The 72,089-nt window shown below is 37.0% G+C and overlaps 2 protein-coding genes across 6 annotated transcripts; both read left to right on the plus strand.

Moving 5' to 3' along the window:
• Positions 1–229: 229 nt before the first annotated feature.
• LOC306670792 (uncharacterized protein) lies at positions 230–26,954 on the plus strand. 3 transcript variants are annotated; one of them, XR_013766500.1, is made up of 6 exons: positions 230–361; positions 5,346–5,645; positions 13,800–13,896; positions 15,549–15,635; positions 26,406–26,553; positions 26,767–26,954. XR_013766500.1 is itself a non-coding variant. In XM_079155743.1 (6 exons), exons 1-6 carry the CDS (start codon positions 298–300, stop codon positions 26,786–26,788), a joined length of 747 nt encoding a protein of 248 aa, XP_079011869.1. In that variant the 5' UTR covers positions 230–297; the 3' UTR covers positions 26,789–26,954. The 3 variants fall into 3 exon arrangements, 2 of the variants coding, with proteins under 2 accessions (XP_079011869.1, XP_079011870.1); XM_079155743.1 differs by lacking the exon at positions 26,406–26,553 and adding an exon at positions 21,115–21,291; XM_079155744.1 differs by lacking the exon at positions 26,406–26,553.
• A 246-nt stretch (positions 26,955–27,200) lies between these two features.
• CD200 (CD200 molecule) lies at positions 27,201–53,736 on the plus strand. 3 transcript variants are annotated; one of them, XM_079155742.1, is made up of 7 exons: positions 27,201–27,410; positions 34,079–34,160; positions 37,229–37,555; positions 39,668–39,940; positions 42,254–42,361; positions 42,745–42,864; positions 52,452–53,736. In XM_079155742.1, exons 1-6 carry the CDS (start codon positions 27,399–27,401, stop codon positions 42,834–42,836), a joined length of 894 nt encoding a protein of 297 aa, XP_079011868.1. In that variant the 5' UTR covers positions 27,201–27,398; the 3' UTR covers positions 42,837–42,864; positions 52,452–53,736. The 3 variants fall into 3 exon arrangements, with proteins under 3 accessions (XP_079011868.1, XP_079011866.1, XP_079011867.1); XM_079155740.1 differs by lacking the exon at positions 42,745–42,864 and having other exon boundaries at positions 27,243–27,410; XM_079155741.1 differs by lacking the exon at positions 34,079–34,160 and having other exon boundaries at positions 27,262–27,410.
• Positions 53,737–72,089: the final 18,353 nt, after the last annotated feature.

The raw sequence follows: 72,089 nt of genomic DNA on the forward strand, positions 1-72,089 counted from the left end.
AATGAATCAAACAACATTACCATATGTAAATTTATGATTACACAAATGGTATGCCTTTAACCCATGTACAAACAGACAAACAACATGTATCCCATTTGTTTACAATAAAAAAAAAAAAAAAAAAGAATTAGCAGCTAGGCAGACCAGGAAATTGGGAAATAGCAATTACAACTTAGGCTTAATGAGTAACAGACTGTGGTGGGAATAAAAAGTTCAGTTGAATTTTCAGTTTCATTGCTGGAGGTAAGTTAAGAAAATTAAACACTTCATTAGTGAAGATTTTCCTCAACAAATTCCATGGGCTTTCCACTCCATCTTGTTCCCCAGCTCTTAATCCTTCCCATCTGTGCGCAAGAATCAGGTAACTCTGCACTTTTACTTTCAAACATATTTGGCTGGAATCAATGGCCAAATAAATGCCTATTTACTTTTATAAAGTGAGGGTAACAGGCTGGTATGTTTGGGTCTGAATCATGTAGCTCTTCAATCATGTATCTAGCAAGTTGTTTAAGTTGAGTATTTTTCAAACAATGAGTTATTAAACAGAATGTAAAAAAGATAAGAATGAAGAAAGTCTTTCTGCATCAGAGAAGTAGCTCACACTAGCAGTTATAAACCAACTGGAAGCAAAGGAACTCTTGACAAACATGTTGTGCTTTGTAGTAGTTCTTGTGAACATATCTAAGCAGCAGATCTGCATTTTAATTTTAAGTCTGACTTGTTTTGTGTCTCTTCTTGGTCATTAAGACCTTATTGATACTGTCAAGTCTGTAAATAGTTTCCTTTGTGGGTTTGTCTATCATTATAAGTTGAGATCCTTTAAGAATTAACAAATATTCAGTCCTATTATCTTCTAGTCTTTTAAAATTATTTAACTAAAATAGTTAACCTGAATCCTTCTAAATGCATTTGGTTCATGGTAAAAGCAATAACTAATGTTCTTTAAGAAGTCAGGAGTTTTTTTTTTTTTTTTTTTTTTTTTTTTTTAAATAATGGTAATTTCAAGATAGAATAAAAATAGTAACTTCTAGTTGAGGACTTTTTCCTGGAGGGGTGGCGGGTATCATTTGAATTCAATTAGACAGTTCAAAGTTGAATAACGAATGAAAGAGCTGAGGCCAATAGGAGGGTGAGGTGACAGTAGAGGAAAACAGCATGTCCTTGTTCCTTCTGTTACATTCCCCTTTGGCATCTAAAATGCACAATTCATTGTGACTCAGTGTCGTGGTACAGCAGGCGCTTAGCAAGGAATGCCCCTTTGAACATTTCTGTTCATGTTTTTGAATAACCTGTACATGCATTTCTGTTAGGCATGTAGTTAGGAGTAGATTGGCTGATCATAGGAGTGCATGTGTAGTCCTCACTTTAATTAGTGTATTCTTGGTGACTAAGTTGAGCACCTTAAATACACTTATTGGTCCTTTAGATACTCTTATTGTGATGTGCCTATTCAAATATTTTGCTCAGTTTTCCATTGATTTGTCTGTCTTTGTCTTGTTGATTTGTGGAAATAACATATGCATTAGGATATAAGTCTTTGTCGTGTATACATATGAGAAAATATCTTTTCTCACTCCTTGGGTTGCTTCCTTACTTGTGAAAATATATCTTTTGATGAATTGAAGTTATTAAATCCCCAAATAAGCGAATTTTTCATTTATTACTTCATATAACCAAGAAAGGAATAAGGCATTAAATAACAACATATTCCCTATTTAAGAAATCATTGATACTAGGTGTGGTGGTGCAGACCTGTAATCCCAACAACTTTGAAGGCTGAAAGTTCAAAGCAACCCTCGACACTTTGCAAGGCCCTAAGCAACTTAGCAAGACCCTGTCTCAAAATAATAGATAAAAAAAGGCTGGGCATGTGACTCAGTGGTAAAGTGCCTCTGGGTTCAATCCCCATTACAAAAAAAAAAAAAGAAAGAAAGAAAGAAAAGAAAAAGAAATCATTGGCTATTACAGACATATAGATGTTCTACAATATTCTACATGCTGTGTTTTATCTCTCACTTTTAGATTTTCAGTGCATTTGAAATAGATTTTTGTCCCTGGTCTTAATAATGGTCAATCTATAAACTATAATTTGTCTATACAAATGTCCCATTGACGCAGTAGCTTTTTATTGGGAAGATCATCCTTTTATGCACAAATTACATTATTTTAGCTTATTATCTAGTTAATAAACCTTTGGTTTATTTATTGGCTTTTTAGGATCAGCTTGTTAATTCCCAGAATTAAAAAATCTAGAAACCACTTGAATTTTTATTAGATTTCCACTGAGTTTCAAACTTAGCTCAGAGAGAATTGTCATTTTTTTCCTATCTCTGAAAATGGTATATTTCTAAGCTTATATAAATCTTTTTTAAGTTTCTCAGAAGTCTTTTGTAGATTTAAATGGAGAGTTTTTGTATATTTTTCATTATGTTTATTTCTAGATTTTTCTTTCATTAGGAGGGTGAACTATTGTAAGTGCTATTTTTAAGTGTCTATTTTCTACTTGCTTAGTGTACATATATAGAAGTACAATGATACTTTTAAAAGGACTTTTTTTTAAATGAAGTGTTAGGTTTACAGAAAAATTGAGAAATTAGTAGATAGTTTCAGTAACTCAAATTACTAGGTTTTCCTGTTATTCACATCACATTTTCCTGTTATTCACATCACAATTTGGAGAACATTTGTCCAAATTAATAAACCAAATTTGATACATTGTTCATAACTAACCTCCATGGTTAATTTATGTTACTTTAGTTTTTACTTGATGCCTTTCCTGTCTCAGGATCCCATCCATACTTACCACATTTACAACTGTCTTATTTCCTTATGCTTTCATTATCTATAGAATTTTCTCAGAGTTTCCTTGTCTTTTATGACCATGACTGTTTTGTGAGAAAAAAAAATTATGGAGGGAATGTTTGGCAGAGGAAGCTGCTCACCTTATGGCAGCAGCTGGAAATAAGAAAGAGGACCTCTGGGGGTTTCAACATCCCTTTTCAAGGGCATGCCCTCATGACCTAGTTTCTTCTACTAGGTTCCACCTCCTAAAGTTTTCATGACCTCTCAATAGCAGCACAGTGCATTAGGGACAGATAGACATTCAGCAATATTTAATACCACGTATTGAAAGAATTGTACAACATGCCAGGCATGGTGGCACACACCTGGAATCCCAGAAACTCAGTAGACTGAGGCAGGAGTAGCACAAGTTGGAGGCCAGCCTCAGTAACTTAGTAAGGTCCTAAACAGCTTGGTGAAACTTTGTCTCAAAAAAAAAAAAAAAAATTAAAAATGGTCAGAAATGTTGCTAAGTGATTAAGCACCCCCGAGTTCAATCATTGTTCCAAGGGAAAAAAAAAAAAACCTGAAGAGACAGCTCATTAAATGAGATACACTCTAGCCCAACAGTATTAAAAAAAAAAAAAATACGGGTTTATCTGTTTCTTGATTTCCAACTTATAACCCACAGAAAACCAACAACCCCAGATTACTCACCTCTGAGATATTCTCTCCTCCCTGAAATTTTATTCCCTCTAATTTTTCTTGGTTTTGCAGTTGTCTGATGCCTTGAAGTATGTTATTATGTAATTAATTCAACTGTCCTAGTTGTTCTCAGATAGTGTTAACCTCCCAGAGTATTCTATCCTATCTAGAAATGACAGTTTTAAAGATATGTTTTTAATTTTTATTTATGTTTGTAGATTGTGACACTTAGAAAATACACACAAACACACATATACACATCACTTAATATACAAATTTTCCAAAGTCTTTAAAGAAGGAAAATAACATTTCACTTAACTTTCTATTAGAGAATACATAATCAGATGCCCTTTTGTACTTATCGGGAAAATTGTTAACTTTTTCCACCTCAAAACAGAGAAACTGTGGCCTGCTGCCAGTATTTTACTGTAGCAGAAGATTGAGGAAATCGGTGCCTCTGAAGAAGATCTAAAGATTGTTATTTTCTCTATGGATTCTATGCCCATAACACTGCACCTTTAGTTTAGATCAGTTAATAGCATTCTTACCTTATGGTCTACTAACTAAAAAGCATTTTCAAAAAATATCAGTATTCATTTTACTTAATTTGTGTTTCAACTTTTGTACTCAATAAAAATGTATTGATTAGGTTAATATGCCAGAAACAATTTTAGAAACTAGGTATTCCATGTAGAAGATAAGGGAGTTTATGTTCTAGTGAGTAAGAGAGATAAATTAAATGGTAATGAAAAGACAGATAAGTGCTATGGTGTACATTAGCTTAAAAGCACATTTTTCTTAATATTGGATTTTATTTTCAGATTATTCACATAGAATAAAGCATAAAAATAATGAAACAGCTGTATTGGGAGGAAATGTGACCATTTTCTGCAATTTGACAATTCCAGCAGATGTTGTGCAAATCACCTGGCAGAAGATCCAAGACTCTTTACCACAAAATATTGGCACTTACAGCAGTAAATATGGAGAAAAGATTCTTCCACCATACATAGACAGGCTGCACTGCAAGATCATTGAACCCAATTCCTCCTTCATAACTATCCATGAAGTGACATTTGACGATGAAGCCTGCTACAAATGTCTATTTAATGTGTTTCCTCATGGCAGTCATGGAGGACAAATCTGCCTTAACATCTTAAGTATATAAATGTTTTCTGTAGGATCAGATTACTGAGACAAAAATCATGGGGTTGTAGAATTTTGAGATCAGTGTCCAGAGAATGTTAGAGGATGAAAGATGGATAGGGATCATCCAGGCCAAGTCATTTACTATGTGTAAGGAAAGGAAAAAATATATATATAGGAAACCAGTAATGATCATGTGACTGCCCAGGTTCAGTGCAGGACCTTCTCCCTTCCGGTTTAACCTCTTTGCACTGCACTAGCTTTCATCCATCAGGAATCCCTTCATTCAACTGGAGAGTTGAGAAAAGCAAGGAAAAGAAAAAGACTGTAGGGAAAGAGAAAGAATGATGATGACTAAGAGAATAAGAAGTTCCCAGTCTTTAAATAAACAAAATGTCACATAGATTGTGGCTGTAGAGTCCCTTTATTGTATTGTGATAAATGATAAATGTAATTTTCAGGCTGGATGAAAGTTGAGACACCAATTGTTCCTCTCACATTAAAGGGCCTGTGAGTATAGGAAATGGTACTGTTAGTGGGTTTTTTTTCTTTGTTTGTTTGTTTGTTTGTTTTAATACAAAGGAAGGTATCTGAGAGGGCTCTTCTCAACATTTTGGATTCATATAAAAATTTGGGGAGGCCCAGTTTTTAACAGCATAGGAATCTGGTATGATAGATTTTTATACTTAATTTTGTTTCTCTTTCTGCCTCAGCTGTGTCTGAATTAACATCGGAACCCCAATTCCATTCTGACTCCAGAGATTCTCTTAGCTTTAATTATTCAGTAACAGGAAAACCTGCTCCTCGAATCTCTCTTTTCCCCTCACAAGTTCTGAATCGTCCACCTGACGAATACCTTGCTCAGAACCCCAATGGCACCTTTACGGTCACTAAAGCGTACACCATCTCTTTGGAGACTGTGAGGTCCCTAGGACTTCACCACCTGATTGTGCACATGGATCACCCTCTAAGGAATGAAGAGAAGATTGTGCCTCTGTCAGTAAAACAAGAATGTAAGTAATGGTGAAGCCCAGAGAGGGGAAATGTTTATCTTCGTTTAAAATCACTTCCAGAGGTGTTTGTGAAGTCACCTACTTTGAAAAAAAAAAAAAATGTAATACACATGCATGGTGAAAAGACTAAAATAATGAAGGCAGCCTCAGAAAACTGCTCACCTGCACGCTGGGGCAGCTGTTTTTACATGGCCAATTTTAAAATTGATCTTGGATGTCTTCTACTGAATTTCTGCCACAATCACTTTGGGCTCATTTTCTCTACCCTCAACTCTTCCACCCTTTCCCTTCCTTTGCAACCCTCCTGGTTAAACCTGTTGTTTCGTACTCCATAAAAGATCTCTCTTTGTTATCCATTTCTTTCTACTCTTTCCTTCCAAGTTCTGCCAACTGTATTTATCTTCAGTTTTATAACCATAATTAAACAGGGTATGATTTTCCTATAGGATAATTTTTTTTAAAGTTGAGATAGTATGTGAATAATTGCTTTATATTCCACCTAGTAAGCTTTTAAAATTAGAGTTTCTCCAAACATTTACTCTACATACTGATAATCTGGAGTTTTATTCTACTACTTTATCATTTATTTTGTTATCTCATCTTTAGTCTCTAAATATTTATTGTACATACTGACAATTTAGTTTAATCTACCGCATTCCTGTTCATTTTCTATTGGCTCACCTGTTCCTTTCTCTTTCTTTTCCTGATTTCTTTGGTTAATTATTTATCTGTATTTCAGATTTCCCATCTATCAGTTTGTAGGTTGTATTCTTTTGGTGGTTGACTTGGAGATTATAACATACATCATGACTTATTAAAGCCTAAAAAATGTAGTACTTTACGAATCACTTCCCAACAGTGCAATGAGTTTATATTAACTCCCACTCTTTATGCTAATGTTTTGGGGCATTTAATTTTTTTTATATATGATTAGCTATGACAGCATATTATCCTTGCTATTGCTGTTATTTGCTTTAATATTCATTTGTATTTGCACTATCTGTTGCTTTTCATTTCCTTACGTATTTTTCATGCTTTTCTCTGAAATCTTTTTTCCTCTAATTCTCTCTTACTTTCCTTTAGTGGATGCTTACCGGTGGCTAATTCTTTCAATAATTTTGATCAAAGAATGTCTTCAGTTTTGAAGAACATTTTCACAAAATTTGTAATTCCAATTTGACAGGTTTTTTTTGAACATCAATTTGACAATTCTATTGACTTTCTACTACCATTATTTCAAATGTTGAATAGACATGTCTCAGTTTTGTTGTTGGCCTTTAGAAAAAAAAAAATTATCTTCCCCAACCTCAGCTCTGACTATGGGTAAGATTTTCTCCTTGTGTTTGTTATTTACCAGTTTTGTTATCATGTGCCTTAATGTTATATTCTTTGTACTTATTCTGCCTGTGGCTGTTCAAACCTCTTGAGTCTATGACTTAATATCTTCCATCGCGTTTGAAAATATTTTGACTCATCTCTTCAAATGTTACAGCTGCCAATTCTTTTTCACATTTTTTTGTGGAACTCTAATTACAAACATATTGGATGCACTTAATCATTAAATTAAATATATTTTAAACTGTATCTGAGAACTCCACCATCGGGATTTTTTTGAGTCTCTTATTTTTTCTTGTAGTTCTAAATCATGTTATAATATTTTCATACATTTCAAAAATTATACTCTGAACCTTGTGCATGAGAAATAGTAGGCATAATTGAGGCTTTAGGTTTGTTTGTTTAGTAGCAACTTTATTTACGTGTAATTTACACACTGCAAAATTTACCCATTTAAAGCACATAATTCAGTCATTTTTAATGTGTGTACAAAGTTCGCATAGTCACCACCATAGCAATTACAGACTATTTTAAGTATTCCTCCCAAAACCAATGCTCTTTTTATTTTTGGCAATTCTTTTTTATTAGCTAAAATTCCCATAACATAAAGTTCACCATACTAAAGTGCACAGCTGAGTGGTTTTTATGCTGTACTCCTCACCATGTACTTACAGAACATTTCACAATTTTCAATGAGTGGGAATAAGTGGTTCTTTCACTCCTTAATAACCACCTATGTACTTTTTTATTTTGTGGATTTGCCTATTCCAGACATTTCATATAAATGGAACAATAATATTTATACCTTTTGGGTGTGGCTATTTTTCACATAGCATGATGTTTTCAAGGTTCCTCTATGTCGTAACATGTATCAGAACCTAATATTTTTATATGGGAGAAAAATATTCTCTTGTATGGATGTACCACATTTTGTTTATCCATTCATCTAACAGTTGATAAATATCTGAGTTCTTTCCATTTTTTGGGTATTGTGAATAACTCTGATAGGAATATTTGTGTGCAAGTTTTTGCATGTACATGTTTCTAAGTCTCTAAGGGAATACACCCAGAAGAGAATTTGTGGTTCACATGGTAGCATGATATTGAACTTTTTGAGGAACTACCAAACTGTCTTCCACAGTGGTTGAACCATTTTAAATTCTTACTAGCAACACATGAAAGTTTGGTCTTCTTCACATCCTTGCTAATGCTTTTTATTCTCTCAGGTTTAAAAAGAAATTATAGCCACAGCAGTGAAGGTGAAAAGGTATATCATTGTGGTACTTTGTACTCCAAATCCACAAAGGCTCATATCCCCAGCCCTGGGAAAAACTAATCTGATTTATATCTCTATAGATCTGTCTATACGTTTTCATATAAATATAATCATATTTGTGGTCTTTCGTGATGGATGATTTTATCTTCTTTCAGAAAGCATTTACTTTTGCTTTCTGTAGGTGCTTATTATGGATAGATTGTCTTAATCCAATTAGGAATTGAGATGTCTTGAAAGAGTCTATAATCTTCAGTCCTTGAAAAGTCAAGTCTCTTTCTGGTCCACTCTACTTTTTTGGGGAAGTGAGGGGGGACTAGGGATTGAACCCAGGAGCACTAAACCATGGAGCCAACCATTTTTTATTTTGAGAAAGGGTCTTGCTAAATTGCCTAGGGTCTCATTAAGTTGCTAAGGCTGGCTTTGAACTTGCAATCCTCCTTCTTCAGCCTCCTCAGCTGCTGGAATTATAGGTGTGCACCACCATACCTAGTTCTGGTTCCTCTTATTTCCTGGAATGTAACTATTTGGAATTTTAAGCCTGGAGTGGATACCAGGACCCTTTGCTTTGGTAGGCTTTTACTTCCATACTTTATTGCTTCAGCCCAATTTGACTGCTGACTTTTCTGCTCAACTTTTCAGCATCTCAGTTTTGGGTTTTACTTTAATAATTGATACTTCCATTGAGTAAAAAGTATATCTTGAAATGAGACACTTACCTCTCTTGGCTTCCTCCTTTTACTAGGTCTATAAATTCTTAATGATTTGGTAACCCTTTGATGTTTCAAAACATTTTTAAAGTAATTTGTCCATATTTTCAAAATGTCTTCAGGGGAAGGGTTGGCCTCGAGCTAATTAGGCCATTGTTAAAATTGAAACCTACCTGTATTGCCCAATTTCATACTGACAAGCACCTTCTCTTCTGTTACAACTGCATTTCCATAGCTTTGCTGCCCATACAGCCGTTGTCACTATGTACAGGAATTAATGTGCTTTGAATCCCCATTCCTGGAAGTACAAGACAGCATCACTTTCAACCCTATCACATTGCCTTCAATATTTTCTACAGAAATAATGAAGAGATCCTGACTTACCTACTAACTGGAATTTTCATCCCTTTTTTTCCTGAAGGATGGTAAAAATGATACTCCCATTCTAACATTTTGCTCCATTTGAGGAATCCCTTTATGCTCGGATAAGCACTACAAAACAAGATTTGGATACAAGTATCCCCCAAAAGCTCTTGTGTTGATGCAGGAATATTCAGAGATGGGGCATGACTGGAGGAAGTGGATCTCTGGCACTGTGTGCATGTGCACGTTCTCTCTCTCTGCTTCCTGGCTTCCATGAACTGAGCAGTGTTCCTCAACCATACTCCTCCACCCCAGTGTTCTGCTTCACCTCAGACCCAGAACAATGGACTCAGCAGACCATAGACTAAACCTCTAAAATGGTGAGACAAAATGAAATTTTCCTCTTCTAGGTTGTTCTTGCTGGGTATTTTGGTCACAATGATGAAAAGCTGATTGTAGTAACAACTTAGAAGACCACAATGTAGGCAGTGATGACTATGTTTATGAGGTTTCAGAGGAAAATGAAAGGATTCCTTTGGGAATTTGACTAGAAGTCACTCACATTATATTCTGATTAAAAAAACAAAACAAAACAAAACAAAAAAAACTGGTGATTTCTTTGCCTATGTCCTGAGAGTTTGTATAAGGTTGAATTTAAAAGTGATATACTAATTAATCTAGAGGAGGAAATTTAATTCAGCACTAAATTCTGTAACATGGATTTTACCTACAGTTTTTGGCCAGATTTACTATGAGAATCAAGAGCAAAAAACAGAGACAAAGGATTTTTAAAAGCTTCCAGTTTTGTTAGAAAAGTGTGTGCAAATCTGGAACAAAGAAAGATGTGCTTGATAAAGAGATCACAGTCACTAACAAGATACTAAGTACTTCACACACACAGACTAGATGGCTCAAGCATATCTCAGGAATTTGCAAGACTACCACCATCACAGGCTCCAGGGTGTAAAAGTAAAAATTCTTTTGAAGAAAGACCACAGGGCATTCTTTTGCACAGGGGGTCCTAGGAAGATGATTCACTCTGCCTAGCCATTCAGGTCCTCAGAAGTTATTGCAGCCACAATCCAGAGCGTCTAGCTTGGCATCATCCATGTTGTGCTGGTCCTGCAGGAATGCAGGATACAGGAGTTAGGAGGTCATGGAACTTCCACAAAAATTTCAAAGGGAAGCCTGGGAGGCCAGGCCATGTGTCAGGGTTGGAATAACTGCAGGCAGATTCTGACAAAGAAATGAAGATGAAGATATGAAGGTAAAGTCAAATCTGCAATGGTGACCTCAGGAATTAAGAGAGGCCAGCAATGTGAACTGTCTACCAAGGAAAGCTACTGGCTTCACAGAGAGCCAGGCCAAGAGAGAAGCCTTGAACACTCCAACTGGAAAGGCCAAAGGGACAGGACTTCCCAATCCTGTTGTAGGTCACATCTCATCACCATGTGCCCCAGAACTGGATGTGGAGTTATAGGACCTAATTGCCCAGCTGGGTTTTAGTCTTGTTTTGGTCCCATCCCTTCTTTCTATACTCCTTTCTCCCTTTTATAAAAAAAACGTGTATTCTGTGCCATTGTATGTTGGATATATTTAACTTGCTTTTTATTTTATAGGACTTTATAGACAACAGTTTGCCTTAAGTCTCAGAGGAGACTTTGGACTTGGATTTTTGGGCAGAGATGAAACTGTGAAGATTATGTGGACTCTTGAAGAGGGACTAAATGCATTTTGCATCGTGAGATGTACATGTGCTTTTGAGGGTCAGTGGTGGAACGTTATGGTTTTGGTATAAAATGTCCCTCAAATGCTCCTGTGTTAATGCAGGAATGTCCAGAGATGGGGCATGACTGGAAGAGGTGGGTCACTGGGGGCATGTCCCTGGTACTATACTCATGCACACATTCATAGTCTCTCTCTCTCCTTCCTGGCCATCATGAGATGAGCAGTGCTCCTTCACCACACCCTTTTGTTATGGTGTTCTGCCTCATCTTGAGCCCAGAGAAATGGACTTGGCAGATCACAGACTTAACCTCTGAAACCATGAGCCAAACTAAGCTTTTCATGCTCCAAGTGGTTCTTGTTGGGTCACAGCAATGAAAAACCGACTGACACATATAATCTACAGTTTATATAAACCATCCTTCTGCCTTCATCACTTGTAGGCCTTTTCTCCATTGTCTTGAATCATCCATTGTTCCTGATGAGAAGCCAAATGTCAGTCTGATAATTGTAATAGTAGATACTACTCAATTTTCCTTCTCCTCTTTATCCTTGTTATGGTTTAAATATGAGATGTCCCCCAAAAGCTCATGTGTGAGACATTGCAGGAAAGCTTACAGATAAAATGATTGGGTTGTGAGAGCATTTACCTCATCAGTGTATTAATCCTCTGATAGGAATTACCTGGGTGCTGACTGTAGGGTGTAACTGGGGTGTGGCTGGAGGAGGTGGGTCCCTGGGGGTGAGGTTTATATTTTATTCTTGTTGAGTGGAGCGCTCTCTGCTTCCTGTGCCGTGTGCTGCTTTCCTCCTCTGCACCTTTCCACCATGATGTTCTGTTTCACCTTGAGACCCAGGGAATGAAACTAGCTATCTATGGACTGTGACCTCTGAAACTGTGAGCCCTCAAATAAACTGTTCCTCCTCTAATTGTTCTTGTCAGATCTTTTGGTCACAGCAGTGAAAAAACTGACTAAAACAATCCTAGTACCATTTTTAGTTTGGTTTGTTTATTCATTTTATCCTTAAGTGTGATATACATGTGATTTCATTTAATCTGAAGTATTTCAATTCTAAGAATTTTCAGTTAACTGATTCTCTTTGTATAAACTTCTGATTAAATGATCATTGAAATATTTGGATTAGATTTTCTTCTTTTTCTTTTCTAATATTCACATTTCTTTTTCTTATGTTGTCTGGAAGCTTTTCTAAAAATTATCCTCAAATTGATTCATTGGATTTTTACTTTATTTGACAAATCAGGTTTTTAATTTAGAATTGCTTTTGTGACTTAAACTTGTTTAATTTTTTATAGACTTCTTGTTTTAAGGAGGTAATAGCTTATCAAATATATCTGGGAATAATAATTCAGAATTTATCTTCTGTTCCTTTAATTATCTCTCCATACTGCCACCCATACCATTTTATCATTATGTTTCTTTTACTCAGCCTTCTTGCTTGGATGAAGCCTTCCTCAATGTCTGGTGAGCCTTTATTTACTGGAGGTTTACAGAAGGCTGTAGTTCTTGAAGGGGTGAACTTTTGTGTGTAGGGAGCAGGCAGCAATTAGATGGGAAACCCTGAAAGTCAGAATGTAAAGGCCTTCATTCTGGAGCCTCCTGCCTTAGTTATTCCAAGTATGTTCAATAAATTACACTACTCCTCCACTTTTATTTTGACTGGGTTGTAAGCATCTGGCTGTCCAATGGTGTGCTTTGGAATACGGAAGTGGGCATTTAACACAAATGCAAATTTCCTTAAAGGCCAACATAAAACATAATTTCAGTTGTCTGTTTTATCTAAGAACAATCATTGATAATCATTAACAATGGCCTTCTGTTAAATTTAAGTTACAATAAAAATATGAATTGTATTCAAAGGCAACATAGAAAGAAGGGGTATCATATAATTTGGGAACACTATGGTCAAAAAACTTATTTTAAAAAGTGTTGATACTCAAAACTTTGAAGTTTGCTTTGTTTTGTTTTTGTACAAGAGTTCATGCTCTAGATTTAGAACTGAATGTTTCCCAGTTTTGCCACCTAATCTCTGTATCTTTAGGTGATTTTCTTAACATCACAGAGATTGCATTTCCTCATCTGCTCCTAATAACCATACTTAACCTGTTAATATAAATGGTCCTTATAAAATGATTTAATATTACATTGCTTAATATACTAATCTTAAATATTCATTATTATTATAAATTCATTTTCTGACGTTATTACAGACTCTAAATTTCATTTTGGTAACATAGCCATCAAGTATAATATATTTTGCTTATTCACTTTTCTATGAAGAATATTTAAGTGGTGATATTATTTTTTTCTCCTTCTTGAGATTGAGTGGATTATATTAAATACCACATGTCTTATTTTTGAAGAACATGTACCAGTTTGAATGTATGTTAGCATATTCTTTTATAAATTGGAGTATGGCACATTGTTGTATAGAATAAATTTGCATGTCAATGAAGCAATGGCCATCAAAAGAGCAGAAGGGAGATCAGTGTAAAGGATAGGGATGGGGGGAAAGGGGAAGGAGAGAGGAGGCACTGAGGAATGAAATTAACCAAATTATGCGTATGTACAAACATATTACAATGAATCCAACATTATATATAATTATCATGCACCAGTAAAATTAATAATGAAAAAGGAGTATTGCAAATTAAAGGTTCCAGGATGCAGTAAAGTGTAGAGAAAAAAAATATGGTCATGAAGAACATGTTTCTGGATTGTCTTTCAGGTGCTGTTTCTCCTTGGATATATATAGTTTTGATGATCATCTTTGTTTTGCTTAGCCTCCTCCTCTTCATTCTCTACATTCGTCAGAGAAAGAAAAAGTAAGTAATATTACTACATGTTTGTGATAAAAAAAAAAGTGGTTAAAACAAAGCTAGTTTTAAATATTTTTGCACTAGTACCAAGGGATCTGGCAAAATCCATCATGAAAAAAGGAATGATGGAAAACTCTTCCATATGCTTTGTATTTCCTGTTATCAGGGGTGTGTCTTTGTTAAAATGATACTTCACTTAGGATTACTAAAGGTAGACCTTTAGTAACTATTTATGCTTATACTAAATTGAGTGTAAGATTTTTTTACTGAGGAGGGATTTTTATAGGAGTAAGCATACTGACTTCAGGCAACTGGCAGGAAGGAGTCCACTGTGTTGTGGAAAGACTGAGACTGGGAGCCTGAGACATGACTAAGCCATAATGGGCTGAAAGGGTTCTTATTTTACAGGACCAATATAATAAAATATCCATTCATTTATCAAAAAAAAAAATACTTTCTGAGTGCCTTTATATTGCTGTGTATTGTCCTCGGTGTAGAAGACAGAGTTGAAACAGATGAGTTCTTTGCCTTAAGGAGTCTACATCCTGGTGAAGAGTAATAGACCATGGAATGATAATAGGAAACAGGAAATATCAGGTAGTGATAAGTACCGAGCAGAAAATAAGACAGAATGATATGATCGTAAGAGATGATGGGATTAGTTTATGTTAGGAGGTCTCTGGGGAGGGAACATTTCAATTAATACCTGAGTAAGAAACAAAGGCATGAGTGGAATTCTTGAAGAGCATTCCAGACAAAAATAAAGAATATTTAGTTCATATGGCAAAGTGGGAATAAGCTTGGTGTGTTACAAGAATAAAAAGAAGGTCAATGTGACTGGACCAATGCTTTGGAAATGGAGGTGGAGGCCAGAGCAGGTTAGGTCCACAGGCTTGGGATTTTCATCATCTTCAATTTCAATCCATGGAAATGTATAAAACAAGAAAGTACAAGAATTCAATTTACACTATCGAAAGCTCTCTCTTGCAAGAAGGTGGACAAGTTTCCTTAGAAGTCAAGAATGAAGGAGGAAGGAGACTTCTAAAGAGAGGAGAGGTGAGACACTCTGGATTACAGTGGTAGAAAAGGGGATGGAAGTATTAGCGATGTGTTCAGAATCTGTACATTGGGAGGAGAGGGTGTGGGCATCTAACCGAGGTCTAAAGCAAGTGCTCTACCACTGAGCTACATCCACAGCCCAGGGTATAATTAGGATGGCAAGAGTTACTGAAAGATCAGATGTGGAAAAAGAGCAAAAGGAAAGAATTATTCTAATCACTGGACATAGGACAATGGTGTTATTGGAGTACATTTGGAACATTAGATAAAACAAAAATCTGGGAAAGAATAGAGGAAAACAAACTTTGGGTGAAGGATTAAGAATTCTATTTTGAACATGTCAATTCAATTTTGAAATGCCTACTTTACATTCAAGGGAACATGTTAAGTAAGTATCTACATATACAAATCTAATTTATAAAGCAGTCAAAGAACTATTTTGGTCAGTCTCTCAAGAGAATTTAAATCAGAGTCTTCCCATATTTTATTCTGATTTCATATTCATATTCATTTTTTATATTCTTACAATGTACTGCCATGAGGGGGAGTGTTTGAGCTGTATTCATCATATGGATACATCAGTGTTACTGTATTTCTAGGTCAGAGTACCTGTGTGAACCACCATCATCCCATTTGAGGGAGATTCACATGGAGACCTTGCTGAATTACCCTCATCTGACACACAGGTGATTGCCAGTGCCTGATTTTTTTTTTTTTTTTTTTTTTTTTTAGCTATCATTGTGTATTCTTCCAAGTTAATTTATGCATTTGGTAGCAGCAATTATCATTTTAGAAATAAAAGGAAACAGAGATTTGTTTAAATAGATAATCCAAATCTATGAAGTAGTGGATTCAAATGAGGCTAATTAACATTAATACCTTTGCTTTTATTTTAATTTTAAAAACTTAAATTTATTTTCTAAGTAATATATAAACATGCAAATATTGTAATGTATAGATATAGGTATCCAGTATATAATTATAAACATATAATATTTAAAGCAAGTTAAATACATTTATCTTCTCAAACATCATGTTTTGTAGTGAAAACATTTAAACTCTTTGTACTAATCCTTTTGCAATATGCAGAATTTTATCATTATTTATAGTTATCCTATGTGAAATAGCACACCAGAAGTTCTTACTCCTACATAACTCACTATTCATTGATCAACCTCTCTTCATCTCTTCCTTCCCTTTACTCTCCCCAACTTCTGGTAACAACCATTCTACTATCATGTTCTTGGGATCAACATGTTAAGATCTCACTCATATGTGAAATCTCATGACATATGTCTATCTGTGCCTGGCTTATTTTACTTGACATAATGATCTCCAGTTCCATCCACGTTGTTGCAAACAACAGAATTCCATTACTTCATATGGGCTTAAAAGTATTCCATTGTGTTTATGGATCACATTTTCATTATTGATCAATCAGTTGATGAATAATTAAGTTGTTTCCATTTCTTGGTTATTTTGAATAGTGCTGCAATGAACATGGGAAGGCACATGCCTCTTTAAAATATCATTTTTATTTCTTTTTAATATTTATCTTCTTGTGGCACAGCTAGATCATATTATAGTTTCACTTTTTTATTGTTTGAGGAAACTCCATAGTGTTTTCATATATATACATATATATGTATATATATATATGTACATGCACATGTATATATTTTTAAATAATTCTTTTACATATAATGTATATTCTTTCAATGATATATATTTTATATATGTGTATAAATATACATACATATTTATATATATATATTTGCTCCAATTAGTTATACTTGACAGTAGAATGCATTTTGACACATACATAACTAGAATATAATTTCTCATTCATCTGGTTGTACATGATGTGGAGTTACACAGGTCATGTAATCATATGTGCATATGTCCAATTCATTCTATCTGTCCTACCCACATTCCTTCTCCCCTCTGTTCACTCCCCTCTCTCTAGTCCAAATTACCCCCTCCCTGCTTATTGTGAATTACCATCTGCATATCAGAGAAAACATTCAGCCTTTGATTCTTTGGGATTGACTTGTTTCACTTAGCATAGTATTCTCCAGTTCCATCCATTTATCTGCAAATGCCATAATTTCATTCTTCTTTCTGTCTGAGTAATATTTCAATGTGTATATAAACCATATTTTCTTTATCCATTCATCTGTTGAAAGGCACCTAAGTTGGTTCCACAACTTGACTAATATGAACTGAGCTGCTATAAACAGTGATGTGGCTGCATCACTGTGGTATGCTGATTTTAAGTCCTTTGGGTATAAACCAAGAAGTGGGATAGCTGAGTCAAATGGTGATTACATTCCAAGTTTTTTGAGGAATCTCAGTACCACTTTCCATAATGGTTGCATCAATTTGCATTCCCACCATCAATGTATGAGTGTACCTTTTCCCTGACACCCTTGCCAATATTTATTGTTGCTTGTATTTTTGATAATTGCCATTCTGACTGGGGTGAGGTGAAATCTTAGAGTAGTTTTGGTTTGCATTTCTGTGATTGCTAGAGATGTTTAACTTTTTAAATATGTTTGTTGATTGTTTCTTCTGTGAAATGTCTGTTCAGTTCCTTTGCCCATTTATTGATTGGGTTGCCTTTTTTTTTTTTTTTTGTTTTTTGGTGTTAAGTTTTTTGAATTCTTTATATATTTTGGAGATTAATGCTCAAACTGAGGTGTGTGTGGTTAAGATTTTTTCCATTCTGTAGGCTCTCTCTTCACATTCTTGATTATTTCCTTTGCTGTGAAGAAGATTTTTAGTTTGTTTCCATCCCATTTATTGAATCTTGATTTTACTTCTTATGCTTCAGGAGTCTTGTTAAGGAATTCACTTCCTAAACCGTCATGGTAGAGATTTGGGTCATCTTTTTCTTCTGTTAGGTACAGGGTCTCTGTTCTAGTGCCTAGATCCACCTTGAGTTGATTTTTGTGCAGGGTGAGAGATAGAGATTTACTTTCATTTTATTTCATATGAATTTCCAGTTTTCCCAGCACCAGTTGTTGAAGAAGTTATCTTTTCTCCAATATATGTTTTTGGCACCTTTGTCTACTATGAGATAACTGTATTTATGTGGGTCTGTCCCTGTGTCTTCTATTCTGTACCATTGGTCTACATATCTGTTTTGGTGCCAATACCATGCCATTTTTGTTACTATGGCTCTGTAATATAATTTAAGGTCTGGTATTGTGATGCGTCCTGCTTCATTTTTCCTGATTAAGGATTGCTTTGGCTATTCTCAGTCTTTTATTTTTCCAGTGAATTTCATGATTGCCTTTTCTATTTCTACAAAGAATGTCATTATGGGATTTCAATAGGAATTGCATTAAATCTATATAACTCTTTTGATAGTATGGCCATTTTGACAATGTTAATTCTGTCTATCCAAGAGTGTGGGAGATCTTCTAATGTCTTCTTTAGCATTCTATAAATTTCATTGTGGAGGTCTTTCACTTCTTTTGTTTGATTGATTCCCAAGTATTTTGGTTTTTTTGAGGCTATTGTGAATGGGGTAGTTTTCCTAATTACTCTTTCCATGGACTCATCACTGAAGTATAAGGATGCATTTGATTTTGGGGTGTTGATTTTTTATCTTGCTACTTTGCTGAATTTATTTATTAGTTCTGGAAGTTTTCTGGTAGAATTTTTTGAGAATCATGTCATTGGCAAATAGTGATAATTTATTTCTTCTGTTCCTATTTGTATCCCTTTAATTTCTTTCTTCTGCCTAATTGCTTTGGCTAGAGTTTCAAGGAAAATGTTGAATAAAAGTGGTGAAAGAGGGCATCCTTGTCTCGTTCCAGCTCTTAGAGGGAATGCTTTCAAATTTTCTCCCTTTAGAATGATGTTGGTCTTGGATTTAGCATAGATAACTTTTACAGTGTTGAGGTATGTTCCTACCATCCCTAGTTTTTCTAGCATTTTGAACTTGAAGGGTTCTGTATTTCGTCAAATGCTTTCTCTGCATCTATTGAGATGATCATATGATTCTTGTCTTTAAGTCTATTGATGTGATGAATTATGTTTATTGATTTCCATATGTTGAACCAACCTTGCATTTCTGAGATGAACCCCAATTGAACGTGGTGTACTATCTTTTACATATGTTTTTGTATGTGATTTACCAGAATTTTATTAAGAATTTTTTATATATGTTCATTAGGAATAATGGTCTGAAGTTTTCTTTCCTTTATGTGTGTTTGTTTTGTTTTGATATCAGAGTGATACTAGCTTAGAATGAGTTTGGAAGGGTTCCCTCATTTTCCATTTCATGATATAATTTGAGAGGCATTGGTATTGTTCTTCTTTAAAGGTCTTATAGAATGTGGCTGAGAATCCTTTTGTTCCTGGGTTTTTCTTAGTTGGTAGACTTTGATGGAGTCTTCTATTTCATTGATTGAGATTGATCTGTTCAAATTGTTTATGTCCTCCTGGTTCAGTCTGGGTAGATCATATTTCTCTAGAAATTTGTTGATGTCTTCAAGATTTTTTATCTTATTGGACTGTAGATCTTCAAAATAGTTTCTAATTATCTTCCGTATTTCAGTAGTGTCTGTTGTGATATTTCCTTTTCCATCACGAATTTTGAGTTTTCTCTTTCTCTTTGTTAGCATGGCTAAGGGTTTATTAATTTTATTGATTTTTTTCAAAGAACCAACATTTTGTTTTTTCAGTTTTTTGAATTGTTTCGTTTGTTTCAATTTCATTGATTTCAGCTCTGATTTTAATTACTTCCCATTTTCTACTGCTTTGGGTGTTGATTTGTTCTTCTTTTTCTAGGAAAAAGGTCTTTTATTCTAGGTCTTTAATTCATTGACTTTCTATCCTTTTAATTAATGAGCTCAATGAAATGAACTTTCCTATTAGCATTATCATCATGATGTCCTAGAGACTTTGATATGTTATATCATATTATTTTCATTTGCCTGTATTTTTAAAATTTCATTCCCGATTTCTTCTGTTATCCCCTCATCATTTAATAGCATATTATTTATTCTCCAGGTGTTGGAGTGTCTTCTATTTTTTATTCAATTGTTGATTTCTAATTTCATTCCATTGTGATCTGATAGGATGCAGGGTATTATCTCTATTTTTTTGTATTTGCTAAGAGTTGTTTTATGGCATAATATATGACCTATGAGAAGGATCCATGTGCTGCTGAGAAGAAAGTTTATTCATCATTAATGGATGAAACAGTATATTTCTGTAGGCTCTCTCTTCACGTTCTTGATTATTTCCTTTGCTGTGAAAAAGATTTTTAGTTTGTTTCCATCCCATTTATTGAATCTTGATTTTACTTCTTATGCTTCAGGACTGTTAGCAGAAGAGGAGACAAGGGAAACAGAGAAAATATACATATATGAAGCAAAAATTTAAAAAATTAAAAAATAAAAATAACAGAATATAAAACAAAAATAAAATACACTAATCATAAATCCTAGTTTATGAAAAACTAATCCATGTAAAATAACTGGCTTCAAAAATGCCAGAAATGAGAAGGAAAAAAAAAAAAATGGAAACTGTATAAATGTCCCTGTAAAATTAAGGTCACAATTAAACAGTGAAAAAGGATTTAAAGAAAAGAAAAGGATTTAAGAATTCTTTTGGTTTGAGTTCAAAATATTCTCACCTTCTCTTCTCAGCAGTTTTGGGTGGGGTCTGCTGGAGTGTGAGGCTCCACCCTCTGGATTGCTGGAGTGAAGAGGTAATCTTGTAGGTGGAGTTCCTGGAGGAAGGGTTTAGGCTTAGGTGGGCTCCAAGGTCTTCCCTGAATGCCAATTGGTTTGGAGATTTTAAATCAGTGCACCTCCTGCATCCAGGACTTGCTGATCCACGCTGGAAGATTTTACCCCAGGGATCTCCCCTGGGTTCCACTTGTGTGGTGGGGAGTCAATTCTTAGTCCCCTACATCACCGGCATACCCCATTTTTCCTGGTCTTGAATTCCATCTCCAAACAATTTCTCCCACCCCTGCCCTTCCAAATTCCCAGCCAGATGCATTTCTCCCAGTTGGTCCTTCAAGCAGCTGGATTGGAGGGGGAGGGGGAGAGCTGGGTGGATTTCCATTCCCAATTGTCCCCTGTGTAAACCTCTCTCCTCCTGTGATTTTCTTCTGGTCACTTAAGCACACTCTATGTCATGCAGCATGTATTACTGGACCTGTATTTTGGGCCCCAAACTCGGATTTGCCAGGAATTGGCTTCTTCAGCTGGCCTTCACACCACAGCTACAAAATGGCTCTTTCCTTTGTCCTCTGCACACCACCTGGAGAGAGAGCAGCTTCTTTCCCCACACATGGATTTTGTGCAGTGAGTCCTTCAGGTTTGTTGGGCAATGTTCTTGGTTTCAATAAACTGTGTACCCAGGCACACCTCAGGCCTCCCCAAAAATATGGGTTCCTTTAATTCCCTTATCCCTCCACTAAGCTCAACGAGGGACCTCTCTGGTTGGAGCTTCCAGCCGGGCTTGGCTGTGGCAGTGGCTATGCTGCTGGGAATTTTTTCCTTATTTTATTATATCCAACTTTTTGTATCCCAGTCTGCTTTGAATGTCCAGTTTTAGGTTCCAGTAAAGGCCCCCGCCCAATTTTTTGTTCATCCACCCTGTGAATAAGTTGCCTGTCTGCTTTTTTGGTTTCATGCCATGTAGAAGCCAGGAACATGACCTCCTCTATTCTGCTATCTTGGATCCAAGTCCTCCACAGTGTTTTCCATAATGGTTTTCTCATTTACATTGCTAATAATAGTGTGCAAATATTCCCATTTCTCTTCATCCATGTCAACCGCTGTTATCCTTTATGTTTTTGTAATAGCCATCCTTATCTGACTGATAGTTCACTGTAGTCTTGATTTGTATTTTCCTCATGATTAGTGATGTTGAACTTTTTTTAAAAATACTGTTAGAAATTTGTGTGTCTTCATTTAAAGAATGTCTGTTTGGGTCATTAATGTTTATTGTTTATTTTTAATCAGGTTATTTTTAATTTTTCCTCTTTTTTTTTTTCCTTGTATATTCTGAATATTAAACACTTGTCAGATGTTCTCCCAAAATGTAACTTGTTTCTTAACTTTGTTAATTGTTTTCTTTGCTGGCCAGAACCTTTTTAGTTTGACATGATAATCCCATTTGTCTATGTTTGTCTGTTAGCTTTTTTCCTGTGATTTTGCAGTCTTGTCCGAAAACTTCTTGCTTATACCAATGTCCTGAGTGTTTTCTGTTTTCTTCCAGTAGTTTTATAGTTTCAGGTCTTAGATTTAAGTCATTCAATCATGTTGAGTTGTTTTTTGTAACTGATGAGAAATAGGGATCTAGTTTCATTCTGCATATAGATATTCAATTTTTCCAGCACCATTTATTGAAATGACTATTTTATTTCTAGTGTGTGTTCTTAGCCCCTTTGTTGAATATCAGTTGGCTGTAGGTGTGTGGGTTTACTTCTAGATTCTATTCTGTTTCATTGGTCCGTGTGTTTGTTTTATGCAAATATGCTATTTTCATTACTGCAGCTTCATAGTATATTTTGAAATATGATAGCATAATGTCTGTTTATTTACACTTTGTGCTCAGCATGGCTTTGGTTATTAGGAGGTTATTTTAGGTGGTCCCATACAAATTTTAGGATTGTCTTTTCTAGTTCTGTGAAGAATGGCATTGGTATTTTGATAGAAATTGCATTGAAAGTTGGATTGCATAGACATTTTAGTAATACTGATTGTTTCAATCCATGAACATGGGATGTCTTTCCACTTTTTTGTGTTCATTTTAATTTCTTCCATCAGTGTTTTATAATATTCATTAAAAGATCATTGAGATTTTGAGAAGTATTGATTTCTTTTTAGTATAACTTGTTCCACCCATATTCTGGTATCCATTTATTCAAGTCTTTCTGAAAGTGTTTTAGGAAAAAATAGTAAGTTTTCTCTCTCTAATTCTGCATAATTCTTGCTGAGTTAATTCCTTTGTACTCTTCATTTGTTCATTATAATAAGTAATATTTCTAAAATAAAATCTAACAAGTTATTAGTGGGTTAAAACATTTCTTGAGTTAGTGAGATAACTCATTTTGGAAACCATGCTAACCTCTGTTGACTCAAAGTTATTCAGTTGATTCTGATAGTTGTCCATGCAGAAGATCATTTTTCTCACAAGTAACAATGGTTTGGCTTTTTTTTCTGTCTTATCCTTACATTTTTATATTAAATAACACAAATAGAAGTTTTTTCTTATTTCTAAATTAAAGACAATGTTTAAAATTTTTCTATTAAATATGATATTTCATATATTTTGGTCATTGAGCATATCATCAAGGTTGAGAAATATTTCATTATTCTTATTTTCTAAGTTTCTATCAAAAATAGGTTGTTAAACTTAAGAAGTATTTTTCTATTGAGATAGACATATGAATCATAGTGAAAGTCCACCAATACAGTGAGTTATGTTGACAGATTTTCTAATGTCAAACCATTCTGGGAAATTTTCTGCTTTGTAAGTAAAAGAAGACTACAATTTCATTTTCTTGTGTTATCTTTTCCTGGTTTTGGAATGAAGATAACATTATCCTCTGAGAAATAGCTTAGTAATTTTGTATTTCTCCTTTTTGGAAATAAGCTAGAGACACATATTCTATCCACCACAGGGTCTGTGGCTTCCCCTCCACCCAGGGGAAATCTTAGTTTCAAAGTTATTGACCTATTCAATTTTTTAATTTTTATGACCAATTTGTCACTTTCAGAAATTAATTCATGAAATGTTTTCAAATTGATGTGACTATTCATAATATTGTCCTGCTCTTTTTACTATTTGTAATATCAATATTACCTCTTATTTGTATTCTATATTCTACTTAATTTAGCATCTATTTTTAGTAAATCTGGCCAGAGGTTTGTTGAATAATCTTTAGAAAAACACTTTTTGTTTTCATTTCATTTTTATTCCTTTTTGTTGATATCAGCCCTTAGTTTTATTATACCCCTTATTTTGGTGAGTTCAGTTTGCTTGTTTGCCCAATATTGATATTTGATGAGGCATTTAAGGTGATATATTCATTCTGAATGAACACTCTTAAATCTGTGCAAGAATTTTAAATGCCACTTTTTCCTTTTCTGCAAACCATTACTTAAATTATGTAAACAAGTTTTTTTCTTTTCCAAGGATTTTAAATGCAGTTTCTTTATTTCATGATGACAGAGATTTTCTTCGTCTTTTGTTCATCTTTCTGTGTCTCAATACTCTATCCTTTGTGTTTTTAACCAATTTGTACATTACAATTACTGATATATTAGGACTTTTTTCCCATTTTATTGTTAATTTTCCTATTCAATTTAGTATTTTTCCTTATGCTTTCATTAGATTCAATATTGTTCTGCTGGTTTAAGGGGAACTCTTTATGCTTATTCTTCTACTATTTTCTCCTAACTTACTAAGAGCGATACAAATGATTATTTTTTAACATAATGTCAAAATTTTCCAACATGCATACCTTAGCATAATTCTTCCTACCTCTCATAATCTTATTTTCTAACCCTTACATTTTGATCTGAATTATTTAATTCTTTTACTAGAGATATAATTTTGAGACCTTCCTTTTTGTAGGAAGTAATAAATTTTGGCAAGTTACTTATCCTTTCTATATTGTAGCCTCTTGGATTAATTTTTCCTCTTACTAAAATATTTCTTTTGAAATATGTCTTCAAGGAGAGTCTTGATGTGATAAATTTTCTGAGAATTACATGCTTAATAGTGTCTTTTTTCATTCTTTCAATATATAATGCTTTGACATAAAATCTAGGATCAAGACTTTAAACAGATTAAAACAATCAAGGCCCAATAAGATATCATTTAGACACTTAAAAAAAAAAAGACAAAAGTTAAAATAATGGGATAGGCAAACATATGCCCCAAATAAAAATTAATCTAATAGAATGTTGTATATATGATTATAAGAAATCATGTTCAGAATGTTTATAGCGCCAGGCCTAATAATAACCACAATTTAGAGAACAAATTCCCATTAACAATAGAATAGGTAAATAACTGTATTTATACAATGGGATGCTCTTCAGCAATAAGAATGAATGAACTACAACCATGTAATAATATAGATGAATATTTCAAGTTTACAGTTGGGTGAAAGAATCCAAATACAAAGGAAGACATTCTGTGAAGCATTTACATGAAGTTCATAAACAGACAAGGTAGTCTATAGGGTCGGACATCACAGTGTTTCCTGAGGCAGGAGTGTGATAGTGACAGGAAGAGTAGGCAGAGGAGTGGAGAAGCTCCGGAGCACTAGTTAAGCTCAGTTTTTTGTTCTGGGGCCTGACTATGTTAAGTATACTTTTGACAATTCAAATTGAGCACCTATGATGTAAACACTTCATGAATGATACTTTTAACATAAAATGTTTTAAAAATATACAAATGTAACAATATTTATAAAAGACAAAATGGAATTCAGAGTTTCTTTAACCCTTTGAAAATATTAACTCACTGCCTTCTTGCTTCCAACACTACCATGTGACATTTGATGTCCTTTGTTTCTTTTTCCTTCGTAAGTACTACTTTTGAAATTTTTAGAATTTTCTCCTTGATCTTTTAAATTTTACACACACACACACACACACACATATTTGGGATTGAACCTACGGGAGCTTTACCACTAGACTATACATTCCCATCCCTTTTTTATTTTTTCAAATAAAAAATAAATAGGGTCTCACTAAGTTGCTGAGGGTCTTACTAAATTGCTGAGGCTGTCCTTGACCTTGAGATTCTCCTGCCTTAGCCTCCTGAGTAGCTAGTAGTACAGAAGTACACTACTGCCCCTGGCTTAATTTGATATTCTTGATTTCACTATATGTCTATAAATTGTCTACCTCTTATGTGTCTCTTATGTGTCCCTTATCTTTGGCACTCCATGAGTCCTTTAGTCTTTTCAATATATGTATGCCATGTTTCAGTTTTTCAGTATTTTATTATTCACAATCCTCAATTTTTCCTCTTTTCACTTGTCTGCTCTTATTACACAAATACTGATGCTCCTGATTGTTTCTGTGCACATGTGTATAAATATTCTTATTAACACAAAGTAGTACACAATGCATTTGAGAAAGTGGTTGAATGAGGGGAAGGAGCTTAGGAGATATAAAGTCATTTCTTCCTTGAGTTACTAATATGCTCTATAAAAGAAGCTTCTGAGGCCTGTGTTGAAGGGAGAAATTTAAGGTTAGTTAAAACAATTACAGTTTTGCAAGTTGAGTAAGTCCTAGAGATCTACTATTCAGCATAGTGTCTATAGGTCACAAAGCTGTATTGCATACTTAAAATTTTTATGAGGCTTGATCTTATCACAAATAATCAGAAGAATAAATGTAGTGTGAATAAATTTTCAGAAGGGATGGATAGTTTATGGCATAAATCTAATGATGATTTCACAGATCTATAATTGTCTTGAAGTTGTATACAGCTGGTAATCGTAGATAAGCAAGATGTATAGAAATGTCAATCATTCCTCAATAAAGTGGGGAAGGAGACAGCACTATGGATCCTGACAATAAAAGCTTTGTCCCGGCACCTTGTCAGAAGGTACTAGTAGTGAAAAAAAAAAAAAGGACTTTAGGTGGGCTGGGGATGTAATTCTGTGAGGGACATGTTGCCTAACACTGCTTGTGAAACTCAGACCCCAGTAGTGGGGTTGGAGGTCGGGGAGGGAGATCTGTGAGGAGAAAGGTGGGGGGACTTTAGATGTGAGCATGTCATTGATCTCTTTTATTTTATTTTATTTATTTATTTTTTAAGACCTAAGAATTTTGGAACTTGAAACAGAAACAACCCTAAGCATCCTCATCATTAATGCAAGTGGAAAGATATTCCTCAGTAAAGAGAAAACCCGATCACGTCATGAAAGGCGAAATCATTACAAAAAACTGATTACTTGAGTATATAATTTGATTCTGAATTTAAATAAATGTAATTTTTTTAAAAAAGTGGTCCACTGGTTAAATTCAACTTGAAAATATTTGCCACGTCTTCCCTTGCTAACATGGTTTCATCTCTCTCTCTTCCCACCTCATTTCCTTTCTCAGTATAGGTAAAAGAAAGATTTTCTTTTTAAAGGTTTGAAAAAGGAAAAGAATATTTGGAGACGGGCAAGAATGAAAATGAAAATCTCTGCCCACAAATTGATCCAGGCTCCTTTGAGCTCGTGAGGGTGGGGGCGGTGGGAAAGGCGACGAGTGAGAGGCGGAGACCGTGGGGCCGGGAGCAGGAGGGGGGCACTGTTGCTGGGTGCTAATGGTAGGGGCTGTCACGCAGGTGACGCTCACGATACTCCCGCCTCCCAGGCACAGCTCGGGGGCACAGCCTGGTCCTCGAAAACAGCCGCCCTTTTCCTAGCTGCAGCCGGCCACTCCGCGGGGCCGGGAGCGAGAATGGAGAGGCTGGTGAGCGGGGTCAGGGGATGGGAAGGAGCGCGCAGGGTGGGAGAAGGCGAGCCGGTGGCCCTGGGGCGGGCGGCGGGCAGGAAGAATGCGCCGAGCCGCGGCCGGTCGGGTCTGGTCGGAGCTGGTCCGTGGTGCTGACGGCCAACGCTGTCCTAGCGATTTACCTTGCTGAGAAGCGACTCCTGCCTTTTAAAGGCGGGTCGACAGGCCGCTTCTGGCGTCCTGGTCCTCCGTCCCAGTTCGCTGGGGAAAGGATGCTACCAGGCGAGGGCTCCGGAGACACTTCGCCAGAAAGATCACTGCTCTCCGCTCAGAGGAAGTGGGGCCGGGAGGGGAGCGCGGGAGGCTGCGGCTGCTCAGGGCGGCTCCGCCTGCTGACTGCAGCTCCCATGGCGAGCGAGGCACAGCCCATCTTAAACTGCCCAAGGAGGGCATGAGGAGCGTTGTGCTGGCTCTGCGCTGGCACCCCAAGATGCGGCGGGGTGGCAGGGTTCCACTCTGGCTTGCTCCAGGAGAGCTCCTTGCCTCTCTGATGCTCAGCCCTGCCGCATCTTCTGGGCTCTAGTCTTGGGAAGCCATGAAGGATCTGATGAAGCAAGCGGCAGCAACGGTTGAGAGGGGATTGAAACGCTTTGTGATCAAGTTTCTCTGAAGGGTTAAACCCCTGGATATCGAGGGAGACCGACATTTTGTTTATTCTGGATTTGTTTACATGACAAAAGTCAAAGGGGAGGATTTCATATACCATACTGGTATAATTAGGGGGAAATTCAAATAAAATTAAAGCCTCAAAATAATATTTTCATATATAGCTTACTGGCAAGATCACACAGCCAGTTATTTCATTATTTTTTTTTTGACAAAGGAGAATGGTGGTCTGTGAGCTAGTGTGTCTTTCTGGATAGATGCTCTTGATCTTCACAACAGGGAATTATTATCCTATTTTACAAATAAAGAACAGGCAGAGAGGTTAATTTTTCTAAGACCACGTGGCTACATGTGGTGGGGTGGGGGTTTGGACTTAGAAACTCTCAGGGGAAGAGAGATGTGTACCTGCCGCTGGGCGGTTTTGAGGTAAGATCTGGGCCTTTGTAAACCTGGTCTTTTCTGTGAGGGCCATAGTGGATTTCTTTGTTTTCGTGATTGGACTCATGGTTTGTCTCCTGTGCTTAATCTCTTTAGCTACCTCACACATTCTGGCATTTATTAAATCCTAGGCTGTACTAAATACTGTTAAATACTTTATTCCCACTATATGCTTATAAGATAACAGCAACATTGATTTAGTGCTTATTGGTATCAGGCACTACTCTAGGAGCTTTACCTGTGTTATAGGCTGAATACCATTATTCAAAATGCATGTGACTGGATGTATTTTAGATATCAGATTTTTTTTTTTTGAATTTAGAATATTTGCATATAAGTAATGAGATTTCTTAGAAATCAAACATGAAATTCTCTCATGTTTTATACAGACCTTATAAACATAGCATGGAGGTAATTTCATAAAATATTTTTAGTGTGCTTCCTTTATGACTACAACATATCACATGAGGGGAGGTGTGGAATTTTCCACTGTGACATCATATTAGCACTCAAAAGTTTTAGATTTTGTAGCATTATGAATTCCAGATCTCTCATCTGTACTTCATTTAGTCTTTTTAACAATAAGGTTAATACTATTATTTATTTATTTATTTATTTAATTTTTTAGTCTCAGAGAGGTAAAATGATTTGTCTTACCTCATACATTGTATTATCTGTTTTAGGAAAAACTCAAGTTAGCCAGAGTCTGCCCTTGTGGCTACTGCTACCACACAGTAATGCCAGGTAACCTTAAAAATAAAAATCCTCTTGTTTTCAAGTTGGCAGTATTTTTCAGTTACTCTGCTGAGAGTAGAGGGGGAAATTGTGATTTTTTTTTTTTTTTTTTTTTTTAACAATGGGCTTTCCTTCCACTTACCCTTTCTTCTGTAACTGTGTTTCTTAACATTGCTGGCTCCCAGTCCACAGTCTTACATTTTGGTATGTGTCTGATTTTTCTTTTTACCTGAAACAGATTTTCTCTATGAAATCCCTATTCTGCATCTTCTTATGACAGCCTGCTAGGGCTTAGATTTTCATGAGGAGGGTATAATTGTTTTATAAAGCAGCATGGAATTAGGATGCCAATATCTATTTCCATAATAGCTTTAACAGAAAATAAAACAAAGCATGTTGGACCCTGACAGGAGATCCTGAGGAAACATTTGGCTGAATTTTTTCTGACTTTCCTACATTATAAAATAGAATGGGGCAGTCCCAGTAATACTGAGAAATTTTTCGAGTAGACATTGGGGCACTTCAAAACTAAAAACTTTTTGAATGTGGTGCCTGTGAGTGGGTGAGTAATGGGCCAAATGAGCAGGCCTCAGATCTGTGAAAATGAAGGAAGAAATCACCATGCCAACACACCATGGCATGCTCATGGTGTGCTTGGGTATTAAATAATAAAATACATGTGCAAACAGTAATTCATCCAATGGCATGTTCAGATATAAGTTTTATTTCCCCATAACATTGGAAATGTAAGGGAAAACCAACTTGTGCCACATAGATGAATATCAGTGTGTGCCATGATGGCATTCCTTGGGATTTAGGCAAAAAGTCTGATGGGACTGCCCTATCTGAAGATGAGAAGACACTCAGATATTGGGTGGCACTGGAGATAAGACCACAGGGAGGTGATACAGCCTCCCTTCCAGGGCATCCCTCCCAAAAGATCTACAAATACACTGACAGAAATTGTGATGGAAACTCTACATCTCTGGCAGTTTCAGTGGATACTAGAGAAGAGAGTCAGGGGTTCATCCAGACTGTTACAACTCCCGTGCTCCCATGAATACCTCCACCTCCCGAGTGTATGTGGGACCCAGCGGAACTGAAACAAGTCTTGTTCCGGTGTTCATCACAACATTAATCCCAAACCAGGGACTAGGCCAGGACAACTGGGAACTTGTCTCATTACAGCCATATGCCTGAATATAACATAGGCAGGTGGTTAACTCTCTTACCAAAGGAAAAAAACAAAATTGCATAATGAGATTAATGTTTGGAAAGCATTGGATGATCTAAACTGGTTTGACAATTCTGTAACATTTCTCATTAAGTTTTAGATCATGGCTACCTTCTGAAGGAAGAAAAGAAATGTACTAATTAGACTGAAGATGTCTATGCAGTGGGAAGAAAGAAAGTTATTAAAACTGGGGTGTTCCCACTAGGCAGGAAAAGGAAAAGAAATTCCTGTGGTAGATGGAGATTTTCAGGTCCTCAAAGACTCTGTTTCCCTACCATCCCCCAAATCCTAAGGTCACAAGAAGAAATTAGAAACCCCAGAGAAATTTCAGGGTAATCAGATAGATCCAGTTTAGAGTGTTGGGGAAAATGAACTCTAGCAGAAAAGTCATTGTATCTAAAAGTAATTACAAAAACAAGGCTTAATTAAGGCAACCATTGAGAATGAGGCAATGAGAATCCCTTGGGTACATCCTTTGCAATCCTGACCTTGAAGTAAGGGCATTTAAGTGCATGTGGTTCAAATAGTTTAGAAATAAGTTTCAAGTTATTGTAGCAGATGATGCAGCTAAGCTAAGCAGCTGATGAAAACCTACACATTTAAAACAGGATAGCCATGCTGGGTTAGTTATGGCAATAGATTGGAACATGGAGAAAGTGGTCAGGATGTTCTGAGGTTCTTGTGGGGCAATAGGAAAAGTAGATAGACCCCAATAAGAGATTGTTTCTAGCCAAACAAGACAATGGGGAGCCTCTGGAATTTAGCACAGTCTGACAAGAAGTTTCAGAATCAGTAGATTGTGTTTTAGTATTATGATTTTTTTCCCCATGGATAAGAGCAAATAAACAGAATAACAGACTGGGGTCAGGGGTGCCAGACAGTGGCATGCAGGTTAGGAACAGTGTCTCAGGGTCTGGGGCATATGGTGAGCTATGTTTTGGAAGAAGGCATTTTCTCTGAAGTTGGAAAGTGGACTGATGTGTTCAAACAAGATCTGGAATTTGTGGAATTGTAGACAAAGGGAAGTAGGAGTCTATAGGCACTGGGGAAAGAAGCTTAAGTTTGCTTGGAGTTCTAACAGGCTTTACAGACCTAACTAAAAAGTGCTTCTGAGGAACAAGATCACTGTGCCCTGAGATGACTGAAATTAGGCTCACCAAAAGGGAGACCTAAATAAAAGTCAGAGGGAATTCATTTTTTGGTTGGGGAATGGTTTAAGCAAAAATGCCAAGGTAGGAAATTGTGTGGTACATTGAGAAGTAGACAAGAGGGGATATGTAGGGAAGCAGCGGAGATGGATTTGAAGGAATAGATAGAATTAGGTTAAAACATTTGACTATTTTCTTTAAAAAGCAAGGGAAGGTAGAAGGTTCTTAAGGGGATGGCAACTTGTGCAAAGATGAATTTAAGGAAAATCTGTCTAACATATTATATATGTATGTAAGCTGGAAAATGAACTTAATTGGGGATGGTACTGTGTCTGCCTTATCCACCTTTGTCTCCAAAAGCACCAGCACAGTGACTGGCATGAGGTCAGACTCAGTAGAGATGATTAATGACAATAAATGAAAGAAGTATTAGCAAAAGCTCAAGACAACTACACAAAACACCCGGTGTTATAAGCTGAGATCAGTAGAGGTGAGGAGGAGGGACTTCACAAAGCATGATTTATTGTGTAGAGTGACTAATTACTTGTCTGGGGAGTGGGAGAATGTGAAACCTAGGATGACTCCAGTGCCTGGGAGGTCGAAGTTCAGAAGAGAAGCCATTTGGGGTGAAACGATGATGAATTTGGTGTCATTCATAGATTTATCATTCACTCCTTTTCTTTCATTCATTCACCTGAGAGCACTAGAAGCTGAAGGAAAACATAAAGGAACTAATGTAGAAAAGAGCTTGGTGATTTCAAGGCACCCAAAGGCGCCTTGAGGGGGAGCTTTAGGGCAGGGAGGAGAGGTCACAGTGACATCAGTGGGGAGAGCTTCTCTGGAGGTGTTGAGCTGCAGGTGTGGAAATGGGAGCCAAGGACGCCAGCCATCTGTGGGGGATGCTTTATCACCAACAGAATTTCCAGAAAGTTACTCAGTGGCTCTGAGAGATTGCTTGGCTCTGTGGAAACCTCATTAAATGTTTCTCAGGACACCAGTTTCAAAATTGATTACAGATCTAGTATATTGTTCCAGGGCAATGAAGCAGGGATCTCTGTGTGACTAAGTGTTTGATAATTCCTTACAATAGTGATTTGGTCACAGGCAGTAACAGCATCATTTTATTAAAACCAGTACTATTACAGTATTCTGTAGTGGTTGTGGTGAAGAGCTCTGGAACCAAACTGCCTGGGTTTAAATCCTGGCTCTGCCGTTCTGTAGCTGTGAGACCTTAGGAAAGTTATTTAACTTCTCTGTGTCTCCTATTCTTCATTTTGGAAATGGTTGTAATAAGAGCACACTCTAATAGGTTTATATGAAGTAGTTTGTCTCAAATGCTAAGAACAGCGTGTGGTACATAAAAAATGTTGAATAGACGTTAGTATCGTCATCATTAGTGGTTTAGTCATCTTAAGCAAAATATAAGTTGGAGTATTGTTTTAACATATATTCTCTTGTATTTTTTCTGATTCCAGTTATTTACTTCTGTCTTTTTAAATCAGACAGTTAAGCACCCACTACTTAGAGCTCTGCCATAGGAAAGCAGGAAAGAAGTCTCAAGGAGTCAACGTTTTGCACAAGCAAGATTCTAAACCTTCAAGCTTCATATGAAAGACCAAGGAAATAAAATTCATACCAGAAAGTTAGAGAAAACCCAAATTTCTTACACGCCTTTATTTTAAAAAAATATGAGGAAATATAGAAAAAAAAAGGAAAATTACTTTTCTTGCTGTTTTCCTTAAAATGAACATCCATGGAGACCAGATGAAGGAATCCATGTGGCAGCTGTAGGGAAAAGTTCAGCTGAATACACCCTTCCTGCTCATTTTATAATAAGACAATGCCCAAAATAACATTCCCTTAAATAGCCCCATGACTTATAAGAAGGCCAAAGATTTCTGCCTACACATATGAAAACAAAGCAACAAAGCACAAAAAATCAAATTAAAACCAGTACTGGTTTTTAAAAAGGTGCAATTTATCCAAAACTTTGTGACATTTGCAGGGGAATCTGACTCCACAAATCTCCAGGTGGTCACATGTTTCTAACGTGTTTTCTCCTTGAATTACATCCTTAATTCTAGCAGACATGGATTATTTTAGGAATGAATGCTGTCTACGTTTGTATTCTCCACATTTTCTGTATTCATTTAAGGCAGTTTGTTTTCCCCAGTGATCCTAGTCTTTGAGGCTTTGCTATTGACAATAGTGGCTTTAGGAGCAAGGCCACCAATTGGGAGGGCCAATTGCTATCACAAAAGAGCCACACTGTAGCTTTGCCCTTCCCACATCCTGAGTACTCTGTTATTTCTTCTATCCATAACCTCTGACACTGCTTCCACAAAACCAAATTCTCTGGGGAAAACTTAACTCTCAACATTCCCTGAAATAGCAGTTAGACTGAAGATTCCTTGGCCTTATCCAAATGCAAACCCCCATTTCTGTACTTTGCTTTCTGTCTTCAGGTATTCAGGAAGGCCTTCTGTCATCTGTCCACCTACAGCCTGATTTGGGGCATGGCAGCAGTGGTGCTGTGCACAGCACAAGGTAACGATGCTCAGTCCCCCTGCCCTGAGTCCAGCAAGTGCAACGTCTGGGGTGGACCCTTTGGCCACTAACCACTGTTTGTGCTGTGCTAGTTCCATTTGTCTGCATGAATTATTGAAGCATGTAATTTACTTGGAAGAATGGGAGTGGTTCTTTTCGCTTTTCACATTTTTATTTTCAGTAGAGAAGAACAATTTGATATTTTGAAGCTGTTTTCAGACTTGTGAAAAATATTCTCTTTGAGTTAAATTATGTTGTCATTTTTCACCCACCACAGCGAAAGACTTAAGACATAATTCCTGTGTTTGTAAGGATATGGGAATGCTTATGGGAGTCTGAATGGACATGATACTATTGGAAGATAATCTCAGCCTTAAAACTAGGCGTGACCTCTTTTTATAGAAAAATACAGAAAGCAATGAAATATAGACGAGACATAGGTTCACATTATTTATCTTGTAAAAACCATGCCCATGATGTTTGTTTATCTGCTTAATTTCCTAGTTCTTCCTACTCTACCCCATAGGTCACTGCTTATTTTTCTGCTCTGCTTTATTTTCTTATTTTTTACTTTTAATTATTTTCAGTGTGTTGGTGCTCAACATCACCTGCAGGTGAGGGTGATGCAAGCAACAAAGAATGATATACTTTCCAATTAGTGCTTTCTTCCACAGTCAAGGGGGAAAAAATTACCCAAGTGTTGAAACCTACTTTTGATCTCTTTTCCATCTGCATTCTAATGGCAACAATTTCTTCCATACTCTGCTCTGCAAAATCTTAGCAAACTTTCAGGACACCTCAACCCCACCAACAGGTATTGCCTTCCAGAATCAATCTCCCAAGAGCAGTTCTCATTAAATCTTGAATCACGCAACAGGGGCCCAGAGTATATCTGTTACTGTGCCTCTCTTTTCATTCTTGATACTGTTGGGGAATTTTTCTTTCTCTCTTTTTTTCTACTATATCTGCCAACATTTTATCTATTTTATTCATCTTTGAAAACAAATTTGGTGTTTTTAATCAAGTCTACATTTTATGTATCGGTTTAGTAATGGGTACTTTTATCTTCATTAAGGTGAAAGTAGGTTTGGGAGTAAGTTTATATTCACTTTTCGTTCTCTCTTGTCTTCTAATAAACATAATTAGGATTTATTTGTCCCTCTAAGAATTGCTTTACCCATTTCCACAGATTTAACATCTTTTTTTATCTTGGTCATATAGTTATCATTGATGGTTTCTGCTGATGTCTAGTATAAATAAAAAGTTGAAAGTGTGTAAATTTCTGATTTTATTGCAGTGTGAACAGTGTTCAAGTCCACAGTGTAGCAAATTTTTGTAGTTGATTTCAATTTAGGGAAATATTTTATGAGTTTTGAAAAGATTACCCATTCTTTCTTTGAGTATTATATATTTAAATTATATACATCCACATATGTTATATAGTATGTATGTAAATATGAAATGTTTTTATGCTAAATGTATAAAGCATATATCTAAACACATTTTTTCATATTTTCTGTATCCTTATATTTGATGGTTTTCTTTTTTTCTACTATTGTAGAATTTCTTTTTTTAACATTTACTATGATTTATTATGTACCAGATTCTAACAAAACTTCCACAACAATCTATTACATAGTGACATGATTATTCAAATTTTTTAAAATTAATTTTTAAATTTGTTCTAATTAGTTGCACATGACAGTAGAATGCACTTATACATTTTGATTTTTTTTCTTTATTTGTTTATTATATGGAATTAAAGGTTCTGTAAGATGTATAGAAAATGCCTATGATGATGTGGATTTTAAAATTTTTGTCATTTTATTCATGTTTACTTTATATATTTCAGTTCGGTTGTTAGGTGCATGGAGATTCATGACTGATATATCTAACTTTAAATTGCTCTTTTCCTCAGTTTGAAAAAATAATTTTCCTCCTTAAAATGCTTTTGTATACCATTCTCTTTTCTCTCTCTCAACAAATCTTCTTGGACTGATATTGGAACATTTAAGTCTACTCATTGAATTTTTCTTGAATCCCTTTCATAACCTATCCCTTTTTGCTTCATTCTGGAGGAATTCTGTGGTATAGTCTTTCTGCCTACTCATTTTCTGTGGTATCCATTCTGCTAAATTGGGCAGTCTGTTGAGATTTTGTGTTTTTCATTTCCCACATCTCTAATTTCTACCGTTTACAATGTCGTCTTCTTATACACTTTGGATATCACATTTATTCATGTTAAAGTATTTATTGATTTATGATGCCTTTATTCATTTGGTCTCCCTTCTTGGGTTCGTGGACTTCAGTTCTCCTTTTTCATTGTGTTAGCTTCCTCAAATGCTTGGCTATTTCTTATGATGTGGAGGTTTCCCATGAAATCATCTGTCATAGAGAGTCGGTGGCCAACATTTCAGTACACAGGAAATTACTGTCATGACATTCAGTGAAAATGGGGGTACATGGATTGTCATTGGGTGTGAAGCTTCAAGGTTCTCACAGGTACCACAAGCCTCCCAAGGCACTCGCTGTCTTGTGTATCTTTCCAGCCTATGTGCCTATCCTCCTGCTTTCTGGAGGAAGATATCTCTGTGCTGTCCCCTTCCTTTGTAGGGTGTGTGTGTGTGTGTGTGTGTGTGTGTGTGTGTGTGTGCATGCTCCATCTTCTTTGCTTAAACTGACCACTTTGCCTGTTGTCCTTTAGCCCTTTCTTGCTCCTGGCTTCTACCTCTCCAAGCATGAGCACACTTGGTGAATCTTCTATCCAGTCTAGTAGTTTTCATCTTCAATCTCAGTCTACTTGTTTTCCAACTTACAGGGATTCCTCACAATTTCTGGTCTCTGAGCATTTTTTTCTTGTTATTATACTCTGCTACTCTACTTTTAAAGATTGAATAAATATGATATGTATTTCTCTACCAACATATAGGTATGTAAATAAATTTTGTTTTCTTCTTTGCATTTTTCTCTTTAAAATATGACTTTCAACATACATTTTGTTTATTATCAGGAAAACGTGCATGTGTGTATGAAAGTTTTAAAACAAATATTCTTTTATGATTCCATAGTGGAAGTGGTGACCCAGGATGAAAAATTGCTGCTGAATACACCTGCATCCTTAAGATGTTCTCTGCAAACTTCCCAGGAAGCCTTGATTGTGACATGGCAGAAAAAGAAGGCTGTAAGCCCAGAAAACATGGTCACCTTCAGCAGGAACCATGGGGTTGTGGTCCAGCCTGCCTACCAGGGCCGAGTGAACATCACCGAACTTGGACTCCAGAACTCAACCATCACCTTCTGGAACACAACGCTGGAGGACGAGGGGTGTTACATGTGTCTCTTCAATACCTTTACTTCTGGGAAGATCTCAGGAACAGCCTGTCTCACCCTTTATGGTGAGAATCTCTGAGAATGTACTGCCTGGCGGGGGGGACGCTATTTTCAAGAGTGTTTGGAACATGGTTGTAGTGACTAGTTTTTTGGGTTCATAATCACAGAATGATTCACTAGAAGACACAGCCTTTCATGTCTTCAGTAGCTGTTTGCTGTGGTTTTCCTTTTCTTTGGGGTTTGTGGTGCTACCCTGAATTCCTCAGCTGAGTTCTCTTTCCTCTGGAGGTCTTGCTGTCCATGGAACTGTGGACAATGATGAGGACAGCAAGTTCTCCAGAAGCAGTGGCCCTAGTGAGACCTGGACCTGGCAGTGCCATTAGCAATCATATGGCCCCTGAAGATCTTGTCTGCTCTTTCCGCTGGGGTTTCTTTGTTTGAATGGTAACTGTGAAACAGATTATCTCTGGAGTCCCTTACAACTTGAACCTTTCGGTCTTAAGGACAGAGCCAGGTTCCACTGACCTGGAGTCAGCTTTCTCTTAAAGTCCAGTAGGCTTTGTTTGATGAGATTCCCTTCCTCTTTACTATCATGTAGCTAAGTATTAGGAAGTAGGAATAAGGAATGACTTTGGGACATGGCACACTTGGCAGTGGCTTTAGGAGGGAAAAGACAAATTTAGACAGAGTAATTAGAAATATCAATGTGAGACTTTAAGCATGCCAAGACTATTGACCGTGGGAGGAGAGGTGATTCAATTAGATAACAATTTAAGGGAGGCACGACAATATCAAATTCATGTTTCTTTCATTTATTTTACCTATGCTGAATCCTCTCTGCAGAAACGTATGTCAGGTTTTCCTCTTGCTTTCTGCTTCTGTCATTTTCTGTTTATCTGTTAATTTCTCTCCCCACATCCCTCCTTCCTTCCATCATATGTCCCTTCTTCTTATCTCATTTTTTGTCTTTTGCTTTTTTATGTCATAATTTTCTGTTTCCTACTCTTGTATCTTCTCTTATTTTTCTCTTATCTTTTGCCTGTTCTCTCTCCCTTACTCATAATTTTCTGTATTGTTGTTCACCTGAAAATCAGATGACTTTTGAATTTTCCAGCTAGTAATCCTATTCTCTTCCCCTGACTCTGTCCTTCTAAGCTGTTCTTTGATACCCTGGAGAATCCTGACACCCAGTCTGGCCACATGAATCACATTCCTTTTTCTTCCTTTGATCTCTTTACCTCCAGTGCTTGCTATGTTTGGAATTTGGACACTCTTTGGACAGAGTGGAAGTTCTATGGCTCTACTCCTCCTCACCCACTGCCATCCACCCACCTCTTGAACCTAAAAATACTGGCCAGCTTTTATTTGGCACTGCCCTGTAATTATCTTGGGGGCTTCTAAGCCAACCTCAGAAAGAACAGTCTGCACTGCTTAGCAGAGAAAAATGCTACATTCCAACAAAAATGAAGTCATTAGGGAAAATTTAAAAGGGAACAGGCCACAGCTGACCTGAAAATTATATCTTTTTCTCATAAGCTAGTTATTTTCCCTTAACTCTATCAGGTGAGGCCCAAGGTCCTTTTAACTGTCATGTTTTGTTTTTTCAGGTTATAGGTTATGAATCGCTAGTTTGTATTTCATGTACATCTTCCAAGCAGGGATTTTCCAAGTCTCTCTGTATCTCATTCACTCATTCAGGTTTAAGAAAAAAAAAAATGGGTATCACTAAGCAGTGGTCCCTCTTGGGGCTGTCTGTTCTGCACCTACCCTTGTGCTTCTGATAGGTGCAGGGTATGGAAGTGCTGGTTGGGAGTTACCATCAAGCTACTTGAGAGGAACACTCAAAAGAAGGTAGAGATGCTGCATTACTCATGCAAAGAAGGGAACATAATAATTAGGCTTTGAAATACTGGGGAGAGACAAATAATATCTGACTTCTCCATACCTTCTGTCCATCCAGCTAGTTCTGCTGGAGGCAGTTACAGAAAGGGCCTTTCCTATCACAGTCCACTCTCCATCTGAAGATCAGATAAGGAGACCCCAAAGAACTGGGAAGGCCCCAGCCCCAGTGGGTGTGGGTTGTGCCACCTATCTTTCCGTAAGGACCTTTTCCTCATGTCTGTAAGGAGACCATGTGCTTAACTGATGCCAGGTCATTTATTTTTTTTTTGTCCCAGTACAGCCCACAGTATTCCTTCACTACTATTTCTTTGAAGACCAACTAAATATCACTTGCTCTGCCACTGCCCGCCCGGCACCCATGATCTCCTGGAAGGTCGCTGGGTCAGGAATTGAGAACAGTACTGAGAGTCTATTACACCCTAATGGGACCACATCTGTCACCAGCATACTCCGTGTAAAAGACCCTAAGAGTCAAGTGGGGAAGGAGGTAATCTGCCAGGTGCTGTACCAGGGGACCGTGACTGACTACAAGCAAACTGTGAACAAAGGTAAGAGAAGGCAGGCAAAGATGGCTCTGATCACATCTGCATATACCCACCTAGAAGGTGGCAAATATCCTTCAGAGATTTTCAGTCTCTCAGCAAAGGAATATCTGGGGAGAGAAAGATACATATAAGGAAAGAGAAGCAGAGTTGAAGAACCAGAAAAGCAGATTTTATAGCAGTCTCCCCTTATCTCAGAGGATACATTCCATGATGTCCAGTGGATGCCTGAAACTGCACAAAACACCAAACCACATGTGTGTGTGTGTGTGTGTGTGTGTGTGTGTCCACACATATATAATATATGATTTTATTATAGTTATGTTTATACTAATAATGAAATAAATTATAACAATGTAGCCTGATAAACATTTATGCTTTGGGTTTATTATTAAGTAAAGTAAGCATTACTTGAACACAGCACTGTGATATTACAACAGTTGACTGATAACCCAGTCAGCTACTAAGTGACTAACAAGTAGGTAGCATATACTATGTGGATACACTGGACAAAGGGATAATTCACATCCTAGATGGGATGGAATGTGATAATGTGCGATGTCATCATCAGACAACTCAGAATGGCATGCAATTTAAATTTTATGAATTGTTTATTTATGGAACTTTCCATTTAGTATATTTTGACCACAGTTAACCATGGGTAACTGAAATCACAGAAAGTGAAGTTGCAGTTAAGGGATACTACTATACTATAGGAAATGTGATGTAGCATGTTCGTCACTTATCAAATGCTGTTGCTGATATTCATTCATTCATTCATTCATTTAATTCTGCTAAGATTTACTGAGTGTCTATTATGTACTAAACTACAACAACAAATTAGACTCAGTTCCTGCACTTACAGAGCTTATAGCCCACTAGGGATATGCTAAGTTTCTGGGAAATTGTAAAACCACTTGACAAATACTTCAGTAAGAAAGTTGTGGTTCACCATGTGGGGACTGAAGGTGGAGAGGTGGAGCATCAGCTGAGTCTGGGGGATTAGGAAGGAAGATGTGGCATCTGTGATGAAATCTCTACATAACCTACAGTAGGAAAGGGCCCATCTGAAGAGTCGTCATCTCTCCTTTAAAACAATCTTTCTCCTATTCAAGCTCCCTTTGCTTGCCTGTGTTTCCTTCTAAACTACTGTCTGTGGGCCTCATAGGTACAAGAAGTGAGAGTTGGGTGAGAGAATAAAGGGGACAGTAATTTTGGAGACAAGAAGTCTTAGTGATGATAGTCATAATGTTATTTCTCATGTAGTTTTGAAGCACTAGCTCTTGGATGAGCACTCAGTAATAAACTTCCTAAAAATATTGCTGTTCTTTCAGGAGGCTACAAACAAATTCCTGAAAAATCTTTTCTGTGTAAAGCTCATCGGTCAAAAGGATTGTGGTGTTAGATTTGGGCATTTGTGAAGAGATCTTCAGGTTCAGCCAAGGCAAAGTGTTAATTTCCCTGAAAAACAATAAAACAAACTTATTTTCTATTCCAGGAATGCTAAATTCAACTTGAATTCCATATAAGGTTTAAAACCATGGGTACCTTGGTTTTTTTTCTATGAACATTTACTAAAAACCTTGAACTAAAAGTATTAGGCAAAGCACTGGATCTGTAGAAATTAGACAAATTTCTGTCTGAAGGTTTTTAGTTAAATTGTGATGTGACAAATTCCACTAAGGAGAAGATGCTAGACGCTTCCAAATCAAGGGGCTCTTTCTTTGCCTTTGTGTTTCAGAGGAAGACATTTAGACCAAGTTCCATTATTGACACTGGAAAGAGTTTTTTAAAACTAAGACAAAGATTAGAAGAAATGCAATACAAACACTGGGACAGGCTATTTCTGGGAGTTGAAATCATGAGATCCACAATTTTTTCCCTTTATACTTAGTATATTCTAGTGTCTTCAATAAACTTAAATCACCCTTATAGATAGGAAAAAGAATATGTGCTTTGCTGTTCTTCTGCTTGTTGCTCTGATTTTGAACTCACTTGGCTTCTCAGAGCTTTGGATTTTTTAAATCTGCCAGATAATAATAATAATATTTAACTTAGTATGTTCTGAGCATTAGATGAGACAATGCACACAAAGATCTTATTATAAAGTAACTGCATAAAACACCTAAATATATATTACCTAAATGTTATTAAAATCATATGAAATTGTGAATGTAGATCTCTATAGGTATGAATTTAAGTTTAATTTCAATTGAAAACTCACCTCTTATAAAAACTCATCATAATTGTTGCTATATCAGTTTTTGCCTCAACAGCTTCCTCTTGTGATTTTCCTTTTTCTACCTTCAATATCCACAGGCTTTTGGTTTTCAGTACCACTCTTGTTAAGCATTGTTTCCCTGGTAATTCTTCTGGTCTTAATCTCAATCTTATTATACTGGAAACGTCACCGGAATCAGGACCGAGGTGAGTCATTACAAGGAATACAAAGAATGAAACAAGTTCAATTGTTTTTGAATACTTTGGGAATCGTCTGAAGTTATAAACTAGGGGATGGCCACAGTGTGGTTTTTTTGTTGTTTTCTAAAATATGCAAATGTCGATGCAGTCTTAAAATGCTTTAGAGTCATTTTCTTGCAATTGGACTTTTCTAGTTGTCATTTGATAACATGGTTCAAAGATTAATCATTTTATGAGCTGAGAGAAGAGAGGGCTCTTGAGAGGAAATGAAGAAAGAGTTTATTTGATCACAAAGGACTCATTTGATAGTAAAACCAAAGAAAGAAGTCTGGCACCCATGCAAGGTCCTCTCTACCTGTTAATAAGGACAATCTTTTCTCTTTTTACAGCATTCCACAAGCCAGCTGCCCATTTAAGAGACTGTGAAATTGTCCAATATGATCACTCATTAAATAGCACTTCCTATGTTATACTCCCATGATGTCTCAAACACTATCGGCAACATACAGGTGATCCACACTTACAGTAATTGTGTCATGTCATTCTGCCCTTCTAGGCTGTGAGTTTCTCCTTATCCCCCACAGCATCTATCACAACATCTTATTTATACCACATGTTCAATAAATGTTAACTTATTGAATGAATGAATGAATGAATGAATGGAATGATGGACAGATTTTTCAAAGTAAATTTTTCCTTCCTTCTATTGTAAATCCATTACCTCATAAATGCCAAGTCTTAGTTATTATGAGATATTATAAAAAGATGCCTTAGAAACAGAAGTGAACTATATATGTAGAAAGATTTACATTTCTTTGGTTTCTGGAAACAGTGCACAATTTTGCACAGTTTGTTAAGTTGAACATGAGGTTTATGTTATGTGAAATGGGAGTTTCCTAGGGCAAAGGGGTAATACGGGAGTTTCCTGCATCTTAGATGGCTGAAGTTCTGGGGTCAGGGAAGAAAAAATGTTGGTTTTGAGTGTTATTTTAGATTTTAATTAAAAATTTCCCTCAAATACTACCTTATTTTCCTTTTCATTTTATGTTTTATAGGCTGTATCTTTCATGTTCTAGTTTCCTTGCTCACTTTATTTTGCATAAGCCTTATATTAACCCCAAATTAATTTATAAGATAAGCAGCAAATCTTCAGTGTCAGTGGCCCTTTTGCAAAAGTAAGTAAAGGAATTTGTTCTATCTGGAAGAGGAGATTACAGATCAGATACTCTTATTGCATATAAATACATGCTATTAAACTCATAAGCACTGCACAGAATACCAAAGACAGAAATTTGTCTTTATCCAAACATTTCACTTTTCCAGGTTGGAAACTGAAGCTCAGAGAGGGAAGTCAACTTCCTTCTCTAAGGTCACACAGCTTCTTAACAGCAGGCTAGGACTAGAACCCTGGTCTCCTGACCTCTGCCAGAATGCTCTTTTCATTACTGGTGCCCTGGAGTCCTGACTTGAACGGGGCTACTATTATCAGTTGCTTTCATTTTAATCTGTGCTTACTGTTCTTGTGGCAAATGCAAGCAGAAAAGCATAGAGTATTCAAAGTAATTTTTAAATTCCTCTTGGAAAAGAATCTTACAATACAAACTATGAAAGCCCAAGGTGAATTCCACTAGTCAAGGATATTTGCAGTCATTGCCCTTTGTTCATTAAGCAAGTGTTGGATTTTGTGGGAAATACAATTGTTTAATACCTTATCCAGTTCTTGAAACAAAAGGAGACAGTTTATTTCTGCGCCCAAGGTTTTCCTCATTTATGAAATAAACACCTTAACTTGTATTGAATCTTGTAAACATCAGGGATACCATTTACTGGTGATGTCTTCATGACATTTATTTCTCTGAATGTTCTGTGGTATATTTTGAATGAGTTGATTTTGACTGATTTCAGAAAATTTTAATAGCCAGAGAATATAATTCCCTATACAGCCAGTAATACCAACTGTCAATTATACTTAAAGCTTACATGCTCAGAGGTAATGAAATTGTGTTTCATCAAGACCAAATATTTAGTTATATATATATATTTTTTTTTTAATTTTTTCAAGTAAGGAATTCTGATGATTAATTTGTGAGAAAGGGGAATAGTACTATACATTGGCCTTTCATTTTTCCTTACTTTTACTTTTGTTTTCTTTCTCTTTTTCTTTTCATCATCTGTCAAAACCACTAAACTTTTTGGGTAGGGATAAAACCAACACCAGGGTTCTGAACCCAGAGGAATGATGCTGTGAGCATAAATAAAGACATAAAAAAGTGGAACTGATATGTGTGTGTGTGTGTGTGTGTGTGTGTGTGTGGGCGCGCGCGCCCACGCATGTGTTTATAGTGAGGTAGAGAGGGGAAAGATGAATCTGTTCTCTAATTTATCTTGTCAATGATTCTTTAATCATCTTTGTGGAGTTGCCCAGTAGCCAGAAAGAAAATCTGTTTAAGTCAGCTCTGTTTGATAGATGACCAAAGGTTTTTGTTTGTTTGTTTGTTTGTTTGTTTTTTAAGCTCATGGTCAGTATTCATTGCCCACAAAAGTCAACAAATTTATAGTTTCTGCACAGAGGGCTAATCTCTAATGGTTGCTGTTATCTTTTCAAAGAAGTTAGTCTTGCTTGACTTTTCCTGTGATTCTCTTTAATGACAGAAAACATGAAACTGGTTTTGTCAGCTGTAAAATTCCTTCTGGAGGAAGATATGATGAGTTAATAGGCCACTTCTCTGCACATTCCTGATAGGATCATCAGTTATTTCCCTGGTGACTACTCTAATAAGACTAATATATTTCAAAGAATATACTTTTTTATTTTTTTTTCATAAATCCAGTACTTTATTACTGAAATAGAAAGTGAGAAAAAATTAAAATTTCCTGGGGAAATTTTCCATCTCATAATAGTTCTTTCTATTAAAATATGGTGATGTCATAAGTTTGAGGGCTAACTTGAAGTTGAGAATAATATTTCATTTTATTGTTTTTCCTTGGTACCAGGAATTGAGCCAAGGGGCACTTAACCACTGAACCACATCCCTAGACCTTTTTAATATTTTATTTAGAGACAGGATCTCACTGAGTTGCTTAGGGCTTGCTGAGTTGCTGAGGCTGACTTCGAACTCATGATCCCTCTGTCTCAGCCTCCCAAGTCACTCGAATTACAGGCATGCACTACCCGTGCCTAGCGGGAATAATATTTTATGTCTCATTAGACCACCCACCAGTGATTACATCTTTCTCAGAAACAATATAAAAATTTCACTTAGGAGTAGACCATCATAGACATATCACCTCATTTTTAGAACTCTTTGAGTAGTCATTTTTGTTTTGTTTTGTTTGATTGACAGTGCTCAGTTGAAAAACCATAGAAAATTTAGATCAATCGTATGAAGTTCATGTTCTAAACTTCTCCTTGTCTTCAACTACTAGCAATTTCATGTAGAAATGTATTTTCCAGCCACATGATCTTCATATTTGACTTGATTTTCTTCACTTCACAATAACCTGTGCATGGATTCTTGTTATGGAACAATCGCCATATGAGGAGAACCGTATTTCCTGAGCAGGAGCACAACACTGTCTCCTATTTTAAGCTTAGTACTATATCACATAAAAAAAAACTCACCAAACAAGTTGTGGTGGTGAAGGAGATCATTAGTTCGAAGGACATTACAAAGAATATTTGTTCCTAAAATCCTAAAACAATCTGCTTTGCTAAATAAGATACTCATACTTATCCCCACTCCCACCATGGTGTCCTCAGAGTTCCAAGTAGAAAGAATGGGATGCTTTATATGGGGAAAGCAATGGGGAATCTTTATTGAACTGCTCAGATTAGCATTTCTAGGTGAAATTTCACACTCCAAGGCTATCTTCCTGAAAAAAATGTTTACAATTCACAATTGGATAAATATCACCCATCACGATTTTCTTACCTTATAAGTCCTTAAAATCTGGACGTTCATTCTTACCTGGAGCTATTCTTTGCTCCTCTCCTCTTTGACACTTAAACCCAAATTAGTTTATGTGACCTAAATTTTGCTTTTCGGTGTATAGTAGGAACACCTCTAGGAGTTAAAACATCCCAATATCCTACCCAGCATTTAAATCCCAGTTCAATTCTCAAATGGCATGCTCATTTTCTTGGCTCCTTATACTTCTGGCTTGCTTTAATTTTTTTCTTTTGCATTTATTGGTTCATTATAGTTATACATACTAGTTATGTTCATTTTGACACCATCATAAATGCATGGAATTTAGTTTGCTCCATTTCAGTCTTAGGACTGTTTTAAGGAGATTTGCTGTCAGCATTAGTGCCTTCTGTTAAACACATTAGTGAAAAATTAAGGATGAGGAAATCTTCCAGCCAAACAACCCTCCCACATCTCCGTTGCCTTTGCATTTTAGCTTGTGTCCTTTACCTAGAGTCTAATTATAGATTACTTTCTATTCCATCATCTTGCACTTCATCATATCCCTACCACTAAACTTGGCTTTGAATAGATTTAAGCTTTTAATCTCCACTGCTAGGAGAAGTCAACTTTATGGTCTTTAATCTGGAGAAGATTGGATTCTTTTATGAAAGTACTCAGTATGACTTAACTGAGAAGGAAACATCATGAATGTTGTATTAATTTTCTATTGCTTCTTAAAAAAATGTGTCACAAACTTAGTGGCTTACAACAACACAGATTTATTATCCTACAGTTCTGGAGGTCAGAAGTCCAGCATGGTTCTCATGGACTAAACTCAAGGTATCTGTCTGCAGGGCTTCCTTCCTTTTTGCAATCTCTAGGGGAGAGTTCTTTATCTTTACATAGCTTCTAGAAACTGTCCACTTTCTTTACCATTTGACCACCTTCCACCAGCAAAGCTAGAAACAACCAGTTGGATCTTTCTCCTATAGCACCTCTCTGACTGACTCTCCTGCTTCCTTTTCTCCCTCATAAGAACCCTTGCGTCTACCTCTATAATCCAAGATCATCTCTCCATCTCAGGATCCTTCGTTTAATCAGTAAAATCTCTTTCACCATATAAAGTAACACATTCACACATGCCTACAATTAGGATGTGGACCTTTGCTGAGGTCATCATTATGCTACCACAAATGCTAAGAGGGATAGGGAGTGAGCTGGGTAGACAGGCAACTATTAACTGATTTCCCAGTGAAAGGCTGTGTCTATAATTCCACAGCCTTAGCTTTGTTCATGGTAATACTACATCAAAGAACACCAGAACCTGGTCAGAATCTGTGAACATATCACTTTGAATTTCTCATCCGTATCTCATATCTTTTAAACAAGGCAGGGCTTTATTTTTCAAATATTATATTTTGCCTCTCAATTCTATAACCCAAAAGCATGATTTCTGCTGTCTCCTTTTTACTAACCATCACTAACTGTAACATTACAAACACTTGTGCTTTTAAATGGAATCTCAGTTCTCATGTATTTCTGGCTTCTCTCTACTCACATTCCCCTCACAGAGGCAAGTAATTCTAAGTTCCTTTAATAGCTTAGTCGTGGGTAGACACACTGGATTCTCTGTGGAAGGTCAAGGTGGGAAGATTATACTTATTACTGTATCTAGTGATATTGGGCATACCAAATTAATCTTCTCCCACTTATTACTCACTAAAATGGCGATTTCTGGGTTCATAATACTTGAAGAATTGTGTTGTGAAGCTATGTTAGTTTTTGCAACCCTAATATTTTCCACATCACTTCTAAAATTTTTTAAAAATCCCTACTTACAGATCCAGACTGGTGTCAACAGCCCATATACAGTGCAGCAGTTCTTCCCCTAGCAGTTCTTTTTTGAAAGGAAAAAGATTTATATGCTCTGAAGAGAAACCAGAGTATGATAGTTCTTCTGTTAACAGATTATATATGTATTATATATATAATTTAACTAATCTAATATATATTATTTACATATATATTTGACTAAGTATAGCAGGTGGAAAAGTGTTAGACTTATCAGAAAAAATAAATTGAGAAATAAATTCTTAGGGTTTTTGAAATGAATAAATTTAGTCTCTATAATAATCATATTGTAAAAGAAAATACCATTTCCTCTAGAAAATAGTGAACAAAAGAGATTTTTGTAATACAAACAGACAAATTTTGCCAAAATCAAAACTTCAGTGTTAAATCCTATATTTCATGGAGGATATTTATAGAAGCTTCTATGGACGAGAGACCACCACAAGAACTTCTTGCCTTTAGTAAACACACAAGACAGAATGTCACTATGACTGACAAATGCTTCTAGTTCAAAGAGTGCCTGCAGTCACTGGTTTGTAGATTCTCCAACTTTCTCTTATATTTATACAACCAAAAGAAAGGACTGGCCTTATATTCTGAGTCTTTGAAAGATTGCGGTGGGTGTGGTGGCCCATGCCTATAATCCCAGTGGCTTAGGAGGCTGAGACAGTTCAAGGCCAGCCTCAGCAATTTAATGAGACCCTAAGCAACTTAGTGACTCCCTATCAAAATTAAAAAATTAAAAAAAAAAGGGTTGGGTATGTGGCTTAGCACTTCTGAGTTAAATCCTTAGTACCAAACAAACAAACAAAAAAGATTATTTATTAAATACATTTGGAATTTATGTATACAAGTTTATTTTACTCAAAAAATATGTATTATTAATTTTTATTGTTAATTTTTTAAATTGACAAAGGTTTTATATACGTATGGTGTATAACATGATGTTTGTAGTTGTGTAATGGTTAAATCAAGCTAATTAATGTATCCTTTCATTTTTTTTTTGTAGTGAGAACACTTAAAATCTACACTTTCAGCAATTTTCAAGGATACAATGCATTGTTTCTATAGTCATCAGATTGTACAACACATCTCTTGAATTTATTCTTCCTATCTGGCTAAAATTATTTTAATCCTATGCAAGGTTGCATGAAATAATTCAGAAATTAAACATGACATTTTAATTATGTAAAAATATTTCTTCCTTCAAGACTTTAAATTTTAACTGTCAACTTATACCAATAGATGATTATAAACTTCTATAGATTTGGTTATTTTCCAGTCAGTCATTATTTTCATTTGTGACTGTGAGCAACTACTCAGCAATTTAGATCGAGTCCTATCTTTTTACAAATTAGCCGAGTACCTTTGGGTAAGCCATTGTGAGGATTTGGAAGGGAATACCTTCGATCAGAAAAGTGCCTAGAGACAATGGTTCTTGGGAAAACTAACTTGGGGGAAAGCTGACAGAGCTGTTCTTGCCATCTTCTGTGGCACAGGTATTCACACCATAGTTAATTTCAGGCTAACAACAATTTAACCATCAGTGTGAACCAATAAAGGTCCAGCCCACAAATGCAACATAGTAAGTTTCCAGTAAATAATTAGTTTCTGTTATTACTATATCTAAGTTCCAAGTTTTATGAATGTGTGTTGTTGTGCATTGTACAAACGACAGAGGAGGGTCCAGGTAAAGGAGGTATGCTAGGGGGAAGACATGATTATTAGCAGGTAGTCTTTGAGGAAGGTTTCAGAAGATACCTGAATTTAGGCATGAGTGCAGATGTATATGGAAGGGAGAACCTCTATTAATCATTTAAGTAGCAGTCTTGAGAGAAGTTTGGAGTGAAGATAAGAGGGGAGACAAGATCAGAAAATGTATGTACCAAAAACCTGCATGTGCTGAAATGAACTAATGATACTTAAATTGATTTCTTGATGTGTGTATATTATTTGTTTCTTTTTGAATATGGAGAATGGTTTTGATTAGATTTTTTTTTTTTTTTTTTTTTTTTTGCAAAAGGATGAGAAAAATAGTTAAAGTTAGTCGAAGTCAGGGTGTAGAATGAGGACAGTTAGTGCAGAGGTGCGTAAATGGGTTTCCAGGAAAACTAAAACTGTCAGCTGTCAGGAAGAGCAGGGGTTGATGATGGCTTTGGGTTCCAAGCTGCCCTAGGCTGCCCAGCAGCGCTGAATCATGGGTTTTCCATGTGGTTTCCCTATCCTTATCACTATTAGCTGTTTCCTCTTTTTCATTACACAAGTTCTTCATCCTCTGTCCTCATAGTTTTTCTTCTTTCATAAGTATGGCTCATAGATGACCCACTTTTTTTTTTTAAAAGATGCATCTGGGCCTCCTACAAAGACAGAATCTCTAAGTGTGTCCTAGGTGTTTGAGATGAACTAGTTCTTCATGTGGTTCTTAGGTATCCTATAGCTCAGAAAGATCCTAAAAATTTCCATCTGAGTAAGAGTTGTGAGTAAAGCATGGTGGCTTTTGTTGGGAAGGGAGTCGGTATGTATATATTTGGTATAGAAGCTTTATTTTAGAGAAAGGAAAACAACTTTTTGAATCAGATGCAAAAATCAAACAATCATTCAAAATCAGGCTTAAGGGATTTTTTTTTTTTTAAATCAACTTATTCTAGTGCTCTCTAAAGAAAACCATGCTGTCATTGGATTATTTTTCTGGATTCCAGTCAGTGGTTAGGAGATAAGAAAATTTCTGTTATTGTTAACTGACAATCCAAAATAAATAGTCATAGGGGAAAATGCTTAGATTTCAGAGGAGAAAACTTTGGAAGTGGGAATATTATTGGAGATGACAAGAGGACATAGAGGCTGTGCTAAAATATTTAAATGGATGCTCATGGGACAAAAGGAGTAGATTTTCTAGAAGTTATATTTAATTCTCATAGCAGTCGATGAGGAAGATGTTATTTTTGTCTTGAAGATGATAAAAGCAAGGTTCACAGAAATTTATTCATTCATTCATTTTACAGATATTTATTAATAAGTTTTCCATGTGTGTTATAATAATTATAATGAATAAAACAGAACATTGCCACTCTGGTGGAGAGGAGAGGCCAGTGGAACAGAGAAACCACAAGTGAACTAGCAAATAAGAATATGCTCTTGGGCTGGAGATATAGCTCAGTTGGTAAAGTGCTTTCCTTGCAAGCACAAGGTCCTGGGTTCTAATCCCCAGGTTCACCAAAAAAAAAAAAAGAATATGCTCTTAAGACCTGAGAACATATCTGTCAGGAAATAACACAGTAAATCATGCAGAATGAAAAAGAATAACTTGATGAGAAAACTATTTGTTTGCAATTCGTTAGGAAGGTTTCTCTGAGGTGGTGATGTTTAATGAGAGACCTGAAAGGAGAGAATAAGTCAACCATAGAGGAGAGAAGGCAGGTGGCTTCTAGCAAAAGAATTGCAGATGTGAAAACTGCAAGGCAAAATTCATTGATATTGTAGAACAATGTTACACAACTATGGTATGAGGATGTTTGCCCTTCCAAGAACTGTTTTTTACTAATCTGAAATGAAATAAAATAAGCTCATAACTCAGAGTGAAAGGACACCATGATAACAATTTGGCAGAAATCTTATGTCTGTTGAATCTAATAATTAAAAATGGGATTTATAGTTAAAAACTAGAGTTACATTATATGTCTATTTCATTTTATTTTGATAATAATTCATTTGGGTTAGTTTTTTTTTTTTTTTTTTAAGTATTGAGCCAATTTTGGGGAAAAAGGGTACTTCCATGGAACATTAATAGTTGATGTTAGAATGTTGGCAGGCTATGAAATATGCAGAACTTCACTGGTAAATTACCTAAGATTACACAGAGAGTGAGAAGTAGAGCCAGGATAAATTGCAGGGCATTTATTTCAAGTCCACGTGCCTTGTAGAGAGGACTATGTCCTCCCAGGTTGTATGCTAGAAAGTCAATAGGCCCTAAAGCCCCTATGTCTACTTTGTGACAATTTCCAATCCCACTGTCTAGCAAGTTAGTCTCCATGAGGAACAAAACTCCAGGACTTATCAATAAAACACATATAGATCATTTGACATTCTTGAACATGTCCTTGTAGTCTAAGGTGATTCTCCAAACTGTCATTTCCGGGATGCCCTATGTCTTTTTAAAGAGCATAATAGTTCACTCATATCACTTTGGGTGGGGAACGTCTAGTTCTTCATCTGATGAAATATACACTAGGGGATTTCTGAGTCTCTTAATCCTTCTATTACTTATCCTCTTAAAATACATGAACATAGAAATTATACATGTCCAAAGTCAACATCTCGTTCTTTCTTTTATCCAGAGCCCTAGAGGAGCCACATGGAACCCTGAAAGATTTTCCCTGATCTACTTGAATCTGATGTAAGAGGAAAGCAGGAGGAAAATAGGTCATTCTCCAAGGCACCTAAATGAGCAAAAGAGGCGGGAGCAAATGTTTTAAGAATTCCACGACTTTTCACTGCCATTGAAGCGACTCAGTGTTTGAATTCCAAGAGGAAGTCATTTTACCTCTCAGGTCTGTTGTAGGACTTGATTTTGTAAAGCAATGCAGTGTTGTGCTGTTGGAAGGCACTGGACTTAGAATCAGGAAGTTGAGTGCACAGGCTGACAGGGCTCCTACGGTGGGAACCCTGTATTAGTCACTTTACCTCAATGAGCTTCTGTGTCCTCATCCAAAATGTAACAGAGTTGGACCTGAAAATTTACCATGCGGCTGTAAAAATTGATGTAATTCTAGGGAATAAAATAGAAAGGAATAAGCAAAGGAGGAAGAAGTGAGAGAGAGAAGAAAGAATATGAAGGGTCCAAAGAACTTTTCTGAGACTACCTTTGCCTTTCTGTCGTTATGTCTCTTCTGTTATTCTTAGGTTCATGTGTCTGTTTTCCCGCTGTTTGGGATCTAGTCTATTATTAGCTGCTAACTGTTTTGCTAATTGTTGACCTTGCTAGAACCCTTGTTTTTCCTGCCATTCTTTGTGTGCTTCTATGAGGTTTACTATGATGAAAATAGGACAGAATTTATTGTGAAATAACATTGGCAACCTTAACTTATCTATTTAACTTATTTTTGTAGCAGGATAAATAGTGTTAGTCTTAGACAGTAGCTCACATTTTAAACATGGCATGCTTTCCGGAACCATTTGTCTCATCGTATGACCCCAGCCCTCATTCTGAATTCAGCCTAGTGTAAAGAAAATATATTATAAAAACAGACATTTAGATATCCTGTATAGCAGTCAGCCCGTTCATACACTTGGCCTCTCCTGGGTCCTCTTCCCGATGAGTTAACACCTTTCCACCACAGGAGACAAGTATGAACTTACAATGACTTCACCTTAAAGATATTGTTCTAAGTAGTAGAACAATATGGATCCTTAACCATAAGACCAAATTAGTGTGTTTCTTTTCGGTATCTTTTCCCTTGTCTTTCTCTATCCAGTGACCTAGAAATTAAAATGTAAGTTGTTTTCACTGTTGAATTGGATATTTATATATTTAGTAAACTTTTCATGTGTTATTTAATTCTGTATTATTTCTTATATTTGTATTAAAGTACTGAACAATTAAACGTATCACTATAAATATTCAATTTATGGTACTCTCTTGAGAAATGTGGAAATGAATGATAATCCTTGTATTTTTCTCTCTGTGTGTGAAACCTTCCCCTCTTCTCTATCTCCCACTCCCTAAAAGATGCAGTTGACATTTCTGATTAATCACAAAATCACAAATTGGAGGTCTCTGACCTGGCCAGTTTGTGTCCTTCAATGTGGGTCATGGCTCATGGTGCACTTCCTGATATGTTTTGTTTTGTATTTGTTTTTCGATACCAAAAAAAACAAAAAAGTTGCAAAGGTTAATTAGCTCATACAGTGTTGAATTTACTGGAACCACCATTCCATATTTTGCTAGATTTCTGGTGCTAGATCAGTCAAGATAACTGAAAGTACCAGTTCTCAAACATTTTGGCTTCAGCACCACTTTATGCACTTAAAGGGACCCCAAAGAGCTGTTTTGTAAGGCAAATTATATTTGTTTATATCCACCACATTTGAAATGGGAAGTGATAAATTTTAAAGGCAAAAATTTATAAGCACATATCACTGTAGCAATATGCGTGTTGCCAACATCATATATCACACAGCTCCTGGAGTACTCCATGGCACACTTGAGAGAGAACGAGAGAGAAAAGGGAAAATAATGGATTGATGTAATTATGAAAATAATTTTGATTCCATGGACCCCTGAAATGGTCTCAGAGACAATACTCAGACTTCTAAAATTAAATTATGAAGAAATCTTATGAGAAGATCTCATGAGACTTTCTCAAAGAAACTCCTTCCTAGACAACTGCTACCATAGTTCCTGGGCATTTTACCATTCCACCAGCACTCTGTTCAGGAAATGGCCTCCCTGGAATCTCTTTTTCAAAGTTTACAGATTTCAGAGAGCCCTGAGACTAATCCTTATTCACCATTAATCATTCAATTTACATTGGTTATTAAATAGCTTATGTTACCTTTCAGAACATTGAGACACTCGGACTGAGGACAGGTATGTTTGATGGAGATGACTTAGAGAGTCACAGAGAAGTTAAGAGGGGCAAAAAGGGGTCATGCTGAGCACACAACTCTGTCTGAAAGGGAGAGACAACGTGCAGCACTGTGGTCCCTGCCTGCCCTGTGACTCCTGCCCCCTCACTCCTGGGAGGGGCTTCCCATCCCTCCCACTCTGTACTCATCCTAAACTTGAGATTATGGGTGCTTTTTGTATTTGTGAATTAGAAAGAAGTAGCTTGGACTTTGCATATTTAAGCAAAATTGAGGAAGTTGTAAACTTTTGAGTCACTTAGAATAATTCAATCATATATTGCTTAGTAAAAATTTGAAAAAATTCCAGGGTGTTGGTAAGCCTGCTCAGGGACGAGGGAAAACAAAAGAAGATTTTTGTGCTTAACTGAAACTGAAACTGAAGATGAGGATTTTTTTTTTTTTTTTTCTTGGTAGGTATTCATCAGTTGCTGACAAGGTAATTCATAAATCTAGGTTGGAAGAGAACAAAATCCATATTAGTACTAAGGATCATAGATTTGGGTTAAAACAATTTTATTGAACCAAATTTATTCTATGGTTTTTCCTAACTTACCAAGACAGTGATTTCAGTTTTTAAAATAAGTCTCTCTGAATATTTCCTCAGAATTAAAATTTTTGATTTTTTTTTTTTTTTTGTATTTGTCCTTAAAATATTCCAGATTTAATCTTGGTGTCCCTCTAGGGATACTTAGAATAATTAACTTCAGCAGGTCACATAGATCTATGTCACAACCTTTTGCATAGATACCACAATCACTGCACAGATACCTTGTGAGGCAGGGAAGATATCAGAGCCTATTTGTGTAGGTGGGAAGGCTGAGACTCCAACCTTTTCAGTGACTTTAGGTGTCACTGTATATGTGTGATGGGGCCAAAACTCAGAATTCCAGGCTCCCTGTCCAGCGTCCTCTGCTCCGCCATCTATGTGTGAGTGTACCCTGTTTGCTCTACCAATGGAGTCAGAACCCAACTCCTACCTCCAGCCCTACCCCCTGGCCCAAACCATCTTCGTCATTCTCCTAGATGATTGCAACTGTTTTCTAATTAATCTCCCCACTTCCACTTTCTCCTCTTCTAACATATGCCAAGTGAAATCATGCCACTCTTCCTACTCTCACTCCTGATCACTATACTCTCTGATGTTTTGCTTATATTCTAGACATTTTTCCACCTCAAGGCCTTGGCACTTCTCCTGTGTCTGGAATATTCTTTCTGCAGATGGCCACATGAGCCACATGGCCTTTCCTCTGACCAACATGCCCTATCTCCCTCTCCCACTTCATGTTTCCGCCATTGCCACCATCACTGTTTAGCATCCTCTATATTTTACTTGTTTTGTTCATTTATTATTCGCCTGTCTCCTTCCACTAGATTGTAAGTTTCATGCAGGGGAGGGGCTTTTTTCAGTCAATAAATGCTTCTCAAATGACTTCTTTTTCTGCTAATACATTATGGGAGAGAAAAGCAGTTCAGTCAACTTCGCACTGGAGCATTCTTTCTGGCCAACTTGATCAAGATAGAGTGTTACAAAAGAATTGTGAGAAATTGGTAGTTTTGAAGCACAGAAGCAAACATAAAGGACTTAGATCCCAAAGAATGAAATTTCTGTTCCATACTTGGTGTTTAGTATGTGTAATCACAGGTCAGTCACCTAATCTCTTTGGGTTTACATTTCCTCAAGTATAAAATAGAAGGTGCATCAAATTTATCTCCTGGGTGGTTACAAGGCTCAAAAAACAAGGAGTGATTTCTCCAACATGTGCAAGTTTATGTGCTGAGTCCTGTCCGCCCAGTGACATCAAAACTCCCACTGTACCAGCACAAGCCTCTTGTCCTCAGTGACCTCTCCAGTGCCTCCTCACCCCACAGTCAGTCCCACCCCTGTTCAGAAGTCGACACAGGGTTGAGGAGGAAGTTGGAGCCCTGGCATGGGAGCTGCCATTTGGATGAGCGGAGAGAAAACCCATTGAGTTTTGCTTCAGAGGCAAAGACGTGAGTGCACCACCCAGGATGACTTGGCTTTTGCTGTGCTAAGGACAAGATGGAAGAAAAAAACATGCAAAAGGTCAAAGTGTGTCTCTGGAGTGTTGGCTTTCCCAGTGCAGTTGTCTTACTCTGGAGGATGACTGGTTGTAACCTCCTCAGAGACAGCTGAGAGACTCCAGATCACTTAATGAGGATGCCAAAACTGACATCCCTGATCTCTTTCCAGAGTTATGTTATTAAACCAAAGGGATAACATGTCATGACAGAAAGATTTGGCCAGAACTTGAGCGGTTCCAGAGAACTCAACAAATATCTTGATAGTTTTAATCCAACTCATATCAGTCTAGATAGTGGAATATTCAACTCAAAAATATATTGAAACACCACCTGGCACCCCATGAATATGTACAATTTTTATGTGTTAATTTTAGAAAATTTAAATAAGAAATTTTGGAATTCAAAAATGAAGTTATAAAAAAATGTAGTCACATTTTTCTGGGAGTAGCTTTCCCTTTTCAGTTCAAGTACAGACAGCCCAGCTGCTTGGGTCATGAAATTCAAATACCACATGATTCTTGATCTAGTGGTGGTGTTTAGCTCTGTCTCTGATAATTTCCTTAACTTTTACACATGTTGGTTTCCCTTCTGTTAAACCAAAGATAATTATCATGTATATCTCATTTAAAATTAGGTCAGGTGATAACTTTTGATTAAATACCCTTAGGGGATCATGTAAGAGACCAGATGACTCTTAGTTAAGAAACATCAGGAGGCACTAAAATTTCAGTGACTAATTGCAAAAACAGTGAGCTGTCAGATGGAAGCATACTGATCACCTTGTGTACCTTTAGAGGCAGATAGGGCTGGCCTAGCAGTGTTGTGGAACATACCCTACAGCTATCCTAGACATTATTCCCCCTTTCCACTTGTCCCAGGGGATTTCTGAGAGGCCAAACAGATTCCAGGCCTTCTCAGACACGGTTGGAGCTACTCAGGGAAATAACTATGGCAGAAAAATCAGTGGAGGGAAAGGAGAGGAGTATGGGGGGAGGAAGGTGAAGGAGAGATACTGGAGACTGAACTTGAATGAGATACACTCCATGCTTTTGAAATTATGTCAAAATGGGTTCTACAGTTATGTGTAACTATAAAGAACCAATTAAAAAAAAAAACACTTGGAAAGAATGTATTCCTTTAGAGAATTCAAATCCTATCAAGTTTATATAGTATTTGATTTAGCTAGATCCTATCTCCAAAGTGCCATCAGAAGCCACCATCTCTGACATACATCCACTGTGTATGTCAGCTTGACAAGTTGTCTCAGTGACAGCTTGAGACCGGGTGTCAGTGGTTGAGGGACACAATGCCCTTGGATACACTGAAACTTCTAGATGGTCACCAAGAGGCAAAGTACCCTATGAGTCTCTGTAGAAGAGACCAGCTGAGAACTCTCAAAGGTCAGCACTAGAAGGGATCTCTTTTCTAGATCTCAAGTCCAGTAAAGTCAAGGGACTTCCTGAGACTGCACAAGCCCCACACACATAATTGCCAGAATAGATGGAAGAACCAGGCCTGAGAGTCTGGTCTGGGCACTGGCTCAGCTGAGAAAGCCACTTCCTAAGGTTACTTACAGTGTCGGGACCTCAGAGCTTACTGGAATCCAAACCTTTTCTAAACCACTTCTGTGTGAGTTTCAAAGCTATTCCCATCATTGGTTTTTGACTTACTTCCAGCTCCTTAGGCAGTGGAAAAGTACACATCTTATTGGACAGATAGCACGTACAGTCCTGATGTTGCACTTAGTTCTGGAGAACACCTTTTCTGTAGGTAGATTTCTCTTGGCTAGAATTGTTGTGATTGTTTTCAGCAATGATGTTTTTCCCTTAGGTCTTAGAAAGACAGAGAAAACACGGAGTGAATGTGTGAGTGCATGCTTGGCTAGGGAGGGGAAGGTGTCCAGAGATATCAGATTAGCAACCTCCACAGAAACACACAGGAACCACTCAAAAAGCGAACACTTAAAAAGCCAGACCCAAATGAATTTCCGTTCTCTCTCATCAAGTTTCAAAAACCAAACACCAGGGAGAACATTTCAACAGTGTTAAAAAAAAAGATGAAGAAAAAGAAAACAAGTGACTTCACAAGTTTGAGGCCCATGTTTGGCTTGATTTATTCAACAAAGAGAATACAGATGCTGATGTCATTAGATGAAGTTTGTGTCTATTGGATTTTATAGCAAATAAATATGTAAGAATTTTCTGAACATACCATTGTTTAGAAGGCCACATTACAAATCTCTTTACCATATTATATATGTGCTTTGCCAGTAACGTTTCTGGTGATCAAAATAGCATGTGGGGCTGGGGATATAGCTTAGTGGTAGAGCAGTGGCCTAGCAAGCACAAGGCCCTGGGTTCAATCCCCAGAAACGGGGTGGGGGCAGCATGTCTGGCAATGGGTTGATTTATCAAGCTGTCATTTGAGAGATACCTCATTATACTGGGTCCTGAGAGACAGTAGGAAAGGGAGACATTAATAAAACCCTGTCCTGGAGAAATTTAACACTTAAGAAGAGACAAAGTAAAACTACCTGCATATATTTAGAAACAACTTGTAGAAATTCATGAAGTCAGATCGTGACTATGAAGTATAATTTAGAAATACAAATTGAGTATCCCTTCTCCAAAATGCTTGACTTGGATTTTGGAGTATTTGCATATATAATGGAGATATCTTGGGAATGGCACACAAGTCTAAACACAAAATTCATGTATATTTGATATAGGCCTTACATGTATAGACTAAAGCTGATTTTTATACATTTTTTAGTGTGCCTGCATTTTGACTATGATCCATCCCATAAGTTCTGCTGTCAGGTTTTTCCACTTGAAGCAGCATTGTGGCACTCAAAATGTTTCAGCTTTTAGAGTATTTCAGATTTCAGATGCCCAGATTAGAGATGCTCCAGCTGAGAATTTTCCATAATTAAATTTGTACTCTGATTCCATATAATTGCAAATGTCCTGGATATGAATGATAAGGAGTAAGATTAGTCATATGCTAGTCATTAGTGAAATTGAGACCCATCGTGCCCTTCTTTCTGCTTTTGTATATGTTTGAAAATCTTGAAATTTGAAGTTTAAAAAAGAACTCAGACCTACTTTGCTACTTATTTGACTAATTGGTAACCTTTCATCTAGGCAAGAATACTAGTATTCTTCTATTTTCACAATATATTCAATTCTGCCATGATCTTTTCTTCTGTTTTCCAAATAAAATCTCTCCTCAATTATATTGAATTACATGACTCTAGATCTTTATTATTGGATGTGAAATCCCAAACACTGTGCACCCAGTCATCCATCAAACTTCAAGTGTTAAAATGATTATACAACCACTCTCTTGACAAGTGTTGTAGTAGAAAAGAATTGACAGAAAGCCAGGTACTGACACAGTTCAGTAATCAGACAGGATTTAGTTTTGGATTCAGAAGAAAATTACCATGGTCAAGATACATGGCAGAGAGGTTTACAATAGTTTCTGACCAGTTTGGGTGACTTTCTTAACTGCCAATGATTTATCAAAGCATACATTATTGCACACAACAAGGTCTGAGTGATGTTCCCTTCACATCCTGTGGTAGTATCAATGGCTACCTCTGTGACCACAGAGGAAGTGGTATCAGCCTGATCTGGGTACAGGCTGGAAGCCTCTCACCTAGGCCAGGTAGCTCATCCTTTCTAGAGTTATACTAAATACAATAATATTGTGAAACTTAACACCTCTTTTGTTTGTCATCATCAGATATTCCAAGCTACAAGAGCCAGCACCAAGCACACTTTCCAGCCAGGAAAGTTACACCAGATCTGGTCACTGTGCCTTTATTCTCTCTCCTGGTCTCATCTCACACTGATCTTTAGGGGCAATTGACTAAAAGGTACAAAATCCAGCTAATTGGAATTTTTTCTTGGAGCACATCATCTCCTCCCATTACAGAGTTATTTGCACTTTCTGTTCTTTCTGGACAAAGCTACAGGAAGTATCACCAGCTACTGTCAGTGTATTTTCTGAGTAATGATGCTGAGGTCAAAGTACATTATACTGCTTAGCCCTGCAAGTGAACCAAGGCTAGAAAAACTATTGTTTTCCTGAAGGAATTGACATACTCCCTCCTTTCTGATTCTAACTGTATAAATGACTAATTTTCCCTTGTTGCCTTGACTATTAAGAAACCAAGACCCTATTAAGACATTTTTTTCTGATTTTTATAATACTTTGTTATAAAATAGTTGTGAAGTACAGAAGAGTAAAAATGAGGAAAGGAGAGATATTAAAAAAATTGAAATGACAACCCCACCATCAAGAAAAGCCAGTACTAACATTTTTTGTGGAAGTCAAATATGACATTTGATTGGTGAAACTGTATTTGTCATCATATTTCATATGGGAAGGTTCACTTTTTCCTTAGTTTCAATTTTTCCAATTTATACTTTAAGTGTATATATTTTAAAGCTGTTCCAAGTCACTTTTGGGAGAAGGAAGGTCAAATAAAAATTAATCCTTAAATAAACTGATATAGTACTAATATGAGGCAAGTCTTACCAGGCCTAGGTTTCCACCCAACCAGGAGATTATGAGGATTTATTAGATGAATCACTGCTTACATGTAGAAAACTGAAGACCACTATGAAGTAATTATAACAAAAACAGCTCCCATGTATTGAATACTTTGCTATTTTACCAGGAATAGTGCAGATTGCTGTTCATAATCATGTCGTTTAATATTCACAACATGCCTAAGAAAGGCAACATTATGTAATTTACAAACAACAACAAACTCGAGAGGCTTGGGAAGGCTAAGTAATGTTTTCAGTTATAAACTGTCTAAGCTAGATGTTATTAGATGAAAAAAGTTTCACACATGAGAAATTTTTGCAGTGTTTCTGGTTAAAAATCCCTTTAAGAATTTCTCCAGGAAGGAAAACCTAAATCCTTGCCTTTGCTGATTAAACAATCTACTCTACTCTTTTGTAAGGCAATGGGAGAATAGATTGAGTTTACATTTTTGGATTAGTATGGTTATGTAGACATATCATTCCTGTATTCGAAGAAACAAATGGAAGAAGTAAGGCACTTAACTGACCTCTCCAAAAACTATTTCATTGGAGATCAATGAAGCAGAGCGAATAAAAGAGGAATCATCTTTAAAGAACTGTAGAAGGAAGAAATGGGCTGAAAAGAGAGAACTGCTTCTACTTTGAGGCAGAGCCAGGAGATTAAAAACTACTGGTTTAATCATGTGATTGGACATTCAAATATTTTTTTGTGCATCAATATGGTATTCTACTTAACTCTAATGATACAAAATAAATAAAAAGAAATATTTTCTCTAGCGGTGTTCAGGGAAATCACCATATAAGCCAGGACAATGAATGGTGTACAGCATGATAAACACTCCAGGCAGACAGACTGGCACCCACAGAGGGAGCAGATGTGGAACAGGAAGTGAGATTAAGGAGGGAAACATGAGGCCCAGGGATTGGGGTGGGCAGGAGATTGGGAAAGGCAAGGCTACATTTGCACCCCAGAGCATTCTGACATAGGGAGTTTGCTTTGTATTTTGACCTGAAATTCAAAAGTGTTAGACTTACTATTAGATAATGAATTGATGAATATTTCTCTCTAGCAGATATTTGATTCCTTAAACTTAGTTATTCCAAAGAGAGGAATTTGAAGTATTTTATTTTATAGTGACAACCTATGTTGAAGGAACAAACAGGGAGATTTCCTGGTTTTGCTGATATTACATGGCATAGAGGGAACAAAGGAATTCAGTACTATAGCTAGTCCCTGTTACTTTTTTCCACATTGAATGTCAGATTGCCCCCATCAGATAATAGAAAAATTAGTGAACCAAGGGACTTCAGATTCATCATGTCTAACTCCTATTGTTTGGGTTTTTTTTGTTTGTTTGTTTTTTTGGTTTTTTTTTTTTTTTTTTTGTACTGACGATTGAACCCAGGGGTGTTTAACATCCCCAACACTGTTTTTTTTTTTTTTGGGGGGGGGGGCAGGGTCTGTTTAAGTTGCTTAGGGAGAGCCTTGCTAAGTTGCTGAGGCTGGTTTTGAACTTGTGATCCTCCTGGGTCAGTCTCCCAAGTCACTGGGATTTGCAGGTATATGCCACCACACCTGGCAGATACCTATATTTTGCAGATGAAGAACTCCAACTTGCTCAAGGTTATGCACACAGATGATGATGTGACTTTGGTTTGGCTGGTAGGTCTTCACAGGTACTTCGCTCAGAGCAGGTTAGGAAAAGAAGCAAAAATCTTATTAAGAGTATCAGCAGGGGAATGTTGTACTTTGTAATCTTATAAATAAGGCCAGATATTTGCATTCCTTATTCAGCTGAAGTGGTTGAGAGAAGACAATGAAATAGAAGTAAATACACTGTAAGAGTAATCATATGCCTAAACAACTTAATTGTGTCTCTTAGAATTCTATCTTCAGGCCCTTCTCAAACCTAGGCTTATACACAGCAATTATACTTGATAATACAGTATCCTTAGACTTTATGGTTGGGTGGGTCAGATCACAAAGATCATGATTATGGGTAGACATTCACTTGGTAACACAGTGACCAAGTATTTAGGATACACCAGGAGTCAATTTCAAGCCAAGAGTTGTTTCTCAAAAACAAATAGTTTTATTTTTTTTTACAGAAGGACATGGCTTTTGTCCCAAACCAAGTGGTTTGACCTGGTAATTCTTATTGTGACTTGCCATGGGTTCCTTACAGCAACCTAAACTGCTCTAGATTTTTGAGCACCATCGCGTCCACACATCCACCCTCTGTTCTTGGATCCGTAGATCTTCTCCCAGCTCTGCTCTGGCCCTTCCCTTTTCCGATGCATGTGCAATTAATTCCCTCCCACCCAAGAGTTTGGACTTTCAGCATTTTGTGAAATTAAAATAGGTTAATGTTATTTTTTCCCTGCTTTTTAAGTGAGACGATGAACCAAAAAACCACCATGTTATAAGGCATGGAAAAGAAATGTTAACAAGAAAGGGAGAAACTATAAACTCATATATAATAATAGTTTTGGACATCCATGGAACATAACAAGTCTTCAGTAATGTGAATCATATTTTCCTTAATCTGAACAAGAGGAAAACAAATAACTTGTCTTTGAACAATGAACAGGCAGCACTGTGGAATAAGAAATAGATGTATTCTGTGGAGGTTGTAGTGGGGTCAAATTTTCTCCTCCAAAATACAGATCTACATCCTTATCCCCAGAATCTATGAACATGATCATATTTGGAAAAAGAGTCTGTGTGGATGTAATTTAAGGTAAAGATCTTGAGGAAGATCATTCTGGATTATTTAGATAGACATGCTCTAAAGTCAGTCAAAAGTGTCCTTAGAGACATGCAGGGAAGAAGAGAAGGAAATGTGATCTTGGAGCAATGGTGACCACAAACCAAGAAATGCCTGGAACTACCAAAAGTGGAAATCAACAGGGAGCAGACTTCCCCCAGAGCCTCTGGAGGAAATGCAGCCCTGCCAGCAAGCACCTTGCTTTGAGATGTCAAGCATCTAGAACAGTGGGAGAAGAAATGTCTGTTGTTTTAGGCCACCAAGTTTGTGGTAGCCCAAGGGAACAAAACTGAAGAGCAGACTACAACCAATTAGGAGGAAGTAGGAAGATGGATTTTTTAATTATAATTAGAAAATTATATAGGAGTGTGAGAGGCTATTATGAAAGAGTGGGTTTCAGGCAATGGAATTGTGGCTCAGAAATTGAATAGCCAGGAGGGAGAGAGCCTGCTGCATGGAATTGGGGATCTATTGGAACTTTTCTGCTCTTATTTTTCTAAGGCTTTGTATTTCTAAACAGAGTTTTCTGGAATAACGTCTTAGGAATCCCCAGCTTTTACTTACATTGTTGTTCACTATTTCTGGTTGGGTTAAGAATAATACAATTATGTCCAAACAGGAAGACTAGTTTCCAGAGAAGGAGGAAGTCACTGTTGACCATGCCTGGAAAATAGTTTGGAAATACCAGATGTCGCTTCCTATGTGTGCAACCATCTCCCTGCAGTTAATTCATCTAATGCTTCTATGCTGGCAGAAAAGCAGATTTTCTTTAAGGGCAAATTAGAAAGTTGTCTTATTAATATTAATATAGCCTCTTTCTTTGGACCACCAGATTACCTGGGACACAAAACTTGAATAATTTCAGTGGACCTAAAAGTTAGCTAAATCATTTTTCTTGCCTATGAAAGGAAGGAGATTTAATACTTTAGTTCAATTAGATTATCTTATTAGGTTGCCATTCAAAAGTCACAGGCAGATCTTAACTTGGGAATATGAAATGGACAACTCCATGATCTTCTTCAAATTTTAAGTCAGTCTTTGCTTTCTAAAAAAATCAGGTAACTTGCGTATCACTAAATTCAATGAATATCTTTTAGCTCTTGTCTACTTATCCCATATCTCTTTCTGGAAATTCTCTTTCCCATTATCCTCTGTGATACTATGCGCTCTTGATTTTCCTCTGATCTTTCTAGTCCACCTCACCTTTAAATTTTTCAGTTTTTGAAAGCTCATACATAATTCCTTTCACTTTCTTATTATATACATTTTCCCGTTGTAATCTCATTCATGTCCATGGTTTTGACTAATATCTATATATTCACAGCTACAAAATGACTACCTTCAACCCAGACCTCTCTTCTGTGCTCTAGATACGTGCATCCAACTGCCTATCAAATATCTCTAGTGAATGCTTTACGAGCAGCTCAAACCAACAGGTCCAAAGAATTACCAGTCCATTTTCTACAACATACCCAAATGAAGTAGTTGGTAGTCACCCAGGAAAATTGAGGCAACTTAATTCTCCTCTACCTATCTCTCTTCCTTCAGCAGACTATCATGGAGTCATTCCTGTGTTAATTAAAGAAGGTCTAAACAAGTGGAAACACACAAGACCGGGGCTTGGCTTGGAATAGGCAGGTGTCACCTCCACCACACTATGTTCATCAGATCAATCAAGTCTATCCCAGATTCAAGAAGTATGAAAATAAGAAAATATATGTATGAAAATAGATGACACTTTTTTTTTTTTTGAGAGGATCATCAAAGGGTAAAGATAAAGGACAGAATGAAGACTCAGCATCATTGGCACAATCTGTTGCCTTCATATCTGAAATTTTCCCTTTTCCTTCTTCTTTCCACAGAGCCTTAATTCCTACTCTTCAGTCTACCTGAAGGGTGTTCCTCACCTTGGCCTCAATACTACATTTGGCTGCCTAAATTCTATGAATTCTTCAGCACTTAAACAATAAAATTTCCTAAATGAAGCCTTTTAGAAGTGCCCCTCCACAATGCTCAGATATTTACACCTCTTTACCATGCCCCAGATATCCTCTCCTTGAACTAGTACTTCAACCAAAATAAATAATTGTGTCAATTATAGTTCTGACTACTCTTTTCATAACCTCAAGAAGAGCAAGAGGGATATTTTAAAATCATTTAATATTGTGTCTCTAGAATTGAACAGAGTACCTTGCACAGATTAGGTGTTCAGCAAATATTTACCCAAAATAAGACTGAATGCCTACATCTGAGAAAAGGATTCATAGTTTTAATTAGAACCTCAAGTTGGATGGCAATTCTCTAAAACATTAAGAACTACTTCCTGAAGATGAGATGACTATGGTAGGTACATTTGAAAGATGGAAGTACCACAGCTTAGGGAAATCAGGACCTGCATTGAGCACCCAGTTGGTGGCCTGAGATACAACATATAACACAGGAGTATCTAGGGTACAATTGAAGCCTTGTTGCTAACAGGCTGGTCAGCAAAAATTAACTTCTTCTACTTCACGTTTTTGTTCTCTTTCTGTTTACTTTTTGAATCAATTGGCAGGACTATTTTCATATCAATTCCTTTTCTGGAATTTTCACCACTATAAATAAATTATAGAGTCAAGTAGATGATAACTGCAACATAAAATAGGTAATTTTTGAGATGATCCAGATACTATGTTGAACTCAGTTCACATTGCTTTATTTTACATTTGCAATACACCCACAAGATTGTATCATCATTTATATTTTACAGATGATGAAACTAAAAGTCAATGAGATTAAATAAATGTAGGTCATAGTTTGACTTTAATATAATTCACATTTTCAGTTTCTTTTGATCATTCTATCTTACTGGCAAAATAGAAACAATTAAGAGAACAAAGCCTTAGCAGGATATTCCAAGGACAGACACCTTTGTGTGGGTTTTGCTGAGGCCAAAACCACTGTTTCCCAACATAAAAATATATTTGTTTTCATTTTCTCTGTGGCACACTTCTTGCATCATCTTTTGTTCCCATTTGTCCCTCATTTTTAATGTCCCGATTCTGCCTTGCATCATCTACCTCTCAGGTGTGGGAGATAGAGGAGGCTTTAGTCCCTTATGTTTATCTTCCAAAGCATCTCACAAATGTTGAGAATTCTCTGCTGGGTTTGCTGAAAGATAAAGTGTACCAAGTTTTGGAGCCTGAGAAATGTGAGATAGAATCTTTTGTTTTGTTTTTTGTTGTTTTTTATTATTTATTTATTTTTTAATTTTTTATAGTCTGCATTTTGATTCATTGTACACAAATGAGGTACATCATTTCTTTTCCATGGTTGTACATGATGTAGATTCATGCCATTCGTGTAATCATACATGTACACAGGGTAATGATGTCTGTCTCATTCCACCATTCTTCATACCCCCCTCCCTCTCATTTCCTTCTACATAATCCAAAGATCCTCCATTCTTCTCTCACTTCTCACACCTCCCACCCTCATTATATATCATTCTCCACTTATCGGGGAAAACATTTGGCCTTTGGTTTTTTGGGATTGGCTTATTTCACTTAGCATGATATTCTCCAATTCCATCCATTTTTCTGCAAATGCCATAATATTATTCTTCTTTATGACTGAATAATATTCCATTGTGTATATATACCACAGTTTCTTTATCCATTCATCTGTTGAAGGGCATCTAGGTTGGTTCCACAATCTAGCTATGGTGAACTGAGCTGCTATAAACATTGATGTGGCTGCATTACTGTAGTATGAGATAGAATCTTGACTTCACCTATTATTAACCTAGTAATTTTGAAAATATTTCTTAGTTTTTTTTTCAATCTTGAGTTCCTTACTTTGGGGGAGAAACCCAATGTAATATATTGTCACTTTAGCATAATAGCCCTCAAATTAGCTTCAACTAAGCTGAGTGAGGGAGGGAGAGGCATGAAGGAAGGGAAGCAAATGGGAAAGGCAGGTGGAAACCTTCATCTAAGGGTATCAGACATGTCCTGGACCCAGAACTCACTGGACAGGAAATTCTATAGAAGGCTTGTAAGTTTCAAAGGAAACTGAAGTGCAAAATAAACCACTAGCGTAACTAAAAGGGCTTGTTTGAGATGTTGAAATAACAGCTGATTTTCCCTTTAAACAAGATGATGGACATAATCCGAATGCCCATTTCAGCACCCAATCCTGGGTGTGGCATAGGCACTAAATAAAAGTTCCTTCCCTCCTCTGCTGCATTCCCACCCTTAAGGATGATTCCATGTTTCTAAGTACTAGGTCCCTGGATGGAGGAATAAATTGCTGAAGTCTATGCTTTAGAGCTCCCACCCTGTCAGGGCCAAGAAACTTGAAGCTAGCAGGACTCAGAAGGGTGTTGGAGGAGGAAAACCTCATACTCACCATTGGCATAACTAGGGGAACTACTCATCCTTCTGGAAGACATGACCCTTCTTCCTTCCAACTGACCCCACTGGTTCTCCCAGTAACACAAACCCCGTGTGGAAATGACAGCATTTACTTACAAGTTATTCAACATGTAGACTCCTTTCTAACTTTCTGAACACTCATTATGTTCCCAGGAGAACTCCTCGTGTCCTGGATTACAGCCAAAAGTCACAGTACATGGTCTGACTAATACTTACGGGGACTGCAAATGTAATGTTTTTAAAGGGCCTGTCAACATTGACGGGAATTGCATGTGCTCTTTGGCTCTGTGATTTATCACCTCTGCTCTTTGCACAGCATGATCTTTGGCTGTGAATTTTTGACAAAGCTTTTTTTGGTTCCTTGTTCTGGTGGAATGTACACATTTTTATTGGCAGACTGGGAAACCAGGGTCGTAACCTTTGGTAGCATCTAGTACCTGGAAATCCAGGGCATCCAGTTTCATGTCTCCTTAATGGAATAGGGGGTAGGGAGAGTGGGAGAGGGAAAGAGAAAGAAGATGCTGTGGCTTGCCTTCCCTTGGGCTCCGCTGTGGGCATGCCTCCTTCTACGTGGGAAAAGCCTGCTCATGTGCCCCATATGACTTTACTCCCCAGCCTTTTCCTCCCTGCACCCATTACATCCTTTCCTACATAACCCATAGCCAGAACTCACCCATGCTAAAGAATCTCCCTTCCCCCAACTATGCTAAGAAAGCACAAACAGGACAAAAACAAGATCACTTTTCCTGGAGTCACCTTGCTCCTCTCCTCTTTCTGGCATTTCATTCTGTATAGAGCCAAAGGCCTTGCAGAACTTTATCCTTTTCATCTAAAGCCACTGTTTCTGAGATACAAAGAGTTATTTTCCTGGTACCTAGACCATAAGAGAGATTAAGGAAGCCGTAGTTCCCTTTTCTCCAGTTAAGGAGAAAGCAGGCTAATTCATAAGAAAGTATTACATTACTTCCAATCATTTTAAAACATGGAATTCTGGAAAAGGCTTATAAAATGGACAAATGACCTCAGTCACTTGTGGTTATATTTTGTTTGTCATTAAAATGTTTTAACAAAATTGGAAAATTTCTTATAAAAGTATGAATTCCATGATTTTTTTTTTTAAAGGAAATTGGCCAAATGTACAACTTATGCACAGCTTCTCAGGACTCTTGGTTTTCCACAGACTTCGTTACCACATCTTTTTTCTTATTCATGGGAGGACCAAGGGGTTTCATTCATTTTGGTTATCTGACTGGTCACAGAGCTTGAATTTGCAACTTCTGAGCTAACGGAATTTGTCTTTATCTGGATTGAAAGGAAGCTTCCTCTGAGACTCACTCCACCTTTTCCCAGAGGGAGATGCTCACGGCTCCACTTCACTGCCTGTCTTCCTCTTTAATCTGTCCATTCCCCTTCCTAGCACATGACAAGCATCTTGAACGCAGAGACAATTTTAGTATTTAATGTGATTTCTGCACAGTCAAAATGATTAAAATGTCTGGTGGGCAGATTAGGGCTCATCCAACTCTATTTTGTGTTTTTCCTGGCAGATTCTATGAGAATTATTCCAGAAGTTACTGAATTTGTCATTTCCTTGGCTGTGTCTCTCCTGCCCCGTGGTTCCCTTTGGAGGATGCTACTGAGGCTTTATAGCACATCTTCTTTGTTTGTGCAAGTCCTGCTCCCCGCCACGTACAGTCTCATGTCCTTTCCTCTTGAAGGATGTTTTTTCTAAGGTTCTCTTCCATCTACTGCACTATCTGGTTTTGGCAGCCCCTGAAGGGCAGTGGGACTTGCAGTGATTTTACTTTTCTTGCACCAATGGGCCTGGATATGGCATGAAAGGAGGGGTCTTTTCCACTCCCCGATTGCCACTACTAAGCTGCTTTCCTTTCCAACTCCATGAAAAGTCCTGTCTTTGAATTCCAAATAATCAGATGATTTAGCAATCACCTTTATTATAAAGTCCCATCTACCTTACCCAGGTCATTTTCTTTATTCCTTAAACGTTATAGTTGCTGGTTAATTATAAGTACTCCAAACTGCTGTTGTAATTATTGATTATATCAACATGTGCATAGATGTCCCCCTCAACTCTCTGGCCTCTTCCTCTGCACTAACCAAGCCTTCACTCTTGCTCAGGCGTCCAACCTCACTCCTGTAATCATGCCCCACTCTGTGTTCACACAGAAGTTCTACTCCTGGTGCCCTCATTTTCACACTTTCCACTGTCACGAAACCATCTCCTATATTTTCCTGTTTACTTCCTCTAATACTCTAACTCTGGCTACCCTTTTTCTGTACTTCTCTTTATCCTTTATCTATTATCTGTGGTTCTCAACTGACGGTGATTTTTTTACCCCACTTACTCCAGGAGACTTTTGAAAATGTCTACAGACAGTTATGGTTGGCACTTTTGCCAAGATTCTATTGGCACCTAGCCAGCAAAGGCCCAAGGTACAGAGGACAGTCCTCCATAGCAAAGACTTATCCAGTCAAGTCTGTGAATAATGCCAAGGTTGAAAAACTCTCACACTCCTAGGACTCTACCTCTGTTATAGAAGAAACGGTGTCCTCCAAACTCCAAGATAAGATGTGTTGAAGTCCCAACTCTCCATTCTGTGGAATATGCTCTTATTCAATGTCAAGGGTTAACACAGGCTACTGTAAGTATTGTTTTCTGCACACAAAAGCCTTTCTTTTTTTTTTTTTTTTTTTTTCTTTTTTTAAGCTTTACTGATGTCAGCCTGGGATTGATCCAAAAAATCTTCCTAATGAAAGTGTTACCACGGCTGAAAAGAAAGAATCTGAAAGAGTGACACAAAGCAGGAAGAGCCTGAGAAGGACAGGGGGAGAATAGTGTGTGAACTTGAGGACCTCCTTCTGGGAGCATGAAGGATAAAATAGGAATTCCAGGGAAGTAGATGCCAAAACTCCTTAACTGGAAAAGTATGCAAGAGGCAGCTGAAAACAGCTCTTCCAAATGCCTCCCACTTGCAGTGTGCAGTGAGTGTGTGTACACACCCACCCACACACACACACACATGCACACACGCACACGCTTGTAAGACAAAATGAATCCATTGGCTTCGTCCAGACCTCTCTTGTGTGAAGAGGCCTTGGTGGGCAGTGGCCCTGGGGAAACAAATAAGGCTTTTGTTAGTGTTTCTTTCAGCAGAGCCTGGTGCCAGCTCCGTGGCTCAGGAAGAAGAGCGGGATTGTTTCTCTCCCCTCTTCCCTCTCTGTCTAAGCTAATATGCTCATTTCCTGGTAGGCAGTCAGGGCTCTTCCCCTCCTCCCCTCTTCCGAAGCCCATCTGCAGGGCCTTCATCTGAGTTGAGGTCAATACACGGGCGTAAATGGGAGGAAGCAGAAAGCATATCGGGAGGAAGCACGTTTGAATGGGATAACATGTAAACCAGGTAGACCTCTGCCCTGCCACTGACGGACCCTGGCAGGCTTTTTCCTCCTGTCTGATCACAGGCGTTTCTTGTTCCCAGTTTAGAGTTTTGGCATTTGTTGTTTCCTCTGCCTCAGAAAAGAGCCTTCTCTGTCTTGTTCACTCC

The sequence above is a fragment of the Sciurus vulgaris genome (assembly GCF_902686455.1).
Source record: "Sciurus vulgaris genome assembly, chromosome: 10".
Classification (NCBI taxonomy): Eukaryota; Metazoa; Chordata; class Mammalia; order Rodentia; family Sciuridae; genus Sciurus; species Sciurus vulgaris.

What these genes read in the sequence shown, in the direction of transcription:
- CD200 (XM_079155742.1), top strand. An exon ending in GGTGCTGTGCACAGCACAAG is followed by an intron (nt 34,161 to 37,228) that starts GTAACGATGCTC and finishes ATGATTCCATAG; the next exon opens with TGGAAGTGGTGACCCAGGAT. An exon ending in AGCCTGTCTCACCCTTTATG is followed by an intron (nt 37,556 to 39,667) that starts GTGAGAATCTCT and finishes TTTTTGTCCCAG; the next exon opens with TACAGCCCACAGTATTCCTT.
- LOC306670792 (XM_079155743.1), top strand. Translation starts at nt 298, where the DNA reads ATGGGCTTTCCACTCCATCTTGTTCCCCAGCTCTTAATCCTTCCCATC. An exon ending in ATTCGTCAGAGAAAGAAAAA is followed by an intron (nt 13,897 to 15,548) that starts GTAAGTAATATT and finishes CTGTATTTCTAG; the next exon opens with GTCAGAGTACCTGTGTGAAC. An exon ending in TACCCTCATCTGACACACAG is followed by an intron (nt 15,636 to 21,114) that starts GTGATTGCCAGT and finishes TATGTCATGCAG; the next exon opens with CATGTATTACTGGACCTGTA.